At 36.5% G+C, this 66,104-nt stretch overlaps 1 long non-coding RNA gene across 1 annotated transcript; it reads left to right on the top strand.

Annotated features, from left to right (window-relative positions):
- Nucleotides 1-5,854: 5,854 nt before the first annotated feature.
- LOC140693060 (uncharacterized) lies at nucleotides 5,855-10,897 on the top strand. Its single transcript, XR_012068715.1, has 3 exons — nucleotides 5,855-6,101; nucleotides 9,306-9,378; nucleotides 10,750-10,897. It is a non-coding gene; the product is annotated as an uncharacterized lncRNA (long non-coding RNA).
- The last annotated feature ends 55,207 nt before the right edge of the window (nucleotides 10,898-66,104 follow it).

Genomic DNA, 66,104 nt, shown 5'->3' with positions numbered 1-66,104 from the left:
GGCAAGTGCTTGCTAGCTAGGCCCAAACCTGGGAAAAGGCTTACCTGGGCTTGGTGAATTCTGGTCTGAATGGCTTGGGAAGGCCCCTTGGGAAGTGTGGATTCCCATGACCTCTTCCAAGAACAGGAGCGTTTTGATCATCTCTGCCATCTCTTCTCTTGCAGACGTCAGGGACCTTGGACCCATTTTTGGAGAAGAGAATTGAGGAACTTCCTCAAGTCCACGTTGGCACTCCGTATGTTTCTGCCAGTATCAGCGAGGTTCCATATGTCTCATGAATGTCTTTGGAGCCTGGTATCCTCTACAGCTGTCTCCACGCCAGTATTCTCCATTGTAGCAGAACATCTCTCATCCATGTGTTCGCATCTCTCCTCAATCCGTTCAGCCAGCTTTTCGGCCAGCTTCTCTTCGTGTCTCCCCTAAAGTTGACTTCACCAGGACTGGGCAAGTCTGAAAGTACCTCGGAGCCTCACCAGTAAGCTGATGACAGGCAGATCTTCCACTGTCTGCCCTTTCAGGTTCTGGAAACTGACCTGTGACCTCAGGTCTTTGGGCAGCAGCAGTATCTCGAACTTACACAGCTTCCCGGACCAAACACCTAAGCCAAGCTCCACAGAGGGCGGCAGCCCCTCCATCACACTGATCCACCCACAGAACTCTGCCCGGTTACCTAGGATCCAACAGCCACAACAAGCCTCGCGGTACACACCAACATTCCACCTGGAATCCAACCGCTAACTGCCATCCCCAATGGCTGCTGCATCTTGTCAGTGTTGGGGGAGGGGCTGCATCCGACGAGAAGTTCCTAAGGTAAATGTGATTCTACCCACTAGCGTCCCATGGGCCTTTCTTCTTCCCTCTTTCCTTTTGTTCAGATCTCTATGCACAGTACCAATGGAGGGAATGTGTCCCTTTTCAGTTGATGGTTTCACACGTCTTTAAACTTTCTAACAGTTCACAGTACACAGAGACCCACTAAAGGAGACTTATGTTCCTATAATATCCGTACACCCGGAATACATATGCGTCGCCTGATTTCTGCTGAAACACCCGCACTCTCAGGACATGGATCCATTGGTTTCATGGGGGCTGAAATTCCAAGAAATGAAACCAACCCCAATGTGCACTTTGCTGTCAGTCTCTTTTGCTCTTAGTACACTTTGGCAGAGCTACTTGCCTTTGTTATAGGCTTCTTACAATTCTTCTCTACGTAGCCTAGAATATGGCATTCCATCATCCTGTTGGAAGACATACAAGTCTACATCACGGACTAGGAATCCATTTGATTCCAAATCGGCATTAGGGTTAGGTCACGATATGTTCTTATGAATCAAAATTTACGAATATGAATGCACGCCTCCGAATACAAGTGTGCTGAGTACATGCAAGCCGCGATAATGGGTCGATGCATGCTGAATGATCCTTGACATCACCTTAAGTATTTTCTTTTGAATAATCATGGTTCCCTTGGTAAATATCAGCCAACCGTACCATTTTGGTGTTTGTTTGTTGGTTTGATTCTTTGTTGGTCTGCTTCTCGCTTGTATTGCAAACACGACAGGCCATGCATCTCTCCTTAAGCTTGAAACAGAGAGTCAAATAAGCTGATTCACTTAAGAGAGTGCTTCCAATCACCTATGATTTCCTGCTTCCCTCTCCCATCTTTAGGGTTTTGATGTCCTCCTTGCCTTCTTCTTGTTTCTTCTTTGCCACTCATGCTCTTCTTGCATTTCCAATAATGGTTTCTTCTTTCCATTTCATCTTGCTGCTTTTCTATTCAGGGTAGATTTCTCAACCATTCTTGTAGGATAAGTTTTGAACTGCTGAAATCTTTTAAGATTTGCCGGTTTGTGGAATTTTCTAGCTCTGCCGTTATTAGGACTGGCGGTCATGTGGCATAGGCTCCCCTAGGTGGCAGCATTTGGCCATTCAGGATATGGTCTGTGTCCTGGCACTCCTCCCTCTCCTGCAATATTGCTGCCGAGATATCAGCTGAATCCCCTCTTGAGGTTCCCTTGTGACTATGTTGTTTCCTCCAGGTGCATTGTAAATCACTGTGATATTCGTGAGCTTTGTTGATTTGAATCATACAGCTGCTGGTAGGTCTATTGGGATTCCACCTCCTTTGGATGCTGTGTAATTCCTGAATTCGCATACATGATTCTTTCTTGGCTTTCAGGAAGTTTCAGTCTGATTTTTCTACAGATAAATTTTCAGACATTTTTTGTTTCCTTATCTCTTGCTTTTCCATCTGGGACCCTTATGAATTCTAGTCTTTCATGCCCTGTCTTAACCCAGGGTTCAACAGCAATGTTTACATTGCTTTGCACTTGCTTTCCTATGTCTGCTTCTGACCGAGGTTTTTCTGATCCCATGTCTTCACAGTCATTCACGCGTCCCTCTGCATTATCTAGTCTGCTTACGACTAAATTTTAGCCCTGATATTATCACATCCATTGAGTTTCCTGATATTTTTTGGCTCGTCTTTAGACTTTCTCTTCCCCTTTTCCGGTATTCTGCCTTATGTGATTCTGAGACACTGTTGTTTTTCAGTGATTTCCTGACCTCCATTTTCAACACATGGTCTGGATAGCGTTTTGCAGTCTAGTTGTTTGAAAGCTTATCTTTTGGGCCTTCAATATCTTTGGAACTGAAAATGGTACTTCCTGTTTCTTTTACTGTACTTCTTCACCTCTACTGCTCAGGTAATATCAGGTATGTAATGTGGACTTCTAGGGCTTTGTTAAGTGAAAATTTTAGACTTTTGGCTCTACGCAATTCCATGGGATTTCTGTGCGGACAATTTCTCCTAGACATTGATGCCATATCGTGTTCCTGTGTGTGTTGTCTGGTATATCTCCAATTGCTGTTGTTGCATTAGTTTTGATGAAAAACCAATACTATTTCGATTTGCATAACTTCATTTTGATAATGCTTATCTCACAATTCTGAAAGTGCGCAGGACACTTCCTCTTGTGGAAATGAAGCTTTTAAAGGTTCTCAGCTCTGCATTCTGCTCTATGTCATTTTGGAGTGTTTCCAAAACAGCAAACTGAGAGTGCGCTTGTGCTTTGTAGTTCCACGGGAATATCCCAATGAAAGCAGTTCTTCTCAGAGCTTCTCTGTCTACAGAAACACCAGTGGAAGCATATCTATGGATGTCACATATCAGGGCCTGCTGGAATGATCCCGCAGACCTACCTTGGTGTCCTCGGTGCCGTACCGTGCTGGTGCCATCCAAAATGTAGCATCCGCTTTAGGGAGATAATGCTGTAGGTAATGCTTCCTCTTCTAACGCTGTGGACTTGGACCACTCTTCCTTGTCCTCTCATCCTTGTGGCACGGGTGCACGAAGGCAACCACACAGCTGTTGCGCATCCTGTGCCTCAAACCAAACCATAATCCCAGCCCAGGTTATGAATGTAGCAGATCCTAAGTCTTTTCATTCTGATTTCAAAACCAAGGCCCCCTGGATCCCTCAGACCAGATGAACGATATCTCTGATTCAGCCCCACACGTGCTCTATTGGCAAAATGCCCAATTGGTCCCTGGTCCTGCAGATGCACTGGGTGTGGCCATGGGACATATTGGTAATCTCAACCACGTGACCAGTTTTGATGCTTTATCATTGGTACACATTTTGGTTTGCTCTCTTGATTCGACCCACCACATCCCACAATGCACTCCAGATCCCTGAGACTCAGCGTGTGCCATCATTCGTAGCCCTATCCCTCACAGAACGTTGCCTCTGCTACCTCAAATGTGGCAGCTGGGATCTTGGACTCCGAATCAACTGTGGGGATATTTTGCGCTGGTTTCTTTGAGTTCTGTCAGCCAAGCATCTGCTGTGCACTCTTGTAAATCTCAGCACATCACCTTCTATCCCATGTCTCCTGTCCGCTTGAGAGTGTGCGTCCAAGTTAAACAGAGGTTCACCCTTGTTGCTCCATCACCAGGGGTCAGACCCTCACTGGATTCCATTTCCTGCTTTGCCTTCTCCTGCTTCCAGGTGTCCTGAGGCCTCATCCTGTCTTTGGAAGTAACAGACCTCTCTTCGGCAAGTGTCCTGTGCCAAGGGCTGGGTGAGTGGATGTTTCCATTGCTCTGTTCATGGGAGCGAGTGAGTGCAGGTTGCACTTCTTCTCTGCCAACTGGGCATCGATGAATCAACACTATCCAGATACATTTCACAGAAATGTGATATTTGCTTAGCTCTTTGTTTCTATACAGCCGTGGTGGGAGGGATGGTCCGAATACACCTGTTTTGACATTGTGTTGATATCTCATTTGCAGTCTTTAAGAAGTTTAAAAGAATTCATTTACATGTTTTGGGAGTTATACGAAAATGAAGTTATTTTTTGAAACACACTCAATCGACCTAGAAGCCAGACTTGTCAATTTTGGTAACATTTTGTCAGCTCGACGGAAAACCTAGACAGATAGAATGCAAATTGGCAGTCCAAACTGTTAAAGGGTTCATGTCGGCTCTTTACGGTTGAAGCCTCCGAAACCAACAGGAACTATGAAATAACTATTGGAAACTTGAAATAACCCCCAAACTTGGATACACTTGTGCATTGGTGCCCTTTACTCCCAATGACACCTACTGGCCAATATTGGCATTTCAAGGGGTAACATTCCTCTCTAGGAAAATACAAGAGGAAAGAAACCAAATATATACATTTAGGTTTGAATCCAAAAGCACCTAGAGGCATTCTAGCTAGGGGAACCCTGCTGCAATTATGCTAGTCTATGGAGAACCAGGTGTTCTTCTATCAGTGATGAGAACGCTTAATCATCCGATCATGTTGGGTAAAGCCATTTAACGCAACCAAGTCTGCACCCGCATGATATAGTGCCCACGGGGGCTTGACTCAAGTGAAAGACGATCCACATAAGCTGTGTCTTTTATATCATTGGCGACTTTTACAGTACAGTTCTCTTTCTGACTTGTACTCTTTACCTATACTGTCTTGAAAAATTGAGGCCTAATACAGATTCAAGTTCAGTCAGATTCCCCTCTCTTACCACACTCCCTTCACCCCAGGGAAGACATAAACACAACATTTGCTGAATCTAGCGGAAGGCCATCGTTTCTAGGTGTGAGCTAAGTATTCAATTCCTATCTATTTCAGCCAAGTTTATTGGACCTTTAAGGAGTTCACTGTTGTTCACAGAGTGTGAAGCTGGAGGAACTCTGATTCTAGGAGGGGCTTGTTTTACTCGTAATGGCTTCATTGCAGCTCAGCTACTGATCCTTCAAAATGGATGCCTGTGTGGAGGGGAGGGAAGGCTAGTGCTTGCTAGCTAGGCCCAAACCTGGGAAAAGGCTTACCTGGGCTTGGTGAATTCTGGTCTGAATGGCTTGGGAAGGCCCCTTGGGAAGTGTGGACTCCCATGGCCTCTTCCAAGAACAGGAGCGTTTTGATCATCTCTGCCATCTCTTCTCTTGCAGACGTCAGGGACCTTGGACCCGTTCTTGGAGAAGAGAATTGAGGAACTTCCTCAAGTCCACGTTGGCACTCCGTATGTTTCTGCCAGTATCAGCGAGGTTCAATATGTCTCATGAATGTCTTTTGAGCCTGGTATCCTCTACAGCTGTCTCCACGCCAGTATTCTCCATTGTAGCAGAACATCTCTCATCCATGTGTTCGCATCTCTCCTCAATCCGTTCAGCCAGCTTTTCGGCCAGCTTCTCTTCGTGTCTCCCCTAAAGTTGACTTCACCAGGACTGGGCAAGTCTGAAAGTACCTCGGAGCCTCACCAGTAAGCTGATGACAGGCAGATCTTCCACTGTCTGCCCTTTCAGGTTCTGGAAACTGACCTGTGACCTCAGGTCTTTGGGCAGCAGCAGTATCTCGAACTTACACAGCTTCCCGGACCAAACACCTAAGCCAAGCTCCACAGAGGGCGGCAGCCCCTCCATCACACTGATCCACCCACAGAACTCTGCCCGGTTACCTAGGATCCAACAGCCACAACAAGCCTCGCGGTACACACCAACATTCCACCTGGAATCCAACCGCTAACTGCCATCCCCAATGGCTGCTGCATCTTGTCAGTGTTGGGGGAGGGGCTGCATCCGACGAGAAGTTCCTAAGGTAAATGTGATTCTACCCACTAGCGTCCCATGGGCCTTTCTTCTTCCCTCTTTCCTTTTGTTCAGATCTCTATGCACAGTACCAATGGAGGGAAGTGTGTCCCTTTTCAGTTGATGGTTTCACACGTCTTTAAACTTTCTAACAGTTCACAGTACACAGAGACCCACTAAAGGAGACTTATGTTCCTATAATATCCGTAAACCCGGAATACATATGTGTCGCCTGATTTCTGCTGAAACACCCGCACTCTCAGGACATGGATCCATTGGTTTCCTGGGGGCTGAAATTCCAAGAAATGAAACCAACCCCAATGTGCACTTTACTGTCGGTCTCTTTTGCTCTTAGTACACGTTGGCAGAGCTACTTGCCTTTGTTATAGACTTCTTACAATTCTTCTCTACGTAGCGTAGAATATGGCATTCCTTCATCCTGTTGGAAGACATACAAGTCTACATCACGGATTACGAATCCATTTGATTCCAAATCGGCATTAGGGTTAGGTCACGATATGCTCTTATGAATCAAAATTTACGAATATGAATGCACGCCTCTGATTTCCGAATACAATTGTGCTGAGTACATGCAAGCCCGATACTGGGTCGATGCATGCTGAATGATCCTTGACATCACCTTAAGAATTTTCTTTTGAATAGTCATGTTTCCCGTGGTAAATGTCAGCCAACCGTACCATTTTGGTGCTTGTTTTTAGGTTTGATTCTTTGTTGGTCGGCTTCTAGCTTTTTTCGCAAACAACTCAGGCCATGCATCTCCCCTTTCTCTTCAAACAGAGAGTCAAATAAGCTGATTCACTTAAGAGAGTGCTTCCAATCACCTATGATTTCCTGCTTACCTCTCCCATATTTAGGGTTTTGATGTCCTACTTGCATTCTTCTTATTGCTTCTTTGCCACTCATGCTCTTCTTGCATTTCCAATAATGGTTTCTTCTTTCCATTTCATCTAGCTGCATTTCTATTCAGGGTTTATTTCTCAACCATTCTTTTAGGATAAATTTTAAACTGCTGAATTCTTTTAAGAATTGCCAGTCTGTGAAATTCACTAGATCTGCAGTTATTATAAATGGCGGTCATGTGGCATAGGCTACCCTACGTCGCAGCATTTGGCCATTCAGGTTATGGTCTTTGTCCTGACACTCCTCCCTGTCCTGCAATATTGCTGCCGAGATATCAGCTGAAACCTCTCTGGAGGTTCCCTTGTGACTATGTTGTATCCTCCAGGTGCAATTTAAATCACTGGGATATTCCTGAGCTTTGTTGATTTCAATCATACAGCTGCTGGTATGTCTATTGGGATTCCACCTCCTTTGGATGCTGTGAAATTCCTGAATTCGCATAGATGATACTTTCTTGGCTTTCAGCAAGTACCAGTCTGATTTTTCTACAGATAAATTTTCAGACACTTTTTGTTTCTTTATCTCTTGCTTTTCCATCTGGGACTCTTATGAATTCTAGTCTTTCATGCCCTGTCTTAACCCATGGTTCTACAGCAATGTTTACATTGGTTTGCACTTGCTTTCCTATGTCTGCTTCTGACCGAAGTTTTTCTGTTCCCCTGTCTTCACAGTCATTCACGCGTCCCTCTGCATTATCTAGTCTGATTTCGACTAAATTTTAGCCCTGATATTATCACATCCATTGAGTTTCCTGATATTTTTTGGCTCGTCTTTAGAGTTTCTCTTCCCCTTTTCCGGTATTCTGCCTTATGTGATTTTGAGACACTGTTGTTTTTCAGTGTTTCCCTGACCTCCAATTTCAACACCTGGCCTGGATAGCGTTTTGCAGTCTAGTTGTTTAAAATCTTATCTTTTGGGCCTTCAATATCTTTGGAACAGAAAATGGTACTTCCTGTTTCTTTTACTGTTCTTCTTCATCTCTACAGGTCAGGTAATATCAAGTATCTAATGTAGACTTCTAGGGCTTGGTTAAGTGAAAATTTTAGACTCTTGGCTCTATGCAATTCCATGGGATTTCTGTGAGGACAATTTCTCCTAGACATTGATGCCATATCGTGTTCCTGTGTGTGTTGTCTGGTATATCTCCAATTGCTGGTGTTGCATTAGTTTTGATGAACATCCCATCCTATTTCGATTAGCATAACTTCATTTTGATTATGTTTTTCTCACAATTCTGAAAGTGCACAGGGCACTTCCTCTTGTGGAAATGAAGCTTCTAAAGTTTCTCAGCTCTGCATTCTGCTCTATGTCATTTTGGAGTGTTTCCAAAACAGCAAACTGAGAGTGTGCTTGTGATTTGTAGTGCCTCGGGAATGTCATAATGAAAGCAGTTCTTCTCAGAGCTTCTCTGTCTACAGAAACACCAGTGGAAGCATATCTATGGATGTCACATATCAGGGCCTGCTGGAATGATCCCGCAGACCTACCTTGGTGTCCTCGGTGCCGTACCGTGCCGGTGCCATCCAAAATGTAGCATCTGTTTTTGGGAGGTAGTGCTGAAGGTAATGCTTCCTCTTCTCATGCTGTGGTCTTGGACCACTCTTCCTTGTCCTCTCATCATTGTGGCACGGGTTCACGAAAGCAATCACAGAGGTGTTGCGCATCCTGTGCCTCAAACCAAACCATAATCCCAGCCCAGGTTATGAATGTAGCAGATCCTAAGGCTTTTCATTCTGATTTCAAAACCAAGGCCCCCTGGACCACTCAGAGCAGATGCACGATAACTCTGATTCAGCCCCACACGTTCTCTATTGGCAAAATGCCCAATTGGTCCCTGGTCCTGCAAATGTACTGTGTGTGGCCATGGGCCATATCAGTAATCTCAACCGCGCGACCAGTGTGGTTGCTTTATCATTTGTACACATTTCGGTTTGCTCTCTTGATTCGACCCACCACATCCCACAATGCACTCCAGATCCCTGAGACTCAGCGTGTGCCATCATCCGTAGCCCTATCCCTCACTGACCGTTGCCTCTGCTACCTCAAATTTGGCAGCTGGGATCTTGGTCTCAGAATCAACTGTGGGGATATTTTGCGCTGGTTTTGGAGTCCTGTCAGCCAAGCATCGGCTGTGCACTCTTGTAAATCTCAGCACATCACCTTCAATCCCATGTCTCCTGTCCGCTTGAGAGTGTGCGTCCAAATTAAACACAGTTCACCCTTGCTGCTCCATCACCAGGGGTCAGACCCTGCACTGGTTTCCATTCCCTGCTTTGCCTTCTCCTGCTTCCAGGTGTCCTGAGGCCTCATCCTGTCTTTGGAAATAACAGACCTCTCTTCGGCCAGTATCCTGTGCCAAATGCTGGGTGAGTTGGTGTTTCCATTCCTCTGTACATGGGAGCGAGTGAGTGCAGGTTGCACTTCTTCTCTGCCACCTGGGCATCGATGAATCAACACTATCCAGATACATTTCACAGAAATGTGATATTTGCTTAGCTCTTTGTTTCTATACAGCCGTGGTGGGAGGGATTGTCCGAAGACACCTTTTTTGACATTGTGTTCATATCTCATTTGCAGTCTTTAAGAAGTTTAACAGAATTCATTTACATGTTTTAGGAGTTATACGAAAATGAATTTACTTTTTGAAACACACTCAATCGACCTAGAAGCCAGACTTGTCAATTTTCTAACATTTTGTCAGCTCTACGGAAAACCTAGACAGATAGAATGCAAACTAGCAGTCCAAACTGTTAAAGGGGTCATGTCAGCTCTTTACGGTTGAAGCCTCTGAACCCAACAGGAACCATGAAATAACTATTGGAAATATGAAATAACCCCATCCTTGGATATACTTGTACATGTGGTGCACTTTACACCCAATGACACCTACTGGCCAATGTTGGCATTTCTAGGGGTAACATCCCTCTCTAGGAAAATACAAGGGAAAACAAACCAAATAAATACATTTAGGTTTGAATCCAAAAGCACCTAGAGGCATTGTAGCTCAGGGAACCCTGCTGCAGCTATGCCAGGCTATTGAGAACCAGGTGTTCTCCTATCAGTGATGAGATATTTTAATCATCCGATCATGTTGGGTAAAGCAATTGAACGCAACCAAATCTGCACCACATGATATAGTGCCCCCGGGGGCTTGACTCAAGTGAAAGAATGTCCACATAGCTGTGTCTTTAATGTCATTGGCGACTTTTACAGTTCAGTTCACTATCTGATTCTAATATTTACCCAGACTGTCTTGAAAAACTGAGGCCTAATACATATTCAAGTTCAGTCAAAGTTTCCCCTCACTTACCACACTCCCTTCACCCCAGGGAAGACATAAACCCAGCAATTGCGGAATCTAGTGGAAGGCCATCGTTTCTTTGTGGGAGGTAAGTATTCAATCCCTATATATTTCAGTCGAGAGTATTTGACTTTTAAGGAGATCACTGTTGTTCACAGAGTGTTAAGCTAGAGGAACTCTGGTTCTAGGAGGGGCTTGCCATTCTCGTACTGGCTTCATTGCAGCTCAGGTCCTGATCCTTCAGATGGATGCCTGAGTAGAGGGGAGGGAAGGGCAAGTGCTTGATAGCTAGGCCCCAACCTGGGAAAAGGCTTACCGGGGCTTGGTGCATTTTGGTCTCTAGGGCTTGGAAATGACCCTTGGGACGTGTGGATTCTCACGACCTCTTCCAAGAACATGAGCATTTTGATCATCTCTGCCATCCCTTCTTTTGCAGACGTCAGGGATCTTGGACCCGTTCTTGGAGCAGAGAATCGAGGAACTTCCTCAAGTCCACGTTGGCACTCCGTAGGTTTCTGCCAGGATCAGCGAGGTTCAATATGTCTCATGAATGGCTTTGGAGCCTGGTATCCTCTACAGCTGTCTCCACGCCAGTATTCTCCATTGTAGCAGAACATCTCTCATCCATGTGTTCGCATCTCTCCTCAATCCGTTCAGCCAGCTTTTCGGCCAGCTTCTCTTCGTGTCTCCCCTAAAGTCGACTTCAACAGGACTGGGCAATTCTGACAGTACCTCGGAGCCTCACCAGTAAGCTGATGACAGGCAGATCTTCCACTGTCTGCCCTTTCAGGTTCTGGAAACTAACCCGTGAACTCAGGTCTTTGGGCAGCAGCAATATCTTGAACTGACACAGCTTCCCGGACCAAAGACCTAAGCCAAGCTCCACAGAGGGCGGCAGCCCCTCCATCACACTGATCCACCCACAGAACTCTGCCCGGTTACCTAGGATCCACCAGCCACAACAAGCCTCGCGGTACACACCAACATTACACCTGGAATCCAACCGCTAACTGCCATCCCCAATGGCTGCTGCATCTTGTCAGTGTTGGGGAAGGGGCTGCACCCGACGAGAGGTTCCTAAGGTAAATGTGATTCTACCCACTAGCGTCCCATGGGCCTTTGTTCTTCCCTCTTCTCTTTTGTTAAGATCTCTATGCACATTACCAACGGAGGGAAGTGTGTCAATTTTCAGTTGATGTTTTCACACGTCTTTAAACTGTCTAACAGTTCACAGTACACAGAGACCCACTACAGGAAACTATTTTTTCTGTAATATCCGGACACCCGGAATACATATCCGTCGGTTGATTTCTGCTGAAACCCCCGCATTCTCAGGACATGGATCCATTGGTTTCATGGGGGCTGAATTTCCTAGAAATGAAACCAACCCCAATGTGCACTTTACTGTCTGTCTCTTTTGCTCTTAGTACACTTTTGCAGAGCTACTTTTCTTTGTGATAGGCTTATGCCATTTCTTCTCGACGTAGGGTAGAATATGGCGTTCATTCGTACTGTTGGAAGACTTGCAAGTCTATATCACGGACTAGGAATCCATTTGACTCCAAATTGGCATTTGAGTAGGTCACTATATGCTCTTTTGAATCAATATTTACGAATATGAATGCACGCCTCTGATTTCCGAATACAAGTGTGCTGAGTACATTCAAGCCGCGATACTGGGTCGATGCGGGCTGAATGATCCTTGACATCACCTTGAGTATTTTCTTTTGAATAATCATGGTTCCCTTGGTATCTGTCAGCCAACCGTACCCTTTGGGTGCTTGTTTGTTGGTTTTATTCTTTGTTGGTCTGCTTCTCGTTTGTTTTGCAATCACGTCAGGCCATGCATCTCTCCGTTCGCTTCCAACAGAGAGTCATATAAGCTGATTCACTTAAGACAGTGCTTCCAATCACCTAGGATTTCCTGCTTCCCTCTCCCGTCTTTAGGGTTTTGATATCCTCCTTGCCTTCTTCTTGTTTCTTTTTGCCACTCATGCTCTTCTTGCATTTCCAGTAATGGTTTTCTTCTTTCCATTTCATCTTGCTGCTTTTCTATTCAGGGGAGAATTCTCAACCTTTCTTTTAGGATAAGGTTCGAACTGCTGAATTCTTTTAAGATTGGCCGGTCTGTGGATTTCTCTAGCTCTGCCGTTATTAGAAATGGCGGTCATGTGGCCTAGGCTACCCTAGATGTCAGCATTTGGCCATTCAGGATATGGTCTGTGTCCTGGCACTCCTCCCTGTCCTGCAATATTTCTTCCGAGATATCAGCTGAAACCCCTCTGGAGGTTCTCTTGTGACTATGTTGTTTTCCTCCAGGCGCATTTTAAATCACTGGGATGCTCATGAACTTTGTTAATTTGACTCCTACAGCTGCTTGTAGGTCTATTGGGATTCCACCTCCTTTGAACGCTGTGTACTTCCTGAAATCGCATAAATGATTCTCTCTTGGCTTTCAACAAGTTTCAGTCTGATTATTCTACAGATCACTTTTCAGACATTTTGTGTTTCTTTCTCTCTTGCTTTTCCATCTGAGACTCTGACGAATTCTAGTCTTTCATGCCTTATCTTACCCCAGGATTCAACAGCATTGTGTTCATTGGTTTGCACTTGCTTTCCTATGTGTGCTTGTGAACGAGAGATTTCTGTTACCCTGTCTTCACAGTCATTCACGCGTCCCTCTGCATTATCTATTGTGCTTAGGACTGAATTTTACCCCTGATATTATCTCATCCATTGAGTTTGCTGATATTATTTGGCTCGTCTTTTGACTTTCTCTCCCCTTTTCTGGTATTCTGCCTTTTGTGATTCTGAGACACTGTTGTTCTTCAGGGTTTCCCTCACCTCCCTTTTCAATAATTGCTCTGAATTGCATTTTGCAGTCTAGTTGTTTGAAATTTTATCTTTTTGGCCTTCAATCTCTGTGGAACTGAAAATGGTACTTCCTTCTTCTTTTACTGTACTTCTTCGTCTCTACTGCTCTGGTAATATCAGGTATCTAATGTAGACTTCTATGGCTTTGTTATGGGAAAACTTTAGACTCTTGCCTCTATGCAATTCCATGGGATTCCTGTGAGGACTATTTCTCCTAGACATTGATGCCATGTCCTGTTCCTGTGTGTGTTGTCTGGTACACCTCCAATTGCTGATGTTTCCTTTGTTGTGATGAACACCCCATACTGTTTCGATTAGCATACCCTCATTTTGTTTATGCTTATCTTAAATTTCTGAAAGTGCACAGGACACTTCCTCTTGTGGAAATGAAACTTCTAAAGGTTCTCAGCTCTGCATTCTGTTCTGTGTCATTTTGGAGTGTTTCCAAAACAGCCAACTGAGAGTGCGTTTGTGCTTTGTAGTGCCACGGGAATGTCCCAATTAAACCAGTTCTTCCCACAGATTCTCTGTTTACAGAAACACCATTGGAAGCAGATCTATGGATGTCAAACATCAGGGCCTGCTGGAATGATCCCGCAGACTTACCTTGGTGTCCTCGGTGCCGTACCGTTCCGGGGCCATCGAAAATGTAGAATCGGCTTTTGGGAGATAATGATGAAGGAAATGTTTCCTCTTCTCACGCTGTGCACTTGGACCACTCTTCTTTGTTCTCTCATCCTTGTGGCACCTGTGCACGAAGGAATACACAGAGCTGTTGCAAACCCTGTGCCTCAAACCAAACCATAATCCCAGCCCAGGTTATGAATGTAGCAGATCCTAAGGCTTTTTATTCTGATTTCAAACCCAAGGCCCCCTGGATCCCTCAGACCAGATGCACGATAGCTCTGATTCAGCCCCACACGTGCTCTATTGGCAAAATGCCCAATTGGTCCCTGGTCCTGCAGATGCACTGGGTGTGGCCATGGGACATATCGGTAATCTCAACCGCGCGGCCAGTGTGGTTGTTTTATCATTGGTACACAGTTTGGTTTGCTCTCTTGTTTCGACCCACCACATCCCACAACGCACTCCAGATCCCTGAGATTCAGCGTGTGCCGTCATCTGTAGCCCTATCCCTCACTGACCATTTCCTCTGCTACCTCAAATTTGGCAGCTCGGATCTTGGTCTCAGATTCAAATGTGGGTATATTTTGCACTGGTTTCTTTGAATTCTGTCATCCAAGCATCTGCTCTGCACTCTTCTAACACTCAGCACATCACATTCAATCCCAAGTCTCCTGTCCGCTTGAATTTGTGGGTCCAAGATAAACAGAGTTTCACCTTTGCTGCTCCATCACCAGGGATCAGACCCTGCACTTGCTTCCATTCCCTGCTTTGCCTTCTACAACTTCCAGGTGTTCTGTGGTCTCATCCTGTCTTTGGAACTAACAGACCTCTCTTCTGCAAGTGTCCTGTGCCAAGGGCTGTGTGAGTGGATGTTTCCATTTCTGTGTACATGGGAACGAGTGAGCGCAGGTTGAACAGCTTCTCTGCCAACTGGGCATCGATGAATCGACACTTTCCAGATACAGTTCACAGAAATGTGTTTTGTTTTGTTCTTTGTTTCCATATAGCCGTGTTGGGAGGGATTGTCCAAAGACTCCAGTTTTGACATTGTGTTGTTATCTCATTTGCAGGCTTTAAAAATCTTAATAGAATTGATTTACATGTTTTGGAAGTTATACGGAAATGAAGTTAGTTTTTGAAACTTTCTAAATTGACCTAGAAGTGAGACTTGTCATTTTTGGTAACATTTTGTCAGCTCCAAGGAAAACATAGACAGATAGAATCTAAACTAGCAGTCCAAACTGTTGAAGCAGTCATGTCAACTCTTTCCTGTTGAAGCCACTGAAACCAACAGGAAACATGAAATACCTATTGGAAAATAGCAATAACCCCCAACATTGGATTCACTTGTGCATGTTGTGCCCTTTACTCCCAATGACTCCTACTGGCCAGTGTTGGCATTTCTCGGTGTAACATCCCACTCTAGGAAAATACAAAAGAAATCAACCCAAATATATACATTTAGGTTTGAATCCAAAACCACCTAGAAGCATTATAGTTTTGAGAACCCTGTTGCAGCTATGTTAGGCTATTGAGAACCAGGTGTTTTTCTATCCGTGATGAGAACGCTTAATCTTCCGATCATGTTGGTTAAAGTCATTTAACGCAACCAAGTCTGCTCCTCCATGATATAGTGCCCCGGGGGCTTGAATCAAGTGAAGGACGGTCCACATAAGCTGAATCTTTAATGTCTTTGGCGAATTTTACATTTCCGCTCACTATCAGACTTATAATATTTACCTATACTGTCTTGAAAATATGAGGCCTAATACATATTCAAGTTCAATCAAAGATTCCCCTCACTTACCACATTCCCTTCACCCCAGAGTAGACATAAACCCAGCATTTGCTGAATCTAGAGGAAGGACATCGTTTCTTTGTGTGAGCGAAGTATTCAATTCCTATCTATTTCAGTCGAGACTATTTGACCTTTAAGGAGTTCACTGTTGTTCACAGAGTGTGAAGCAGGAGGAACTCTGATTCTAGGAGGGGCTTGCATTTCTCTTACTGGCTCATTGCAGGTCAGGTACTGATCCTTCAAAATGGATGCCTGAGTGGAGGGGAGGGAAGAGAAAGTGCTTGCTAGCTAGGCCCAAACCTGGAATAAGGCTTACCTGGGCTTGGTTCATTTTGGTCTGAATGGCTTGGAAATGCCCCTTGGGAAGTGTGGATTCTCACGACCTCTTCCAAGAACATGAGCGTTTTGATCATCTCTGCCATCTCTTCTCTTTTAGACGTCAGGCATCTTGGACCCGTTCTTGGAGCAGAGAATTGATGAACTTCCTCAAGTCCACGTTGGCACTCTGTATGTTTCTGCCAGTATCAGCAAGGTTCAATATGTCTCATTAATGTCTTTCGATCCTGGTATTGTCTACAGCTGTCTCCAGGCCAGTATTCTCCATTGTAGCAGAATATTTCTAATCAGTGTGTTCGCATCTCTCCTCAGTCCGTGCAGCCAGCTTTTTGGCCAGCTTCTCTTCGTTTCTCCCATAAAGTCAACTTCAACATGACTGGGCAAGTCTGAAAGTACTTTGGAGCCTTACCAGTAAGCTGATGATAGGCTGATCTTCCACTGTCTGCCTTTCAGGTTCTGGAAACTTACCCGTGAACTCAGGTCTTAGGGGAAGAGCAGCAGAATCTCGAACTTACACAGCTTCCCAGACGAAAGAACTAAGCCATGCTGCACAGAGGGCGGCAGCCCCTCCATCACACTGATCCACCCACAGAACTCTGCCCGGTTACCTAGGATCCACCAGCCACAACAAGCGTCGCGGTACACACCAACATTCCACCTGGAATCCAACCGCTAACTGCCACCCCCAAAGCCTGCTGCCTCTTGTCAGTGTTAGGGGAGTGGCTGCATCCGATGAGAGGTTCCTAAGGCAAATGTGATTCTACCCACTAGCGTCCCATGGGCCTTTGTTCTCCCCTGTATCCTTTTGTTCTGATTTGTGTGCACAGTACCAAAGGAGGGAAGTGTGTCCATTTTCAGTTGATGGTTCCACACGTCTTTTAACTTTCTTACACTTCACAGTACACAGAGACCCAATAAAGAATCTTATGTTCCTGTAATACCCGTACATCTGGGATACATATACGTTGGTTGATTTCTGCTGAAACCCCCACAATCTCAGGACATGGATCCATTGGTTTCATTGGGGCTGAAACTCCAAGAGATGAAACCAACAACAATGTGCACTTTAATGTCTATCCCTTTTGCTCTTGGTACACTTTTGCAGAGCTACTTGTCTTTGTTATAGGCTTATGCCATTTCTTCTCTATATAGGGTATAATATGGCATTCATTCATCCTGTTGGAAGACTTGCAAGTATATATCACTGACTAGGAATCCATCTGATACCAAATCGGCATTTGGTTTAGGTCACAATATGCTCTTATGAATCAATATTTATGAATAGAAATGCATGCCTTCGATTTACAAAAACAAGTGTGTTGAATATATGCAAGCCGCGATACTAGGTCGATGCGTGCTAAATGATCCTTCACATCACCTTGAGTATTTTCTTTTGAATAATCATGGTTCCCTTGGTATATGTCAGTCAACCGTACCCTTTTGTTACTTGTTTGTCTCTTTGATTCTTTGTTGGCCTGCTTCTCGTTTGTTTAGCAAAATGTCATGCCATTCATCTCTCCGTTCGCTTCAAAGAGAGAGTCATATAAGCTGATTCACTTAAGAAAGTGCTTCCAATCACCTAGGATTTCCTGCTTCCCTCTCCCATCATTAGGGTTTTGATGTCCTCCTTGCCTTATTGTTTCTTCTTTGCCACTCAAGCTCTTCTTGCATTTCCAATAATGGTTTGCTTCTTTTCCATTTCATCTTGCTGCTTTTCTATTCAGGGGAATATTCTCAACCTTTCTTTTAGGAAAAGTTTTGAACTGCTGAATTCTTTTAAGATTTGCCGGTCTGTGGAATTCTCTATCTCTGCCATTATTAGAAATGGGGGTCATGTGTCATAGGCTACCAGAGATGGCAGCATTTTGCCATTCAGGATATGGTCTATGTCCTGGCACTCCTCCATGTCCTACAATATTGCTGCCAATATATCAGCTGAAACCCCTCTGGATGTACTCTGGTGACTATGTTGTTTTCCTCCAGGTGCAATTTTAATCACTGGGGTGCTCGTGAACTCTGTTGATTTGAATCATACTGCTGCTGGTAGTTCTATTGGGATTCCACCTCCTTTGGACACTGTGTACTTCCTGAATCTGAATAGATGATTCTTTCTTGGCTTTAAGCAAGTTTCAGTCAAATTTTTTTTTCAGATATCTTTTCAGATATTTTTTTCTCTTTATCTCTTGCTTTTCCATCTGGGACTCTTATGACTCCTTGTCTTTCATGCCTTTTCTTACCCAGGATTCGACAGCAATGTGTTCATTGGTTTGCACTTGCTTTTCTATGTGTGCTTGTGACCGAGGGATTTCTGTTCCCCTGTCTTCACAGACATTCACGCATCCCTTTGCATTATCTAGTCTGCTTAGGACTGAATTTTAGCCCTGATATTATCTCATCCACTGAGTTTTCTGATAGTTTTTGGCTCATCTTGAGACTTTCTCTTCCCCTTTTCTGGTATTCTGCCTTTTGTGATTCTGAGACCCTGTTGTTCTTCAGTGTTTCCCTCACCTCTGTTTTCAATACTTGCTCTGGTAGCGTTTTGCAGTCTAGTTGTTTGAAAGCTTATCTTTTGTGCCTTCATTCTCTTTGGAACTGAAAATGGTACTTCCTGTTTCTTTTACTGTACTTCTTCATCTCTACTGGTCAGGTAATATCAGGTATCTAATGCAGAATTCTATGTTTTGTTAAGTGAAAATTTTAGACTCTTGGCACTACGCAATTCCATGGGATTTCTGTGAGGACAATTTCTCCTAGACATTGATGCCATGTCCTGTTCCTGTGTGTGTTGTCTGGCATATTTCCAATTGCTGTTGTTTCCTTTGTTTGTGATTAACACCCCATACTATTTCGATTAGCATAACCACACATTTATTATGCTGATCTCTCAATTCTGAAAGTGCACAGGACACTTCCTCTTGTGGAATTAAAGCTTCTAAAGCTTCTCAGCTCTGCATTCGGCTCTATTTCATTTTGGAGTGTTACCAAAACAGCAAACTGAGAGTGTGCTTTTGCTCTCTAGTTCCATGGGAATGTCCCAATGAAACTAGTTCTTCCCAGAGCTTGTCTGTCTACAGAAACACCAGTGGAAACATACCTATGGATGTCATATATCAGTTCCTGCTGGAATGATCCCGCAGACCGACCTTGGTGTCCTTTGTGCCGTACCATTTCTGTGCCATCCAAAATGTAGCATCTGCTTTTGGGATATAATGCTGAGAGGAATGTTTCATCTTCTCATGCTGTGGACTTTGACCACTCTTCCTTGTCCTCTCATCCTTGTGGCCCGGATGCATGAAGACAACCACAGAGCTGTTGTGCATCCTGTGCCTCAAACCAAACCATCCCAACCCAGGTTATGAATGTAGAAGTACTACTTCCCAAAACAGTATATACATTCTTTTCCAGTGCAGATGGTACATTTTCTAGGATTGACTCAGGCAAAGAAAAAGCGTCAACAAATTTAAGAAGATAAAAATTATTTTAGGCAACTTTTCTGAGTATAATACCATGAAACTAGAATTCTATCACTGAAAAATTGTGAGAAAATATGAAAACATGTACATTAAAAAATGAGATTCTATTCCAAGGCTGGGAGGTGATGAAGGAAAAGAAGTAATTAAAAAATATCTTGACAATTATGACAAAACACTACACAAAGTCTATGGAAAACAGTTAAAGCTGGCTTAAGAGGGAAGTTGAAAATGACACGGCCCTCTTCAATGTAGAACAGCAATTACAAATAAATAATCTTACGTTCTATGTAAACTAATCATGAAAAGAAGATTAAAAAAAGCCAAAGGTCAGCACAAAGTGGGAAATAAGAAAGATCAAGGAAGAAAAATTGAATTACAGATTAGAAAATAGAAAAAATCAATCAAACTATTTTTTGAAATAGCAAACAAAATTGACAAAACTCTGGACAGACCCACCAACAAAAAAAGAGAGAGAACACAATTAACATAATAAATGAAAATGGAGAAACTAAAACGTGTACAACAAATTTGCATAATATCATAAGTGAATACCATGAGCAAATGTATGGAAACAAACTGGATAACCAGGAAATAATGGAGAAGTTTTTGGAAATATTCAGCCCACCTATATTGCATCAAGAAGAAATTAACCATTTGAACAGTCCGATCACCAGAAATCGAAAAAAATTATCAATAAAATAAAAAATCTCTGCAAACAAATTCAGACCCAAATAGCTTCACTTCGGAATTGGAACAAACATACAAAAAATAATACATATCAGCCCTCCTCAAACTCTTCCAAAAGATTGATATAGAGAGAGTATTCCCAAACTCACACTGTAAGGCCAACTTCAATCTGATACCAAAACCAGACAAAGACACTGCCCCAAGAGAAATCTATAGGCAAATATCATTGATAAACATAAATGTAAATGTCCTTAAGAAATTATTACATACTGAATCCAACAGCATGTAAAAAAAGATTATACACCGTAGTCAACTTAGGTTCATCCCAGGAAAAAAATGATGGTTTATCATACGTAAATCAATCAATCAATTGTGATACACCATATCAACAACAGAGAGGACAAAAAACCACATGAGCATCTCAGTAGATGCAGAGAAAGCATTTGATAAAATTTAACATCTATTTGCAATAAAAGTTCTTATCACAGTGGGAATAGAGGGACCATATCTCAACATAATAAAAGCTAATTATGACAAATATATAGCCAGCAAAATACTCAATTGTGAAAAACTGAAACCTTCCCACAAAATCCTGAGATAAGACAAAGTTTCCCATTCTCACAATTTCAATTCAATATAGTCTTGGAATTCCTAGCCACAACGATCAGGCAAGAAAAAGAAATTAAATGTTCAGACTGGAAAAGAAGAGGTAAATTTTCACAATATGCACACATGACACTATATATAGAAAAATATAAAAGCTTCACAAAAATTTACTAAGGCTAAAAAAGGAACAGGGCAATGTACCCAGAGTAAGGTCAAATACCAATTTGATTTCTTTACACTACCATTGAATCAACAGGAAAACAAAGTGTAGAAACAACCGCTTTAATAACTGCACTGAAAATAATAAAATGCTTAAGAATAAATATGACCAGAGAGGTGAATGAATTATACATGGAGAACTAGAAAAGATTGATTGAAGAAATCAAAAAACATTTGAAGTATTGAAAAGATACCCAATGGTCTTGTAATGGAATAAATATTATGGTTAAAATGGTCACAATGCCCAAGGCAGTCCACAGACTTAATGTGATTTCCTATCAAATTATGCAAAACATTTCTTTTAAGGACTGAAACAAATGATGCTAAGATTTACATAGAGTCATAAAAGATCCATAATTTCCAAAGCAATATTAAAGAAAAAGAAAGAGGCTGGAAGAATTAACCACCAGGTCTCCATAGAGTATTGCAGAGTTATAATAATCAAAATGACATGACATTGATATAGAAATAGGCATATGGACCAATGGAACAGAATAGAGGGCCTAGGAAGAAATCTACAGGCCTATGTTCAATTAATCTTTGACAGAGTAGAAAGGAAAATGACAAAGAATGATGATCCCTTCACCAACTGGCATTGGGAAAACTGGATAGCAGCATGCAGAGCAATGGAGTTAGAACACTCCACCACTCCATACACAAGAATAAACTCAAAATGGCTTGAAGACTTAAATGAAAGGCAAGACACAGTTAAACTCCTAGAAGAAAACATAGGCAATACACTCTGAGATAAATCTCAGCAATGATCTCCTAGAAGAACCTACCTATGTAATTGATGTAAGAGCAAAATTAATAAATGGGACCTAATTAAACTTATAAGCTTTTGCACAGCAAAGGGAACCATAAAAAATGCAAAATGACAAACAACAGGATTAAAGAAAATATTTAGAAGTGATGCAACTGACAAAGTCTTAATTTCTAAAATATAAAGACTTCATACATCCTAATAGTAATAAAAAAATAAAAACAAGAAACCCAATCTGAAAATGGGCAGAAGCCCTAAACAAGCCATTCTCCAATAGAGACACACAAATGCCACATACAAATATGAAAAAGAAAATTGCTCACTATCATAATCAGAGAAGGGTTATTCAAAACTATAATGAAGTATCACCTCACAATAGTCACAATGGCCATCATTCAAAAGTCCACAAACTTTAAATGCTGGGGAAGCTGTGGAGAAAGTGAACCCTCCTACACTTTTGGAAGGAATGTAGTTTGGTGCAGTCATTGTGGAAACCAGGATGGGGATTCCTCAAAAGACTGAAAATAGACTTAAGATACGATCCAGCAATTCCACTTCTGGGTATATATCAAAGGGAACCCTAATTCAAAAAGATACCTGTGCCGCAATGTTCTTCACAGTGCTATAAACAACAGCCACGACATGGAAGCAACATAATTCCCAAAAACAGATGACAGTATTCAGAAATTATGTCATATTTATACAATGGAATAATATTCTGCAATGAAAAATGATAAAACAATGACTTTTCCAGCAAAATGGATGTTCCCAAAAAGTGTCATCCTAATTGAAGTTAGACAGAAAGAGAAAGAAAAATAATACAAGACATGACATATGTGGAACCTTAGAAAATATTTGGGTGAGAACACTATGATTTCATCTACAAAACTGAAACACACTTGCAGATCTACTAAACAATTTTATGATTACTGTGAAAAGGGGCTGTGAGAGGATATATTTGGGAGCTGTAGATTTAAAAATGTTATCCACTATATATAAAAATAGATTTTTTTCAAAATTTCTCCTGTAAGACACAGGGCAATAATTTAAATATCGTGAGGTAATGTTTAATAGGCACTCAATTATATGCATGTACGGGACACTGTGTTATACACCACAGATTGACACATTGTAAATGGCAGTAATTCAATGATAAATAAATGAAAAAATATGTAAATAAATAAATAAATAAATAATAAATAAATAAAAATATATAATAATAAATGATATACAAAGATACACAATACTTAACTTTACATCTCAAGAATCTAGGAAACAACAGAAAGAATAAAGAAGAAAATTGAATGAATGGGAGTAAGACAAATAACAACAGAAACAATTGAAAAGATAAAAAAGAAAATACCTAAGTCTGTTTCTTTTCAACATAAACTGGACAAATTTTAGGTTGGCTAAGAAAATAAAGACTCAAATAAAATTAGAAATTAAAGAGAAGATATTACCACTGATGTTGTAGAGATGCAAAGCATCAAAAGAAATTACCACTAGTCAACGATTTGAATGACTTAGAACAAAAGACAAATTCCCAGAAACATGTCTTCCAATCCTGAATCAAGAAGAAATTAGAAAGTAAAATAGAGCAAAAGAGTGTTTGAGTAAATCAATAATCCCAACTTCCCAAACCAGAAAAAATTTACAAGACTAATTTACTGGTGAATTCTGTCATATATTTGAAATCAAATATCACCAATTCTTCCCCAAATCATCCCAGAATTTGAAGGGTGTGAAAGATTCCAAACATGTTTTATAATGTGAGCTTTATTTGCACTAAAATGCTAGAAAGGACATTAGATGTAATATATACAATATTATCCCTGATGAACATATGTGCCAAAATTCTCAACAAAAAACAAGCAAAATGAATTCAACAACACATTTAATGTATCATACACATACATAAGTAAAGGGAATTATCCCTTGGTTTAACAATACTTCAAAATATTCAAATCAATAAAGGTGACATGCCACACTAATAGAATGAGAAATAAAACTCACAATCGTCTCAAAAGGTGCAGAAAGTGTATTGTATACAATGCAACATCCTTTTATGATACTCCCAACAAATTAAATTAATCCTGTCACTGGCACGATATCATTTACACACAAACACTGTGTGGAGAGAAGCGAAGCAGTTCTCTGTTTATTGATTCTTAGAAGAAGGGTTTATATAGGACTTGCACAATGACTCACATATCATCTAAGTTATAACAATGATAATAATCTTAAGCTATTTATGTCCCCATGCTCCTGCAGTAAGTGCAGGATGTTAAATGATCAAGGATTGTTTTAAAGTTCATCATGGAACTTCATTAAGTAGGCCACCTCTTATCCAGCCGGCTTTGCCTGACTTAGGTTGTCCTCCTCTGAGGATCTTACCCAGCATTGGCTATCCAGTCATCCATACTGGATACATTGAGTAGGCCACTTCTCATCCAGCCTGGATATGTGAATTCCTCACAGCTTATTTATCAGTTCAGCCCATGGGCTTATTCCCTAGAGCATTCAGACAGGGGCCTACAAACTCGACATCCCTTGACAGAAAAATGGATGATGAAAATTTGATGTATATATGCAATGGAATCAATATTTTGCATTCCTATCAACAGTGTGCACGGTGTTCCTTTTTCTCCACAATCTCACCAACATATATATATTTTCTTTTTGTTGAGAGCTTTCTGACAATTGTGAGGTCTTGTCTCATTTTTGGTTTATGACTTTCCTAATAATTTATAACTCTGAACATATTTTCATGTGTCATTTAGCCAACTGTATGTTTTCTACAGATAATTGATTCAGATCTATCTATTCAGTTCCTTATGGACATTTTCTTTTATTTGGATTCTTTGGTCTGTTCGTTTTTGTTTGGGGTAAGAGTTTGCCATATATTTTGGATATTAACACTTGATTGGAAAATATCACTTGAAAATATATTCTCCCATTGTGTTGGTTGACTTTTCATTTCATTGATCATTTCTTCTTCAGTGTAAATCTGTTTAGAGTGATCTAATCATATTTTGTTAGTTTTGCTTCTGCTTCCCTTGCCAGAGGAGACATATAAAGAATCAAATTAAGTCAAGTGTACTTCTTATGTTTTACCCTAGGATTCTTTGTTTTCAGGTTTATATTTTATATGTCCAGGAGTGGGATTGCTGGGTCATAGGATAGGTCTATTTTTATTATTTAAAGGAACTTCCATACTGTTTCCAAAGTGGTTGCACAAATTTTCATTCCCACCAGCAGCATTGGAGAGTCCCTTTTCTCCACAACCTCCCCAGTCTTTATTATTTGTAGATATTTGAATGACAGCCCTTCTCACTAGAGTGAGGTATAACATTATTTTATTTTTGTCTTGCCTTTGTATAATGATTAGCAATGTGTGCACATTTTTATGTTCCTGTTTGTCATCTGTGTGTCTTTTTTAGGGAATTGTCTTCTGCTCATTTTCTGGCTGAGATGTTTGTAGATTTTTGAAATGGAGTTGAATGAACGATTTGAGTATTTTAGAAATTAGCCAATTTTTGATTGCATTCTTTCATAATGTTTTCTGCCATTTGGAACTTCAACTTTCATTCTATTTATTTTGCTGTGTAGAAGCTTTTAAGTTTAATTAGGACCTATTTGTTTAGTTTGCCTTTATTGTTTTCAGCTTGGGATTGTGACATGAGAAAATTTTGCTACGATTTTTGTCTTGTTTTGCCTATGTTAGTTTCCAGGAGTTTTATTCTGTTATGTATTAGATTCATATATTTAAAACATTTTGAGTTTATCTTTATACAGTGTGATGGAGTGTTCTTATTTCTTTGATTTACATGTAGCTGTCTAGCTTTCTCTACATCACTTGCTGAAGACTGTCTTTAAGGCATTGTTTATTTTTGTTTCCTTTCTCATAGTTTAGTTGACCATAGGTGTGATGTTATATTTCTGCCTCTGTGTTCTGTTTCATTGATATAGATGTTTGTTTGTTATCCAGTATTGTGCTGTTTTGATTACTGTATTTTTGTAATATAGTCTGAGATCTGGGAGGGTTATGGGTTATGCCTCCAAATTTGTTCTTTTTCCTCATTCTTTCCTTGGCAGTTCTGTTTCTTTTGCAGTTCCATACAAATCATAGGACTGTTTTTACTTCTGTGGAAAATATCATGTAGTTCGATCTGAACCACATTATATCGGTAGACATACTGTTGTGTGTATATGTTAACATTATTAATTCCTCTAATCTAAGACTTTGAGATTTCTTTCCATTTCTTTGCATCATCTTCAAATTTTTTATCAGTGCCCTATAGATTTTATTATCTTGGATTTTCCATAGAGTTTTCATTTTATGATCTGATTTCATATGGATTTTTTAAAATTGGAATATTTCATTGTTAGTGTAAAAAATGTGACAGTTTTTGTATATTAATCATGAATCATGCAACTTTGCTAAATCTCTTTATTAGATTTAGTTGTTTTGGTTTGGAGAATCTTTAGGGATCTCTATATATATTATCATGTCATCTAAAATAATAACAGTTTTACTTCATTCATTCCAACTTGAATAAATTTTTTTCTTGTCCGACTGCTGTTGCTAGGACTTCCCATACTGTGTTTAATAGAATTGGTGAGATTGGGCAACCTTGTCTTATTCCTCAATTTGGCTTTCAGTTTTTCATTCTGGCATATTATGTTGTCTGTGGGATTGTAATTAATGACTTTAGTTATGTTGAGATATATTTCCTGAATTCTACTCATGTAAGAGGTTTCTGTTGTTGCTGTTTTTGTTGTTGTTGCTGTTATTACTGTTTTAATGAACAAATGTTGAATTTTGTGAAATACTTTTTATGGATTTATTGGGATGACCACGTCATTTTCTCTTTTCCTTTTGTTAATGTGATGTATCAAACAGATTGATTTGTGTATTTGAAAATCTCTTGTGACCCTTCAATGAATCCAAGTTGACCATGGTGTATGATTCATTTTAGGTATTGCTGAATATAGTTTGCTAATAATATTTTGTAGAATTTTTGCTTCTAAATCTATCAAATTTACTGGCTTGAAGTTCCCTTTGCCTCTACTTTGTTTGCTGACTTTGCTATCAGGGTGATGAAAGTTACATAGAATTTTGTAGTTTCCCACATCTTCAGTATTTTTTAATAGTTTGAAGAGTATAAGTTCTGCTTTGTATTTTTGTACAGTTCTCCATGGGAGTTTCTTAAATCTGCACTTCTATTTAACGATTTTTTAAAATGCAGATTCTATCTTTCTTCTAGTAAACAGTTTGTTCAAATTACTTGTTTCTCCTTATCTCTGTCTCTTTCTAGACACTTGTCTATTTCTTCTAAGTTGTCCAGTTTATTGGCATGTAAGTGTTGACAAATTATCCCTTTTTTGTATACCTGTGGGAATAGTTGTTATTTCTTTTCTTTTATTTATTCCTTTATTTCTTTGGAGCATCTCTCTTTTCTTCATGATGCACCTGGCTAGAGGTTTTTTGATTTTGCTTATCTTAAAAAAAATAAAAAATCTTTGATTTTACTGCTCTTTTGCATAGTTTTATTTTTCTCTCTATTTTATATTTACACCTGTAATATTTAGGATCATGTTTTTTTCTGTTTCTAAGTTTTTTTATTGATTTACAGTCATTTTACAAAGTTGTCTCCAATTCCAGCGTACAGCACAATTTTCCAGTTGCAATGAACATATATAAATTTATTGTCCCATTTTTTTCCTCTGTGGGTGGCCGTAAGATCTTTTATATATTTCCCTGTGCTATATAATTCAATCCTGTTTATCTATTCTACAACATAGAACTCCCAGTCTATCTATTCCCACCCCCCGCCACCTTGGCCACCAAAACTTTTTATTATATGTCTGTGTGTCTATTTCTGTTTTGTATTTGAGTTTTCTTGTTTTGTTTTGTTTTGTTTTGGATTCAATATATGAGCAATCTCATATGGTATTTTTCTTTCTCTTTCTGGCTTACTTCACTTAGACTGATTTTCTCCAGGAGCATCCATGTTGCTGAAAATGGCATTATGTTGTTGGTTTATATGGCTGACCAGTACTCCATTGTAAAAATATATGAACTCTTCTTTATCCAGTTAACTTTCGATGGCCATTTAGGCTGTTTCCATGTCTTGGCTATTGTAAATAGTGCTGGCTATGAAAATTGGGGTGCAGGTGTCATCCTAAAGTAGGGTTCCTTCATGATTTATGGTCAGGAGCGGGATTCCTCGGTCATATGGTACGTCTATTCCAAGACTTTTGAGGAATCTCCATCCTGTTTTCCACAGTGGCTGCACCAAACTGCATTGCCCCCAGCAGTGAAGGACGGTTCCCTTTTCTCCACAGCCTCTCCAGCATTTGTCATTTGTGGATTTTTGGATGATGGCCTTTCTGTCTGGTGTGAGTTGATACCTCATTGCAGTTTTGATTTGCATTTCTCTGATAATCAGTGATATTGAGTACTTTCTGATGTGCCTTTTGATCATTTGTATGTCTTCCTTGGAGAATTGCTTGTTTAGGTCTTCTGCCCATTTTTGCATTGTGTAGCTTATTTTTTCTTATTCAGTTGGATGAGCTGCTTATATACTCTGGAGATCAAGCCTTCGTCGGTTTGATATTCAAATTTTTTCCCATTCCGTAGGTTGTCTTTTTGTTTTAGTTCTGGTTTCTTTACTGTGCAGAAGCTTTAAGTTTCATTAGGTCTCATTTGTTTATTCTTGCTTTTATTTTTTCTATGAGAAAATTTACGAGACATATGTCAGATATTGTTTTGCCTATGTTTTCCTCTAGGAGGTTTATTGTATCTTCTCTTATGTGTAAGTCTTTGATCCATTCTGAGTTTATTTTTGTGTATGGTGTTCTAGCTTCATTGGGAGTGCTCTAGCTTCTTTGATTTACATGATGCTGTCCAGTTTTCCCAACACCAGATCCTGAAGGGCCTGTCTCTATTCCATTGTATTTCCTTGCCTCCTTTGTTGAAGATTAATTGACCAAAAGTTTGTGGGTTCATTTCTGGGCTCTCTAATCTGTTCCATTGGAATATATGTATCTTTTCCTACCAATACAGTGCTGTCATGTTGACTTAAGCTCTATAGTATTATCTGAATCTTTAGTGTAAAAAATGCCACTGATTTTTGAACCTTAATCTTGTAACCAGCTGCATTGATGAATTCTTTGATCAGCTGTGGGAGTGTTTGGATCTTGTAGGGTTTTCTATATATAGTAACATTATCTGCATATCATGAGATTTTTACCTCTTCCTTTCCAATTTGCATTCCTTTTACTTCTTTCTCTTGTTTGATTGCTGTGGCTAGGACTTCCAAGTCTATGTTGAGTAGGAGTGGTGATAGTGTGCACCCTTGTCTTGTCCCAGATTTTATTGGGAAGATTTTAACTTTCTCACCATTGAGTACTATGCTGGCTGTAGGTTTGTAATCTATAGCATTCATGATGCTGAGATATGTTGCCTCTATTCCCACTTTGGTGAGACTATCTATTGTAAGTGTGTGTTGAATTTTATCAAATGCTTTTCCTGCATCTTTTGAGATGATCATGGGGTTTTGTTCCTTTCTCTTGTTGATGTGCTGCATTACATTGATTGATTTGCATATGTTGAACTACCCCTTTGTCCCTGGCATGATCCCCACTTGGTCATGATGTATAATCTTTTTTCTGTGTTGTTGGATTATATTTGCTAATATTTAGGTGAGAATTTTGGCATCTGTGTTCATCAGTGATATTGGCTTCTAATTCTCTTATTTGGTAGTGTCTTTTCCTGGTTGTGGTATCAGGGTGATTGTGGATCCAAAGAATGACTTTGGGAGTATTCCTCCCTTTTCAATCTTCTGGAAGAGTTTGAGAAGGACTGGTATGAGTTCTTCTCTGCATGTTTGGTAGAAATCCACAGTGAAGCCGTCCGGTCCTAGACTGTTATTTGTAGGGAGGTTTTATATTGCTATTTTGATTTCATTTCTCATGCTCTGTTTGTTCAAGGGGTCAGTTTCTTCTTAATTCAGTCTTGGTGGACAGTATGTTTCCAGAAACTTGTCCATCTACTCTAGGTTATCCAGTTTGTTTCCACATAAATTTCATAAAATTCTCATATGATATTCTGTATTTCTATTTTATTAGTTGTAATTTCTCAATTCTCCTACGTTATTTTGCTAATTTGTGCTGTCTCTGTATTCTTCTTTTTGAGTTTGGCCAAAGGTTTGTCGATTTTACTTGCTTTTTTGAAAAACCAGCCTTTGGATTGGTTGAATTTTTCCTATGGTCTTTTTAAACTCTATTTTACCCATTTCCTCCCCAATATTTATGATTTCCTTCCTTCTGACGCCTTTTGGGGTTTTTTGTCCTTCTTTTTCTAGTTCATTCTCCTGATGGGTTAAATTGTTTATTTGTGATTTTTCTTCTTATTTAAGGAAGGCCTGTATCACTATTAACTCCCTTCTCAATACTGCTTTTGCTGTGTCCCATAAGGTTAGTGTGGTTTTTCTTTAATATTCTTTTGTCTCAAAGTACTTTTTCATTTCAGGTTTGATTTCTTCTTTGACCCATTTGTTTTTTTATAACATTTTGTTTAATCTCCATGTTTTCCTTTTGTTCTCCTTTGTTTCTCTGTTGTTGATTTCTAGCTTCATGGCATTGTGGTCAGTAAATATGCTTGAGGTAATTTCTGTCTTCTTAAAATTGCTGAGGTTTCTTTTGTACCAAGTATATCATGAATCCTGGAAAATGTCCCATGTGCACTTGAAAGGAATATATATACTATTTTGTGGGGGGTGCAATGCTGTGAATATATCCACCAAGTGTAATATTTCTATTGTATTATTTAAATTCTCTATTGCCTAATTTATTTTCTGTATCGATGATAAGTCCAGTGATTTAAATGCAGTGTTGAAATCTCCAACAATTATTAGTTCCCCATCACTATCCCCCTTATATCTGTTAGTAATTATTTTATGTACTTTGGTAGTCCTCTATTTGGTGCATATGTATTAATGAGTGTGCTATCCTCATTTTGTATCACTCCTTCAATCATTATAAAATGTCCTTCTTTATCATTCTTTATGGCCTTTGCTTTAAAGACTGTTTTCTCTGAAGTCAGTACTGCAACACCTGCTTTTCTGGCTTTTCCATTTGTATGGAATAACCATTTCCATCCTGTCACTCTCAATCTATGTGTTTCCTTCTCTCTGAAGTGGGTCTCTTGTATTCAGCATATTGAAGATTCTTGTTTTATTATCCAGCCTATCACTCAATGATTTGACAGGAGCATTTAGTCCATTAACTTTTAAAATAATTGATGATATGTTTGTGTTTATTGCCATTTTGACCTTATCTTTGCTGCTGATTTTGTATTTCCACTTTGTTCGTTTCATCTTCCTATTTTGGTTTGGTCATTTTCCTTTTTATTATCATGAAATTTATTTAGTTTCAGTGACTCCAGGAATAAATTTTTGCCTTGTTTTTACCCTTTTATATAAGTCTATTAGACCATTACTATAACTGATTTTATTAAACTGATAATAATATGATCTCAATACCATCCTACTGAGAACAAAATATTTTAAAAGGAAAGACCAAAAAATTTTTTCTCTATTTTCCTGCCTACCTTTCTCACTCTCAATGATTTGTATGTGTTGTTTAAAATTTTGTGTTTATTTTAATTGTAGTTCATGAGTTTTCACCTTTCCAGCTATGAATTTCACATATTTGTAGCATCCTGCTGCTTTACTTTTTAGAGTAGATCTTTCAATATTACTTTTAGCATGGGTCTAGTGTTGCTAGACTCTTGTAGATTTTTTTGTCTGTGAAATTCTTTATGTACCCTTCTACCATACAGGATAGCCTAGCTGGTTAAAGTATCCTAGTTTATATCATTTTTTCATTCAGGACTTTGAATATATCTTTCCACTCCCTTCTGGCCTTTAGTATTTGTGTTGTGAAATCAGCTGTGAGCCTATTGTAATTCCCTTGTAACTCACTCTTTGCTAATCTCTTGCTGCCTTTAGGATCATTTCTTTATCCTTGACTCTGGTCGTCTTAATTATGTCTAGGTGTGGGTTTATTTGGATTCTTCCTGTTTGGGACACTCTGAGCTTCCTGTACTTGGATATCTGATTCCTTCTTTAAGTTTGGGAAGTTCTCAGTCATGATTTCTACAAAAACCTTTGCAATCGCCTTTGATCATTCCTCCCCTTCTGGGAATTCTATCCTGCAAAATTTGGAATGCTTTCTGTTATCTCATATGTCTCTTATGCTTTTTTCTTTTGTCTCTCATTGTTTCTCTTGTAACTCTTCTGATTGGGTGCTTTCTATTGTCCTGTCTTCTAGGTCACTAATTCATTCCTCTGCGTTACGTAGCCAGGTTTGTGACACCTTTAGATCATTTCTCATCTCATTCAACGGTTTTACCTATTCTACTCGGATCTTCTTTATAGCTTCCATTTCATTTTTATCACATTTTATATCTCTAAACACTATCTTTTATTTCCTTCAGTAATTTGATCAATCCTCTTTTGAAATCTTGATCTAGATGGCTATCAATATCTATTTTTCTGATCGTTCTTTCAGGGGATTTCTCCTGTTCTTTTTATTGGGAATGGTTTCTCTGCTTTTTCATCTTGTTCCTACCTCTCTGGGACTGTGATTTATGGAGTATCAGTTACCTACTGTGGTACTAAATGAGTTTCTCTACCTAATGCCTAATTATTAATACAACTAAAAAAGAGAAAAAAGAGTGAGGGAGACAAAGAATTTTAAAGAAGGGGAAATAAATGTTTGAAGACATTCTATAATACATAATAGAAGAGCAAGTTGAAGCAGAATTTAGAAAAATAATAATAATAAAAATATTTTTAAAAATTGAAATGGGATTTAAATGGGGGTATAAATATTTGCTTAAGAAGTAAAAATTAAGAGAGTAATAGAAAATGGAAAAGGAAAAATCAGATTAAACCTAGGGGGTGGTCAGTGTCCTCCTGGAGACTGTGTAATTTTAAAGTGAAGTCTTTCTGAATTCATCCTGTTTTGGAAGCTCAGCTTGCTTTTTCCAGAGGCCCTCCATTGGAGCCCTTATCTGTGCTGCTCCCAGGGCCTGTCGGCAAGCAGATCACTCCTTCTCCCAACACTTGTTCCAGTGAAGCTCTCTTTATTAAGTACTGGCTTGTCACTGACCTGACTAATGCCTCAGTCAGATGTTTCAGAATGACAAGGCAGGATTGGGCATCACACCATCTCCCAGCCACATGGTCAGGGGCTGCGTTCCATCCCAAAAGGTGGGGGGCCAATAGCACCCTGAGGGTGCTGGTCTCTATACTGCACTATGCCCTGTCACTGATCTGGGCCAAAACCCATCTCCTTGTTTGTCCTGGTGGAGCAAGTTCTCTGAGGAAATAGGACGGAATGATCTTATCTGCCTCAGGCTGTAGACAAGTACCCATCTGGCACTTGAGTCTAAGTCCTTAGGAGTGAATGCAGGTTTTGCTCTCACTGCTGCCTGGGTACAAAACACCAGAGAGCATGGTGGCTGTGTCTGAGCCCAAGCTCTCTTGTCCTAGAAACTTTTATGGATTTTCAGAGATGGGGAATGTACCCTTCCCCTCCCAGGGAACGTCAGCCCTGTTGCTAAATGGAGGGCCCAAGATGTCCTGCCCTGTGCACCCACAGGAATGGCACACAGTCCCGTCCATTCACCCAGGGTGCCCCAGAACAGCCATCCCCATTTTCCACCCAGCTTGGGCAGCATGGCCCTGCCACCAGCTGCCTAGATTCATATTGGGGTGGGTGTCACAAGGATTCTCTGTGCCTGTTTAACTTAGTACTGTCAGTCAACTTATAGTCTGTAGAGGTCTAATCCTTGGAGGCTCCCCCTCCATCATACCGACCTATCAGTTGGAGAGGGGAGACCCAGTGAATGAGCACCAGTCCTTCTTTGCTGCTCCCTCACTGTGGGACTTGTCCCAATCTGTTTTGCCTTTTCTTCTTTCTTTCTTCATTTTCTCCTACCATATTTTTTGCATCTTTATCTTTTGAAGAGGACAATGCTGTATCAGAGTCTTGCAGGTTCTCTGGTTAGCGGAGTGGGTCTCTGGATGAGTCTTGGTGCATTTGTGGGAAAGGGTTAGCTATGAGGATCCTTTGGCTCCACCATCTTGCATTCCCCCACAAAAAGTCTCACTTTATGGTGGAAAATAAAAGCAACCAGTAAAAAGATGGAAAAGATATTCCATGGAAATGACAAGAAAGTGCAGATTGCAATGCTCAACTCATAGAAAATACATTTTAAAATAAGGGCCACAATGAAATATAAATATGAGATTATATACAGAAGAAGAGATCAATATAAAAATAGAGTTTTACACTCATTGAATTATATATGAACCCAACAATGTAGATCCTAAGTATAAAAAGATATATTAGTAGACATGAAGGAATTAATTCATTATAAAATAATAATAGTAGATGAGTTTAACACCTCACTATTCTGATAGACATATCATCCAGAAAGAGTATCTGTATGGAAACAGAGGTCTTATTGGCAAATTATATCATTTGAACCTGAGATATTGTACACTGCATCAGAAAAGGGGAACACATAATTTCTCAAGTGTGCACAGGATGTTATCTTAGGAATTAACCACATATTATGTCATGAAATGAGCCTTAGGAATTTTAAGCAAATATATATTACAGCATGTATTTTTCAATACACAATATTATGAAACTATGCATCAACTGTAGAAAGAAGAACAGGAAAAGCACAAACATGAGATTAAACCACATCCTTTAAAATATAACATAAAATAAGGTCAATGATTAAATCAAAGAAGTAATAAAATCATACCTGGAGACAAATTACAATGAAAACACAGCTTCAAAAAATGTATGGGATGCAGCAAATGCAAATCTAAGAGGGAAGTTTAGAACAATTCTGGCTTTCTACTAGGAAAAAGGAAACCCTCACACAAAGGACAAACATGCCACCAAAAATAACTAGACATATGAACAAACAAAACCCAAAGTGAGTAGAATGAGAAATCCTTAATGATTAATTTGAGAATAAATAAAATAAAAATTAACATATAAATTAAAATTCATAAAATCAACAGCTTTCGTTTCTTAAAAATATTAACAAATTGATAATCATTTAGCCAGGCTTATCAAGAAATACAGAGTGGAACCATGCAAAATAAGAAATGAAACAGAAGAAATAATATCTGATAGCACAGAAATGCAAACAAAGATTTTGAAAGCACTTTGAGCAGTTATGTGACAAAAACTGGACGACCTTAAATAAATGGGCAAATTTCTTGAAATGTACAGCCTGTCAACACTGAATAAAGAGCAAACTGAAAACTTGAAAAGAGCAATCAGTATAAGTTAAATATAATCTATAATGTTAAAAACACCACTTGAACAAAATGCCTGGATGTCTTCACTAAAAACTCTTTCCTCTCATCTATTTCAAAAAATGTAGGAAGAAGGAACATTCCCAAAGTTATTCTATGAGGCCACCAATACCATGATAACATAACCTGTCAAAGACACTACCAAAAAAAACAAAAGAAAATGTAAAACCAATATCCTTGACGAATATACATTAAAAATCCAAAATACATCAACAAATTAATCCAGCAATTCATAGAAAGGATTATACACAATGATCAATTTGATTCCTTCCAGAGTCACAGGGATGGCTCAACATACACAAGTCAATCAGCAAGACACATTTTTAATAATGGAAGGACTAAATTAACAGGACCATATCAATACACACAGAAAAAGCATTACACAAAATTCAACATACATTAATGATCAGAACTCTCATGAAAGAGAATACAATGGGAACATCTCTCAACATACTAAAGGACATTTATAAAAATTTATAATACTTTGGGGAAAAGCAGAAAGACTTCTGGGTAAATTTGGGAACATGACAAGGATTCCTACTCTCAGAACTTCTGTTCCATAGTAAAAGAAGAAAGGAAAAGGAAAGAAAAAGAAGTAAAAGAAATGCAAAATGGAGAGAAAAAGGCAAAATTGTCACCAGTACTGATGACATAACAATCTACATAGAGTCCTAAGGGCTCCACACAGATTAATATGAACAATAAATAATTTCAACAAGGGAGCAGGGTGCAAGATTAATGTAAAGTAGTCTCTTGCATTTCTACACATTAATCATGAGATACCCTAAAATGGACGTTGAAAACAATATTATTTAAAATCCCTTCCCCCAAATACCTTGGAATAAATGTAACCATATATATGAAAGATCTACACACTGAAAATTAAAAAACATTGACAAAGAAATTAAAAATGATTCAAAAAATTAGAAAGATGTCTTGTGCTCTTGGATTGAAGGTGTTAACATTGTTAACATGGCCGTACTACACATAGAAAACTACATATTTAGTGAAATTCCTGTTACAAAGATGTAGTATTTCCCACAGTACCAGAAAATAAATAACTCTAAGTTTTACATGAAACCATTAAAAATTCTCCAAATGATCTTGAGAATAAACAACAAATCTGGAGGTATAAAATTCCCAGATTCCTTACTATACAACAAAGCTACAGTGATAAATACAGCATGGCATTTGCACAGAGATATAATCAATAAAATCAGATAGACAGCCTAGAAATAATTCCACACACCTATGAGCAATGAATCAATGATAAAAAAGGCAAGAGTACACAATGGAGAAAAGACAGTCTCGTCAATGGATGTTGTTGAGAAAGCTGGATATCTACATGTAAAACAGTGAAATGAGAGCATTCCCTGACATCATATACAAAAATAAACTCCAAGTGTATTAAGGACCTAAATATAAGACCTGATACTATAACACTGCTAGAAAGGGATATAGTGATACCCTATTGGATATATATCATAGGAATATTTTATTATATCAGTCTCCTAAGGTAAAAGAAATAAAAGCAAAAATAAGCAAGTGGGACCTAAATAAACTTGAAAACTTCTGCACAGCTAACGACACTTTGAATGAAATGAAAACACTGCCTGTGTAATTGAAAAACATATTTGCAAACAATGCAAGTGACCAGGGGTTAATAGATGTAGGTTAATAGATGTAACATGGATTTAGGTTACACAACTCAACATGAAAAACAAAAACCCAATCAAAAAATGAGCAGAGTATCTGAGTTAATATTTTTCCAATGGAAATATGCAGATGAGTAACATGCAAGTGATAAAAATGATCATTACTAATTTTTAGTTAATTTCAGTTCAAAACCACAATGAGGTATCACTTCACACTGGCCACATGGCTATTATCAAAAGTTCTACAAATAGAAATTATTGGAGATGATGTTGAGGAAACAAATCTCTTGTATACTCTTGGTAGGAATGTAAATTGGTACAACTTCTATGGAAAAGAGTATTCAGATTTGTTCAAATCCTAAAACAGAATTACCAAATGAAGCAGTAATAACTCTCCTAGGAAAAATCTGGGGAAAAAACCCTAAATTGAGAAGAACCAATGTTCACAACAGCACTGTTTATAATATGCAAGACAGGGAAGCATTCCAAGAGTCCACAGTAGACTATGGACTTACGAAGATATGATGTTTCTATAAATATGCAATGGAATATTTCTCAGCCATGAAAAAGTATAACACATTGCTATTTCAGCATCATGAATGGACCTAGTAAATATTGTTCTTAGTGAAGTAACTTAGACAAATACAAAAATATATAATATAATCTATAAGTGGAATCTAAAGAATAACAAATATCTGTGTACATCTATCTATAGCTATCTATTGATAGATGAGTGATAAATAGATACATAGAAGGAAAGATACATAGATACATGATAGATAGATAGGTAGACAGACAGACAAATAGATAGATGATAGATAGATAAATAGATAGATAGATTGATTGATAGATAGATTGATTGATTGATAGAGACATGGTAGAGAGATATAGAGTTTAGATAGGCAAGACTGAAGCAGACTGAAAAATACGGGAAAACATTTGTGTTTACCAAAGTGGAAGGGATAGACAATTAAATGGTAGGACACTGACAGACAAAAATTAGTATACGTAAAGGAGATAAGCAACAAAGATGATCTGTATAGATCAGGGAATTACACACAATAACTTATAATCATTGTATGTTACAATTATTGTAATAAATTATAATGAAATACAATCAACAAAGTGGTTGGAATCACTATTTTGTACATCTGAATCTACATATTATAGTTCATCAAATCTACTTTAATTAAAAATAAAACATCGCTTGTATAATTTAGACCTTTCTCTGCTGATAGCAACTTCCTTTAATTTTGTTTTTTTTTTTACTCTTTTCCTTTTATTATTACTGACTCAAATTATTTCTGTTTCTTTTGTGAACATGTTACCAGATAGATGTATCTATATATATTGCAACTGATTTCCTATATTTCTCTCTTTAATTCATATAGAAGAGTAGCATTTAAAAACATACCCAAATAAACAGTTTCAAATTCCTGGTGGTCTCTGCTTAGTATTTTGCTCAATGTTTTGCGTATATTTGCCATTTTATTTTTCTTAGAATACCTCTTTTCTGCACCTCTTTTAAGGTGCCTCGGTTTTGTTTTTTACATCTCACTCAGGTTAGTTTTTCTGGTAAAGTCTTTATTTTCACTTTATATCTAAGTGATAACTGTGTAAAGTAGAGTATTCTTGGGTGAGATATTTCTTATTTCAGTAGTTTGAAAATGTCATTTTAATTACCCTTGGCATCTGTTTTCTTCTCAGCAATATGCTGATAGCCTAATGGGGGCTTCTTTGTAGATTATCATAACTTTCTTTGGCTGCGTTTTAAATTTTACTCTGTCATTGACTTGCCAATTGTCATATGACGTATCTTGAAGGAGGTGTCTTTGTCTTAAAGTTGTTGGTGTTTTGTTGGCTCACGGACTTGTATATCAGTTCCTTACCCAGGTTCGGGAAGTAATCAACTATTACTTCTTTAAATAAACCATCAGCTGCCTTCTAACTTTCTTCTCCCTCCAGAATTTCACTCTAATGTGCACTTCCTGAAGAAGTCTGATGGCTATTGTAGAATTTCCTCACTTTTTATTATCTTGTATCTTTGCCCTCTCCTATCATTCCTGGTATTGTATTGGTGAGTTTGCTAATCTCTCTTCCACAAAGACAGTCTTCTTACAGTGCTTTCTGTTGCATTGTTCATCTCATTTATTAAGTTCATCTGGTCTTCCAATAATGTTTATTTGTTTTATAGATTCAGTCTCTTAGGTAATGTATACCTTATCAAGATTTATTTTATTCCTGATCTCACTAAACTGCTTTCTGAGTTTTGTTTTTTATATTGAGTTTCTTTATGACAGCTCTTTGGATTCTGTATTAGTTATATGTCAATATTCCATGACTTTAAGTTTGTTCCCTGCAGGGTTGACATTCGGTGTGTGCGTGAGCGTGTGTGTGTGTATGTGCCTGTGCGAGTGTGTCTGTGTCTGTGTCGGTGTCTGTGTGTTTGTATCTGTGTGTGTGCATGCCCTATAATGTTACTGTGATTGGTCATGATCCTGGTGAATTATTGCTCTGCTGACAGCAAAATCAGATTGGAATTTGGAGTCCTTGCTTTTGTTTTTGGTAGTTTGTAATATTACACAATTTTTGGTTTTACTTACCTGAGCTACCTCTGATAATATTTCAAAATGGCACATTCAAGTCGCAATTGTCTGGATAAAAGATTGCTTACATTATCACTTCTTAGAAAACTCTGGTAGTTAATGCCACTGTTGTCACTGGGCCTGTGAACCCTTCCTTTTATCTTATATCCCTTAAGATTCAGTGCACACATTGAGGAATGGTGTAAAACAGGTGGGTAGTTGGAATCAGGCAATTGCCTTTGCCATGTCCAATGTTGCAAGGTACATTGTCTCTACCACTGTGAATGGGGATTAAGGAGAGTATCATGAATGTCTGAGTGTCTAAAGGATGGAAATTCTGTCTGCATTGCAGCTCCCTCCAAGTTAATTTTGACCATGAATACTGGTGCAGTTGGAGGCTGAATCTGTGTGAACCACTGAGACCCTGTTTCTACATGTTACTCTGAAACTGTGGGCTCAGATACCATAGTAAGTGGACCTTGGTGGCAGTCACCAACTCTGCTCTTCCCTCATTTCAGCCTAATTTATGTGTTTTAGCCCACCAAACTTCAGATGTACATATATGTTCTGGAGTATTGTTTTGTGTTGTAGTAATTTTTGTTGAGATGTGATCATTTCACTGACTGTAGATTTAAAGAGAGAGACAAATAGTTTAAACTTATGTCACTTTATTCAGTCTGTAATTTTTCATTTAAAAGCTTAAATTCTAATAAGGACATTATAAAACAGTAAAGAAAGTGAATAAATCACTTCCCTTTATATCAGAGTACTACAAAATATTTTGTTTTTCCTGGGTTCTTTTCTTCAATGTTTTTCCCACATGCATGCACATTTTAGTATAATATATGCCTATAGTCTCTTTAAAATCTTTTAAATTATTAAAATATTTCTCTGTGCGGTAAATATAGCCCTGTTGCTTCACTAATATATAACTAGTAGCTTGCATATTTCTGTCTTCCTGATCCTTCTTCCCTGTCCCCAATGGAAACCACTAATTGGTACACTACACATATATATGTGATTCTGTTTCTGGTTTTTTTATGATTATTTCTCTTATATCTTTAGTTTCCTCATGTAAGTGGTAATGTAGATAGTTTTTCTCTGTATGACTTATTTTCCTATGTGCAACACATTCTGGGTCCAGTCACATTGTTTCAAATAGCAGAATTTTATTTTTTGATATGACAATTGCTAAGTATTTATTATGTTATCTATATCTCACATCTACTTCAGCCAATCATCTGTTGATGGGCAGTTGAGTTGTGCTTCTCTCCTTGGCTATTATAAATGATAATGTTAAGAACATTTGGGGTAATATATCCTTTAATGTTTATGTTTTCATTTTATTCGGAATTATATCAAAAAATGGAATTGCTGTAAAATATAATGCTTCTATTTCTAGTTTTCTTCACACAGTCCACTCTTTTATAATAGTGGATGCATCAATTTATATTTCCACCAACAGTGTACCTGAGTTCCCTTTTATCAACATTCTTATTAATGTTTGTCATTTGAAGACTTTTTTTAATAGCAATTTTGGTTGCTGTGAGATTATATTTCATTCTGGTTTTTATTTATGTTTTCCTAATGAATAGCAACGTTATGTTTCTTTTTATGTGCATGAAAATCATACACATGTCTGTTTTTGAAAAGTTTCCATGAAGATCCTTCAACTGTTTTTAAGTGGGGTCTTTGTTTTTAAATATTTACTCTAATGTGCTATATATACAAGATGGATATTAACACCTTGTTGTTTTCATTGTCTGAAATTCTTCCTTCAATTCTGTGTATTGTCATAAGTCTTGCTGAATGTTTCCTTTGCTCTGCAAAAGATTTTGCACTTCACACTTATACAAGAAGTGGAATCCCTGTATCACATAATACACCTATTATTTCCTCAGTAAAATTAAAAACTGTTATGGTTAGTTTTCCTCTTTTTTTTTTACTTAGGAAATAGATCAAAAATAAATATTGCTATGATTTATCTCAAAGGCAGTTCTGCTCCTGTTCTTGGTCAGAAATTTTAAACTTTCAGGTTTTACCTTTAGGAAATTAATCAATTTCTCTCTTATTTTGTATACTATGGAAGAAAGTGCTCTTACATCTTCATTTTACATGTACTGTCCATTTTTCCCAGAACTAATTGTTGAAGAGACTGCCTTTTTCCATTGTATACTCTTGCATGCTTCATTGTAGACTAATTGACCATATGTGTTTGGGTTTATTTTAGGACTATTTATTTTGTTCCATTGATCTATGTGACTCTTTAGTGATATATTTTGATGTTTTGATTACTGTAGCTTTGTAGTAAGTTCTAAAGTCAGGGAGGATAATACACACAGTTTTGTTCATTTTTCAAAGATAACTAGAAAATTTTGGTCATTCAGAATTTTGTATAAATTTTATTATTTTTCTCCTTGCTTTGTGAAGAAACATACGGCTTCTATGAGAACTGAAGTTTACTAAAAGGAAAAACCTGAGAAAAATTGTAAAATGTGGAGGATAAATCATACAATATAAAACAACAAATGGATTGCTGCATAAATCAAAGATAAAATACATAAAGAAATATGACAACAAAAACAAAGTCCATGGAGTATAGCAAAAGCAGTATTAATAGGGATGCTTATAGCAAAATAATCCCACTTATACAAATAAGAAACATCTCTCTCTTATAACATAATCTTACAAACAAGGATGTAGCAAAATAATAAATGAACTTGTTAGTAGAAGGAAAGACAGCAGAAAGGTAGAAACATAAATAAATAAAATAAAGGTTAAAAATAGAAACATCTAAACAAACTACATAATGGCTTTTGAAAGATAAATATAACTGATAAAATTTAACAAGACTCATGAGCAAAAAAGAGAGTACAGATAAAAAAGATCCAAAATAAATGAGAAGTTACAGCTTATATCAAAGTAACACAAAGCATCATAAGATGATACAACAAATTATATGACATAAAATTGGAATCCCTTGAAGAAATGGACAATATATTAGAAAGACCAAAATTCCAGGATGGAATGAGAAATAGAAAATATTAACAGATTTTCACTAATGAAATTGAATAAGTAATTATACAGAATCTCCAAAGAAACAAAATTCCAAGACTAGACAGCTTCTCAGGTGACTTCTTCCAAACATTTAGAGAAGAGCTATCACCTATGCTTCTCAGAGAATTCCAAAAATTTGCAGAGGAAGGAAGGCTTCCTACCCCAAATTACTGTATCACACTACTACTAAAACTGGAACAAATACCTAATAAAAGTACAGGTTAGATACTACTGATAAGCATAGATGCAAAAATCATCACTAAAATGTTAGCAAAGCAAACAATAGATTAAGAGGATTATAGAGTATGTTTAAGTCTCTTTTATTCCAGGGATGCAAAAGTGATACATTACCCACAAATTAATCAATATGATACACCCAACTAACAAATTGAAAAATAAATACTGTATGGTCACCTCAAAAGAGTCATAAAATATATTGACAAATTCAGCATCTATTTATGCTTATATTTCTCCTCAAAGTGGGCATGAGGAAACATACCTCAACACAGTCAAGGTCATACATGACAAGAACTCAGTTAATATGACACTCACTGATTAAAAACTGAAAGCATCTCCAATAAAAGCAGGAAGAAGACAAGAATGCTCACTCTTACCACTGTTATTCAGTATAGTATTGGAAATTCTACACATAGCTTTCCAAAATAAAAGTAAATACAATATAGCTATTTCAGAAAAGCAGTAAAAGAATCTGTTTGTAGATGAAATACTTTAAACAGAAATCCTAAAGAAGACACCACAAAACTACTGGGGTTTATCAATGCATTTGGTAAAATTTCAGAATGTAAAATTAACATACAGAAATCTTGCATTTCTACACACTAACAAGAAGCTAAAAGATAGAGAAATTGGGGGAACTGTCTAATTTACAGTTGCATTACAAAAAAAATCAAGAAATGTATCCAACCAAGGAGGTAAAATACCTGTACTCAGGAAACTATAATGTATTTACAAAAGAAATTGAAGATAATGCAAACACATGAAAGGATATACTGTGTTCATAGATTAGGAAAAAATATTGTTTAAATGACAGAACAAGCCAAGAAAATACATCAATTAAAATCAGTGCCTATCAAACTAGCAAGGGCATTTTCAGACACTTACAAAAAATAATTCTAAGATTTACATGTAAACACAAAAGAGTTGAAATCACTAAAAAAATAAGAAAGAAAGGAAAACAAACTAAAAACACTAACAACTTTGAAAAAGAACGAAGAGGATGTATCACTGTCCCTGATTTTAAACTATAATACAAGAAACAGTAATGAAAAGAATATGGTAGTGGCACAGAACAAACAGAATAATGAAAAACAAAGAAAGCCTGAAAATGAAATCAGACAGTTATGGTCACTTAGCCCATTACAAAACATGAATTTACAGTGGGGTAAATGTAACCAACAAGCATATGAACCCCATCAACATCACTAAACATCAGAAAAATGCAAGTCCATAACACAGTGAGATTTTATGTCACTCCTGTCAGAACGACTATTATCAAAAAGAAAACAAACTTAACTATTGGTGAGGATGTAAGAAAAACGACCCTGATGCACTGCTGGAGTGAATGTATATATGTGCTGCCACTGTGGAAGACAACATGGAGCTTTATCTAAAAATTAAAAATGAAATATTATCCAACATTTCCATAACTGGATACTTATTCCAAGAAAATAAAAACACTAATTAGAAAAGATATATTCAACCATATATTCATTGCAGCATTATTCACAATAGACAGGGTATAGAAGCAAATTAATTGCACATCAATAGATGATGAATAAAGAAGATGTGTGTTTATACTATATATATCTACACAGCTTAATTACAGATTTATCTATATTTATGTATATATATACACACACTATATATAGGCATTTTATAAATATATATATATGCACACACACACATAAAATACAATGGGTTATTACTCAGCTCTAAAAAGAATAAGTTCTTGTCATTTGCAGCAAATGGGTAGACCAAGAAGGTAATAGGCTAAGTGAAATATCTCAGAAATTGAATGACAATTCTTGAATGATTTTACTTATAATTAGAATTTAAAACAAATGGACATAACAACACTGAGAAGCAAATATAGATATAGAAAGAAACAGGTTTTTCACAAGAAAGAGGGAAATGGGGTGAGGAAAAGAAAAAGTTGAGGATAATGAAGAGAGAAAAATTTCCAGTTGCAAATAAAATGAGTCAGGGACAAGAAATTTACTGTATGGGGAGTAGTCAATAAGAATGAAATATCTTTAAATAGCAACATATCCATACTAGATATATTCTGGTGATCAGTTGGAAATGTAATAATAATAGCAAACAGTATGTTGTGTAAGAGAAACTAAGACAGTGTTATAGATTAAAGTACACTTCAAAAACAAAGAAACATACTTATAGAAAAAATAGATTTGTAGTTAACAGAGGCAGGGGTTGGTAAATGAGAATTTGATTAATACACTTGAAAGCTGCAAATCTCCAGCCGTAAAATAAACGTGTTCTAGGGATGCCCCATAGTAACATGAAAATTATAATTAATACTGCTTTATGTTCTATATGAATGTTGATAAGAGTGCAGACCATAAGTTTTCACATCGCAACAAAAAGACAAATTGTATTTCTTTAAAATTGTATCTAAAAGAAATAATGAATTCTCCCTAAAGTTGCCATGATAGTTATTTCATGATACGTGTAAATCAAATCACTATCCTGTGCACCAAAACTTACACAATGTTTTATGCCAATTAAACATCAATAAATGCAAAAGGAAAAATGAAAATTCAATGGTCATTTTTTCCCATGTCATTTCTCATGATTGTTTTTGTAGCAAGTAAACTTGAGTCATGGTATACTTATCCTAGGTAAAGATACTAATAAATAAGTGATTCTAATAAATTATACATAAAGATAAAAATAAAATTAGTGTTTTACCATGCCTTAAACTTTCTTCATGTAAACAGCCCACTGCTTCTATAGGCATCAAAATTTCCCTGTGTGTATTCATCTGAGATTAGGGAATGGATACAAATTTAAAACTGGCTGCTCTTGCTGTGAGTGATAAAGTTCACTGTCTCTGAACCGTGGTCTCATCTCCCCGACAGCATCTGTAGGAAATGAACATGCTAGGTTGCTAAAAATCTCAGCATGGTAAAATCTCAGAACTCCTACAATTGTTAACTGTTTTGCAATGGGAATGCAATACTGACAAAAGCTTGATTTTGGATAAAGATGTGAAGTTTTCTCATGTTTGCATTAGGGGATGTGAGGATAATCCCTGAGATAAACAACAAACATTCTTGCTCAAGTCCTGGGCAAAGAAGTGTAAAGGTTCTGCATTATTAGGACTGAGGACTGCTTTCAAAATGATGACTATGCTCACTCTATTACAGGTAGTCCAAGGAAAGGAAGGTTATTGCAATTTCTAGATGAACGGGAATAAGTCAGAGTTTCAGTCTCTATAAATTAGTCAACGGGTGTTCAAAGCCAAAATAAGTTGTGCCAACAATCAGAATTTAAAGCAAAAATACTTAGACATAAGCTTAAATTAAAAAGGTGACACAGTCCTGCACTGGGCTCTGGGGAATGGGGAATGTATATGCCTCAGTCCAATTCCAGGGTTCAGTGGCTTGTCCCTAGCATCAGCTTGAGATTCAATGTAAAGTTAACAATTAGTATTGTGGGAGAAATATAATCTACCTCTCCCTGATCTGAAGAAAATCTGGTGGCTCAATAAATCTCTTAATTCACAGAGAATCTGCCAGATGCAGGGGAATAATTCACTGATGATTCAAATAAGACAAACTTAGTTACTGCCTAACAATCCATCTTCACACAAACACACAGTGGTAGACAGATTTGTAGTATTTAGTGGGAAGAATTCAGTGGGCAGAGCTCAGAGAATAGTTTTCAATGCAACAGCCAACTTTTGTACTTTAGTCAATAGTCTAGCCTCTCCCAGGTAGAAAACTACAAATGGACAAACAAACAATATTCTCCTTTAGGATTTTTAATTTTGAAAGTAAACTGTAGCTTGTGACTTATCAGTATAGAACCTTGTTAAGATGTTCACGGTAAGACCCATTCTCTGATAAGAGAGCTGGAAACTTGCTGCTGAACCAGCCCATCTGAACCCCAGACTGCTAATGTAAGCAACAACATAGCCACCATCAGAGATGAGCTGACAAACTTAAAATCTTGACGTTTCTGTTGTAGGAACAACCACTGCTCTCCAGAAAGAGTTCTCCTGCTGCAAGTGGGCTCATTTCTTCTCTTGGTAAAGGTCATATTGGTGGGATGTTGCTAGAGTTTACCCTGGCCAATTTGCCCATTCTCCAGATTATAAAAGGCTTTCTTCACAATTGGTGACACATATTAAGGACTCATATTTGCCATTCCAGTCTTATCAGATGACACTGGCTGCAAGATTGTGAGCAGAAGTCTTAGGTTCCCTGACATTGACTACAAATTTTCCAGCATTTCAGAGCATTTCACACTCTGAAAATGCTATACCTATTATTTTAGATTAATGGGAAATTGTCAAAGCCTTCCATGAATATTTTATATTTCATAATATCTGCAGAAATTTGGTATTCTTGCATTCGGACATATTTTTTATTCTACGACCCACACCTCCTTCTAGTCCACACATTATAGATTGCAATTTGGTTACTGGATACCACCACCATAACCAAGGGGCTAGTACCACTTAGATACTTCCATTGTGAAGGTTAGAAGGGGCACAAATTATGTGGTGTGTATAAACCTATATTAAATGTTTGCAATGACAATTTCTCTTCTGGAGAAAGCTCTAATTCTAAGAAGTAAATTAATTAAAGGCAGTATAGTTATTGGTATGGGGAAGAGAATCAGCTATTTTGGGGTGGGTGGGTGATGAAGAGAAAGGAAAAAATCCAGCAAATGAGAATGGAATGCTTTAGGCCTCTGGAGGCATGAATTAAGGAGAAAATAATACCTGTATCTTGTACCTACCTCCACTTACTGTCTTGAGTGACTAGTCCTTGGTCTATGAAAAGAGCTAGTTTGTGGTGAAGAATAAAGACCGTAATGAAATAGTTTGAAAACCATGAAAGTTTTGTTGTTTCTGGAAAGTAGATTTTGCTTAAAGTCAACATGTATTTCTCATTGACTAAATATTAAAATGCATCCTGTGGCATGTGCTGTGCTTACTGTGCTGGTATCCAAGTTAGACAAGGAAAGGGGGATAGACAGGAAACATCTGGAAGAGGTGGTTTCTGTGCTGAGACTCAGAAAGTCTAAGTAGGTAAAAGGAGGACACCCAAAGTCCAAGGATGAGCTGGAGCAAAAGTGGTGAGTTTGCAGCTGAAATAGTTGACAATCATTTGCCTGGATATATCTCCAGATACAGTGAAACTTAAAGATATGCCAAGGTAATCAGATGCCAGATTTATAAAGAAATGACTAAACTAATTTGAGCTTGTGTGCTTAGATTTAGAAAGATATTAAATGCCACCCTGAAGACTTAAGCTTTTCTTTCGCTGGAAGATAAATGCAACATAAACTATTGACTAGAAAATATAGTGTAGACTCTTGAGGGCAGGAAATGAAAGCACCAATTATAATGCTTTGATAACAGCACAAAGAAGACCATAGATAAAATTACTTCTTAAATTGTACCACATGCTGAATGTGCCATCTGAGACTACATCATGTGACCTTTATGACTCCAGGGATGACATAATAGAGAAATGATCCCTGGGCTGGTTCCTGCATTAATCTCCTGTTGCAACCTATCTTAACTTAACTCTTTTAATACTTTCCACGATGAACTAGAAACCATTTAGTACTTTCCCTCTCTCCATATTTTAGTGTTTTTCCAAATTCTTCCATTTTCTCTTCTTTCTTACAAGAAAGCACTAAAATTTACTCCCATTATTTTCCATCAAATGATCATATCAATCAAATATCTTTTTTTAAATGGTATCTTTGTCTCCCGTTTAACTCTTAACTCTATTTAAAAAGAAAATAAATAAAATGAAGGTACACAACTATGTTAATTTTTCAAATAACAAAATTGCAGATATTTGTCGACATTTGCCAACATCAATTTTAATCTTTTTTATTCTACATAATATGGTAGTCCTCTGGCAGATAAGTTGTAATTAGAATGACGTTTATAAACTGAAGATGGCTGATGAGTTGGCCTTGAAAGAGAGGTGGCTGATGTATCAGCTCTCACTGGCATGGGAAACCGTGCGTTGCTCCCTAGTTGAAGTTTAGAAGAACGACCTTCATTGGCAGATATGTTGTGATATCTATTTGGAAAGTTACAAGGTTCCACCATCAGTCCAAAATAATTGCTCTGTATGGGAGACAAGATGCTGTCCTGGAAATAGAAGTTGTAGTTGTAATGAAGTTCACAACACGACCATTTGCTTCAGTGTAGCTGCTTTGAGAGTGCCCGTGGACAGTGGTCAACCAATTTAAAAGAGCACTTTGATACACTGCAATTTGTTCTGGTGGTCTAAATGACATTGATGATGGAGGAGAAATATCACCTCTGATCAGGGTAGTGGTATCTCCAATTATGTGGCTAGTTGAGGGCTTTCTTATTAGAGGCATGTTTAAATTTGCAGAATGTAAAAATGCACTTTCACCACTAGTGTCAGCCACAAAAACAGAATTATAATTATCCACATTACCCCCTCCTTTAAAGTGATTCTTTTTGAAATCTTCAACCAATGAAGATACCAGAGAGGCATTTGTAATCGCAACCCTTCTTTTTATTCTCACAAAAATTGGGAGAAAGCCTCATTTAAAATTTGGATTTTGATAGAACTGCAGCTAAAACCAAAGGAGAAATATTTTAGTAATATTTTAAACCAAAATACAATAAGTGTAATGTATAAAACCTCTTATTTCATGTTTACTATGCACAGCTGACGATATTTTGATATTCCTTATTTGGAAAATACACACTTTAAAAGTATAGACATCAAATTTAAGAAGTTAGCATTTGCAGTAATGGTGAATGCCAATTTTCAAAAGCAGCTTTAATACATTTATTTAGATTTCTGTTAAGATTCGTAGTTCCAAGCAAAGTTTCTTATAATCTTGAATACTTATGGCACTGTCCTCTTTTTTTAGAAAAAATAAAGGATTTAACTTTGGAGTTTTATACAATTTTCAAAATCTAGCTTTACATTTATATTACCATAGATTGATATATAAAATAAAATTTTATATATAAGTTAACACGTGGTAACTAAAATTACTGAATATGTTGCTTAAAACAGAGACATCTTTTCTTTTGCCAGAAAGTCAGCTAGACAGGCAGATCTTTGAAAATTCTGCTGCACTTTACTAAACCCATAAAGGTTAAGCAGTCTAAGTAAACTTTTCATACTTCCAGTTTCAAATATTATAAAAAGGGTATTTTTTTCCAAAACTTCCTTCTTAAAGACATCTTCATCAATCACTATGGAAGTTCCATTATCATCCCACCAGATGGATTTAAATTGGTCACTCCCAGCCATTTTCGAGTGTTTTATTAGAAATGTCAGAGAACAAAAATCATTATCTTCATCTGGTTCAGAGGCACAAAGTGTGTAACATGGTCTTTTTATCAAGGATTCTTCAGACAAAGTCTGAAAAGCAATTTCTTCAATCATAGACCTCAAATCCAAGTCCCCAGAGAATGTTTGATCACACAATAGAGATCTACCGGAGTTTCCTGAACCAGTTGGTCCATCTTTACGAGACACATCTTGAATTTCTGAAGAAATATGTGCCATTTCAAATAACTTTTTCTACAGCCACTTTTCTAATCTGCATAATTTTGAGCACTGCAGCTTCAAATGCTGCTTTGGCAGGCCTGCACAGATAAACTGCTAGGCCGTCACAATGTTTCTCACCCTGAGAAGCTGTGACATCACAAAATGCCTGGTCTCCTAGAAACTCAAGTGTAACATTCAGCCAGTGTTTACTTCTCATTCATCCAGTTAAATTGAAATATATAGGATGCTTATTTTTATAGTGTTATCTGCAAATATTATCCCCACAAAATCTTTTTAAATAATTTAATTTTAGTGTCTGTGAAATAAAACAAATCTCCATTCTTTTATACAGAAATTTATACCTGATTTGTGAACAGAGTATAAATAATGCCAAAAATATATAAAATAAATTTTAAGTTTTGGAATTTAAAGTGAAATTTGTGTAAAACCTGTTCAGAGAATGTATAACTATTTTATTATAATTTGTAATTAAAGTGAAACATAATTTGATTTGGAAATGGAAGTAGTTATTTATCTGTGTACTTTACAATAAGTAGCTCTATATTCAAAACATGGGCAGAATAAATATCAGTTTATCTGGTATGTTTATAAATAAATGGTAAATATTTCTGAAATAAAATGAGATTAATATAATCAATCAAATTTAAGAAATCCCAAAGGGGGGAATTTTTGTTTTAAATTCTAATTCAGTGCTATATTTAAAACAATTGTAATTTAATATTCTACTTTAAAATTACAAAAGAGCCAACCTTATTGTATATTTACAAATGTTTATTTTTGCCATTCTTTCACTCAGAGGTTTTAAGTCCTTAGAAGAATAAATTTTCTTGTCATCTTTATAATCCATACTCTTGTGGCTTCTGTTATGTTTTCCAAAATGATGTTGATAAATACACTTATGCACAAGATCCTGGGTTCTATAAGCATTGATGCCATTAAGGGGCAAACAAACAATCAAAAAACAGAGAAATAACAGTATATGTAGGTTGGGGTGGAAAAGACCACGTTATGCATTCTAGGAAGCATTATGTTTCTCAGACCTGAAACAGTTGGCATTGTTAGCAAAATATGACATTTTGAGGCAAGTGATTTGTTCACTTATTTTAAACAATAGCTATATTTTGTATCAGTTAACTGTAGTAAATCAAGTTCTACCAAAAGTTATATTCTGTATTTATAAATAAATTCCATTAAGGATAAGCCAAATTCAAAATGAGAGATAAAATTTTAAATAAATAAATATAAACTCAAGCCACAATGTAAATTTTTCCTTCAGTATGTGTATATTCCATTCTAAATCAGCATTAGCAACATGAAATCATGCATAATATAAGTATTAGAAACTATAGTTAAGTTGCATTTAGTCCTGATTCATAAATATTATTTAATGTATGCAAATCAATATATGTCATACCATCCCTTAAAACACAGAGAATTCAAAAATAAAAATCTCAAAATATGTAGGAAAATTATTGACAGATCTGATCTTAATTTTTTATAAAAGTATTCTTAACAAATTCACTTTAGACAGAATGTAAGTAAACATAATAAAAACAATTTATGAAAAACCCATGTCTATCATTAAGTTCAATGTAAACATTCAGGTAGGTTTTCCTCTGGTCCAGGAATAAGAAAAAGTAGCTCATTCTCACTTGTCCTAAATTACACTACAAGAAGTCCTAGCCAGAACAACTAGTCAATACAAAATATAAAAGGTATCCAACTTGCAAAAAAGCAGTAAAATTTTTACAGTTGACATAATTATACATAGATGGAAAAGTCCATATACTCCTCCAGTGACTGTTAGAAATAATGAACAAACTTAGTAAACTTGCAGAATACAAAATCAATATACAAATATCCGTTACATTTTTATATAGTAACAACATATTGTCAGAAAGGGAAATTAGGAAAACAATTGTGTATATATTTATACAAAAAAGAATAAAATAGGAATACATTTGATAATTGATATAAAATAAATAAACATAGATCAATAAATTGCAGGGGCAAGAAATATAAGTAAACAAAATAATTAGAAAGATATTCTGTGCTTATGGATTGTATACAATTTGTGGAGCTATTCTAATCTATCTTTTACATGTTCAATCACCCCAGCACTACTTATTGAGGAGAATGTCTTTTCTTTTATACACTTTCTTTATACACTTGCTTCATTTTTCATGGGTTAATTGATCAGACGTATGAGGGATTATATCTGGTTGCTCTACTCTCTTCTATTGATTGGCGTCTGTTTTTGAGCCAGTATCATGTTGTTTAAATTACTAAAGTTTGTAGGGCTGTTTGACATCATAGAAATTTACACCATTAGATTTAATACACTATTTTCAAGATTATTTTCGCAACACATGGTCTTTGTGAATACATATAAATTTTGAAATTATCTGTTCTATTAAATGGAAAATCTCATGGGTGTTTTGACATGAATCACACAAAATGTAGATTGCTTTGTGTAGTATGGTTGTTTCAACCACATTGTTTCACATCATTAACATAAGAGATCTTTTCATTTCTTTGGATCAATTTTAATTTCCTTCATAGATGTTTTTTATTTTTTAATGTAAAAGTTTTCTCCTTATTTGTTAACTTCATTTCTAGGTATTCTTTACATATAAATATAATTATATATATTTATTTGTAAACACGTTTCCTACGCAAATACAAGTGGCAGAAGGCAGTGACAAGACATATTCAAAGTCCTGAATGAAAGAAAGCTGTAATCTAAGATAATTTATCTAGCAAGGCTATCCTTTAGAATAGAAGGAGAGATAAATAACTTCCACAAAAGCAAATACTAAAAGAATTTTGCAACAGAAAAAGAAATAATGAAAGGTTTACCCTAAAAAAAAAAAAAGAATCAGGATACTACAGAAGGGAGAAAGGCATAATTAGAAAGGCAATAGCTGCAATGATTTACAACAGATTAAACATGATGTTGTAAAACAGGACATGAAAATGTTTAAGGGTCAGAAAGTGAAACAAGACAATACAGAGTATTTTCTTCTTGTTTCTGTTCTCTGTAGAATGGGATAGAGTTTGTATTCCTATCAGTTAAAATAAACAAATGTAGTAACAGGTCAATATACATGCAAAACATGGTAACCATAAGTCAACAGCTTAAAATGAAGTCACAAAGCCAAAAAGAAACCAAGATAATTAAAGAAAACTTATAAAGCCACAAAAAGAAAAAGAAATGAAAAAAAGGAAATACCAAGTCAACTGGAAAAAGAAGTTCAAAATGGAAATAAACACCAGTCTCCGAATAATTGTTGCAAAAGTTAATACACTAAGTGGTTCAATCAAAAGATATATATTGTCATGTGGGATAATATAACAAGACCCTACATTATGAAGCATTCTAGAGACCCACTTTAGAAAGAGGAACACACATCAATTGAAATTCAGAAGATGGAAAAATATATTCCATGCAAATGGACATGACAAGAAAGCAGGACTAGCAGTACTGACTTCACACAAAATAGACTTTACACCAAAGACCATAGAGAAAGATAAACAGGGACATGATATAATGATTAAAGAAGCAATACAAAATGAAGGTATTATACTCATTAAGATATATGCACTCAATATAGGAGCACCTTAATACATAAAGCAAATACTAATAGATAAAAATGGAGAAATCGATGGGAACACACTCACAGAAGTAGACTATGACTCCCCATTACCATTACTAGACTGGGCTTACAGAAAGAAAGTTAACAAGGGAACAAAGATACTAAATGTTACAAAAAAAAATTGATGATGGTTGATATTTTCAAAACAGTACTTCTTCCCAAAACAGAATATACTTTCTTTTCCAGTGCACATGGAACATTTCCTAGGATAGTTTATGTACTCAGGCACAGAAGAAGCCTCAACAATATTAAGAAGATAAAAATAATTTCAAGCATCTTTTCTGAGTATAATACCATGAACCTAGAAATCAATCACAGAAAAACAGGGAGAAAAATGACAGTGTGTAGATTAAACAACATGGTACTAAAATAAGGGGGGAGGTGAAGAAGTAAAAGAAGAAATGAAAAAAAAATCTCGAGAAATATGACAAAACACTAATCAAAGTCTATGGAATACAGTTAAAGCAGGCTTAAGAGGGAAGTTCAGAGTGACAAGTTCCTCCTCAAAGTAGAAGAGCAATTTCAAATAAATAATCTAACATTCTATGTAAACTAATCATGAAAAGAAGAGCAAACAAAACCAAAAGTCAGCAGAAAGAGGGAAATGAGAAAGATCAAGGAAGAATTGAAATGCAAATTAAAAAATAGAAAAAATCATTAAAACTCTTTTTTGAAATAGTAAACAAAATTGACAAAACTCTGGACAGGCTCACCAATAAGAAAAGAGAAAGAACACAAATAACATAAGAAATGAAAATGGAGAAACTACAAAGAGTACAATAAATTTGCATAATATCATAAGGGAATACCATGAAAAACTGCATGGAAACAAACTGAATATCCAAGGAGACATGGAGAAGTTTCTGGGAACATTAGCCAACCATTATTGCATCGAGAAGAAATTGACCATTTGAACAGACAGATCACCAGAAATGGAATGGCATTATAAATAAAAAAAAAAATCTCTGAAAACAAAATTCAGACCCAAGTAACTTCACTGTGGAATTTGACCAAACATACAGCGAAAAATCCATACCAGTCTTCCTCAATCTCTCCCAAAAGATTGATACGGAGAGTACTCCCAAACTCACACCATAAGGCCATCAACATGGTATCAAAACCAGACAAAGACACTTCCCCAAGAGAAAATTTTAGGCCAATATCATTGATAAACCTAGATGTAAATGTCCTTAAGAAACTATTAACAAACAGAATCCAACAGCATGTAAAAAAAGATCATGCACCATGGTCAAGTTACGTTCACCGCAGGAATACAAGGATGGTTTAACATATACAAATCAATCAATCAACTGTTATACACCATATCAACAACAGAGAGGACAAAAAACTACATGATCATCTCAGTAGATGCAGAGAAAGTATTTGATAAAATTTAACCCCTTTTTGCAATAAAAGTTCTTATCACAGTGGGAATAGAGGGACCATATCTCAACATTATGAAAGCTATTAATGACAAACATATAGCCAGCAAAATACTCAGTGGTGAAAAACTGAAACCCTTCCCACAAAAACCTGAGACAAGTCAAGGTTGCCCATTCTCACAATTTCAATTCAATATAGTCTTGGAAGTCCTAGCCACAATGATCAGGCAAGAAAAAGAAGTAAAATTTCAGACTGTAAAAGAAGAGGTAAAATTGTCACGATATGCAGACATGACACTATATATAGAAAAGTGTAAAATCTTCACAAAAATTTGCTTAGGCTGAAAAGGGAACTGGGCAAGGTACCCATAGTAATGTACATAAACCAATTGCATTTCTTTACACTAACATTGAATCAACAGGAAAACAAAGTATAGAAGCAACCGCTTCTATAACTGCACCCAAAACTATAAAATGCTTAAGAATAAATCTGATCAAAGAGGTGAATGGCTTATACATGGAGAACAAGAAAACATTGAGGAAATCAAAAAAGATTTGAAGAATTGGAAAGATATCCAATGATCTTGTAATGGAAGAAACAATATTGATAAAATGGCCATACTGCCCAAGGCAATCCACAGACTAAATGTGATTTCCTATCAAATTATGCAAAATATTTCTTTTTAGGACTGAAACAAATGATCCTAAGATATACATAGATTCATAAAAGATACATAATTCCCAAAGCAATATTAAAGAAAAAGAAAGAGTCTGGAGGAATAAACCACCATGACTCCATAAACTATTGCATGGTTAGAATAATCAAAATGACATGATATTGGTACAGATACAGGCATGTTGACCAATGGAACAGAATAGAGGGCCTAGGAATAAATCTACAGGCCTATGTTCTATTAATCTTTGACAGAGTAGCCAGGAATATGACAGAGAAAAGAGGATCTCTTCACCAACTGGTGTTGGGAAAACTGGATAGCAGCATGCAGAGCAATGGAGTAGAACTCTCCTTCACTCCATACACAAGAATAAACTGAAAATGGCTTGAAGATTTAAATGTAAGGCAAGACAAAATAAATCTCCTAGAAGAAAACATACACAAAACTCTTTGAGGTAAATCTCATCAATGATCCCCTAGAACTGACTACCCAGGTAATGGATGTAAGAGCAAAATTAATAAATGGGACCTAATTAAACTTAAAAGCTTTTGCAGAGAAAGGGAACCATAAACAAAGCAAAATGACAAACTACATGATTAAAGAAAATATTTAGAAGTGATGCAACTAACAAAGTCTTAATTTCTAAAATATAAATACTTCATAAAACCTAAAAAAAAAGAAACCCAATCTGAAAATGGGCAGAAGCCCTAAACAAGCAATTCTCAAATAGAGACATAGAAATGCCACATAGCAATATGAAAAAAATAATTTCTCACTATCATTATCAGAGAAGGGCAATTCAAAATTATAATGAAGTATCACCTCACAATAGTCTCAATGGCCATCATTCAAAGTCTACAGACAATAAATGCTGGGGAAGCTGTGGAGAAAGGGAACCCTCCTACACTGTGGGAAGGAATGTAGTTTGGTGCAGTCATTGTGGAATACAGGATGGGTATTCCTCAAAAGAATAAAAATTGACAATATACATTCCAGCAATCCCACTTCTGGGTATATATCAAAGGGAACAGTAATTCAAAAAGACACCTGCACCCTGATGTTCTTAGCACTGCTGTATACAACAGCCATGACATGGAAGCAAGGTCATTTTCCAAAAACAGATGAGAGTATTCAGAAGTTATGTCGTATTTACACAGTGGAATAATATTTTGCAATAAAAAATGATAAAACAATGACATTTGCAGCAAATTGATGTCCCCATAAAGTGTCATTCTAATTGAAGTTAGCCAGAAAGAGAAAGAAAAATAATACATGACAAGACATATGTGGAGCCTTAAAAAAAATTTGGATGATTTCATCTTCAAAACTGAAACACACTCGCAGATAAGCTAAACAATTTTATGATTACTGCGGAAAGGGGCTGTGAGAGGATATATTTGGGAGCTGTAGATTTATAAATGTTATCCATTATATATAAAAATAGATTTTTTCAAAATTTCTCTTCTATGACACAGGGCAGTAAGTTAAGTATCGTGAAGTAATCTTTAATAGGCACAAAAATATATGCGTTTACGGGGACACTGTGCTCTACACTACAGATTGACACATTGTAAATGGCAGTCCTTCAAAGATAAATAAATTATTATGTAAACAAATAAATAAACAAATAAATAAATTAATACTAAATGAATAAATAAAATTTAATAATAAAAGAAATAAAAAGATTCACACTACTTAACTTTACACATGAAGAATTTAGGATAAAACAGAAAGAATAAACAAGAAAACTGAATGAATGATATTAAGGCAAATAATAAGAGAAACAATTGAAAAGATGAAAATTTTATACCTAAGTCTGTTTCTTTTTAACAAAAAGTGGACAAAGGTTTAGGTTTGCTAAGAAAATTAAGACTCAAATAAAATTAGAAATAAAAGAGAAAATATTACCACTGATGTTGTAGAGATGCATAGCATCATAAGAAATTACCACTAGCCAATGATTTTAATGACCAAGAACTAATGACAAGTTCCCAGAAACATGTGTCTTCCAATACAGAATGAAGAAGAAATTATAAAGTGAAATAGAACAAAAGTGTGTATGAGTAAATCAGTAATCCAAACATCCCAAATCAGAAAAAATTTACAAGATGACTTTACTGGTGAATTCTGTCATATATTTGTAGACAATTTTTCACCAATTCTTCCCCAAATCTTCCAAGAACTTGAAGGGGGTGAAAGACTCCAAACTTGTTTTATGATGCCAGCATTATTTGCATAACAATGCTAGAAAAGACATTATATACAAAATATAGCATATTATCCCTGATGAATATATGTGCCAAAATACTCAACAAAACACAAGCAAAATGAATTAAAAAACACATTTGATGTATCATACACTTACATGAGTAAAGGGATTTATCCCTGGGTTTAAGGATACTTCAAAATATTCAAATCAATAAAGGTGACATGCCACACTAATAGAATGAGAAATAAAACTCACATAATCATCTCAATAGGTGCAGAAAGGACATTGTATATAATGCAACATCCTTTTAAGATACTCCCAACAAATTAAATTAACCCTGTCAGTGGCACGATATCATATACACACAAACACTGTGTGGAGAGAAGCGAAGTAGTTATCTGTCTATTGATTCATAGAAAAAGGGTTTATATAGGACATGCACAATGCCTCACATATCATCTAAGTTATAACAATGTTAATAATCTTAAGCTCTTTACGTCCCCATGCTTCTGCAGTAAGCACAGGATGTTAAATGATAAAGGAAGGCTTTAAAGATCATCACGGAACTTCATTAAGTAGGCCATCTCTTCTCCAGCCGGCTGTGCCTGTCTTATGTTGTCCTCCTCTAAGGATCTTACCGAGAATAGGCTATCCATCCATCCATAGTGGAAACATTGAGTAGGCCATTTCTTCTCCAGCCTGGATATGTGACATTCCTCACAGCTTGTTTATCAGTTCAGCCCATGGGCTTATACTCTAGAGCCTTTAGACAGGGGCCTGCAAACCTAACATCCCTTGACAGACAAATGGATGAAGAAAATTTGATGTATATATGCAATGGAATCAATACTTTGCATTCCTATCAGCAGTGTCCACGGTGTTCCTTTTTCTCCACAATCTCACCAACATATATTTCTTTTCTTTTTAATGAGAGCCTTCTGACAAATGTGAGGTTTTGCCTCATTTTTGGGTTATGACTTTCTTAATAATTTATAACTCTGAATATATTTTCATGTGTCATTAAGCCAACTGCATGTATTCCACAGAAAATTGATTCAGATCTATCTATTCAGTTCCTATGGACAATTTTTTCAATTGGATTGCTTGGGGATTTTTATTGTTGTGGCGTATGAGTTTACCATATATATTGGATATTAACACTTGATTGGAAAATATCACTTGCAAATATATTCTCCCATTGTGTTGGCTGACTTTTCATTTTATTGATCATTTCTTCTGCAGTGTAAATCTGTTTAAACTGATGTAATCATCTTTTGTTAATTTCTTCTGCTTCCCTTGACAGATGAGAGATATGAAAAATCAAATTAAGTCAAGTGTACTTCTTATGTTTTACCCTTGGATTCTTTGTTTTCAGGTTTTATGTTTTATATGCCCAGGAGTGGGATTGCCGGGTGATATGATAGGTCTATTTTTATTATTTAAAGAACTTCCGTACTGTTTCCAAAGTGTTTGCACAAATTTTCATTCCCACCAACAGCGTTGGAGAGTCCCTTTTTCTATGCAACCTCGACAGTCTTTATTATTTGTAGACATTTGGGTGACAGCCCTTCTCACTAGTGTGAAGAAAAACATTATTTAATTTTTGTCTAGTCTTTGTATAATGATTAGCAATGTGTGCATGTTTTTATATTCCTGTTTGTCATCGGTGTGTCTTCTTTTGGGAATTGTTTTCTGCTCGTTTTCTGGCTGAGTTGTTTGTAGATTTTTGAAATGGAGTTGAATGAATGATATGTGTATTTTAGAAATTAGCCTCTTATTGATTGAATTGTTTCCTAATGTTTTCTCCCATTTGGAAGTTCATCTTTTCATTCAGTATATTTTGCTGTGTACAAGCTTTTAAATTTAATTAGGACCTATTTGATTATTTTGCTTTTACTGTTTTCAGCTTTGGAGAGTGACATAAGAAACTTTCATGATATTTTATCTCTTTTTTTGCCTATGTTAATTTCCAGGAGTTTCATTGTCTCATGTATTAGATTCAGATATTTAAAATATTTTGATTTTATTTTTGTACAGTGTGAGGGAGTGTTCTAATTCCATTGATTTACATGTAGCTGTCTAGTTTTCTCAACATAACTTGCTGAAGACTGTGTTTTAGGCATTGTATGTTTTTGTTTCCTTTGTCATAGTTTAGTTGACCATAGGTGTGATGTTTTATTTCTGCATCTGTGTTATATTCCAGTGATATACATTGTTTTTATTTTCCAGTATTGTGCTGTTTTAATTACTGTATTTTTGTAATAAAATCTGGGATCTGGGAGGGGTGTGGGTTATGCATCCATCTTTGATCTTTTTCCTCATTGTTCCTTTTGCAGTTCTGGTTCTTTTGCAGTTCATTATAAATCTTTGGACTTTTTTTGTTTCTGTGGAAAATATCATGTATTTTGATATGAATCACTTTATATTTGTAGACATCTTTTGTAGTATATATATTTTAACAATATAATTCCTCTAAACTAAGACCTTGAGATTTCTTTCCATTTCTTCGCATCATCTTCAAATTTGTTTTTCAGTTTCCTATTGAATTTATTATCTTGGTTTTTCCATATGTTTTTCATTTTTTGATTTGATTTCATATGGATTTTTTAAAATTATGAAATATTTCATTTTTAGTTTAAAGAAATGTGATAGTTTTTGTATATTAATCATGAATCATGGAAGTTTGCTAAATGTCTTTATAGTTTTAGTTGTTCTGGTGTGGAGAATTTTTAGCGTTCTCTATATAGACTATTGTGTCATCTAAAATAATAACAGTTTTACTTCATTCAATCCAACTTGAATAAATTTTCTTCTACTACGATTGCTGTTTCTCGGACATCCCATACTGTGTTTAATAGAAATGGTGAGAATGGGCATCCTTGTTTTATTCCTTAATTTGGCTTTCAGTTTTTCACTTTTGCATATTATGTTGTCTGTGGGTCTGCAATTAATGACTTCAGTTATGTTGAGAGTTATTTCCTGTATACTACTTTGGTAAGAGGTTTCTGTTGTTGTTGTTGTTGTTGTTGCTATTGTGCTGTATTAATTAATAAATATTGAATTTTGTGAAATAATTTTTATGGATTTATTGGGATGATCAAGTCATTTTCTTTTTCTTCTCTTAATATGGTGTATCAAACTGATTGATTTGTGTATGTTGAACCTCTCTTTTGATTCTGCAATGAATCCAAGTTGATCATGGTGTATGATTCATTTTATGTATTGCTGGATTTAGTTTGCTAATAATATTTTGTAGAATTTTTGCATCTAAATCAATCAAATATATTAGCTTGAAGTTCTCTTTGCATGTACTTTGTTGGCTTTTCTATCAGGATGATGAAATCTTCATAAAATTAATTTGGGAGTTTCCCACATCTTTAATATTTTTCAATACTTTGAAGAGTATAAGTTCTGCTTTGTATTTTTGAACAGTTCTCCACGGGAGCTGTTTAAATCTGCACTAGTGTTTAACGATTTTTTTTAATTGCAGATTCTATCTTTCATCTAGTAATCAGTTTGTTCAAATTGTTTGTTTCTCCTTATCTCTGTCTCTTTCTAGACATTTGTCTATTTCTTCTAAGTTGTCCAGTTTTTCGGCTTGTAATTGTTGACAAAATGTTCCCTTTTTTGTATATCTGAGGTAACAATTGTTATTTCTCTTCTTTTATTTCTTACTTTATTTCTTTGGAGCATCTCTCTTTTCTTCATGATGCACATGGCTAGAGGTTTTTTGATTTTGTTTATTTTAAAAAGAAATCTTAAAACAAAATCTTTGGTTTTATTACTCTTTTGTATTTTTTTTCTCTCTAATTTATATTTACACCTGTAATATTTAAGATTATGTTTTTTAACTTTTTTATTGATTTAGAGTCATTTTACAAAGTTGTCTCAAATTCCAGCGTTGAGCACAATTTTGCAGTTACAATGAACATATATACACTTGTAGTCCCATTTTTCCTCTGTGGGCTGCCGTAAGATCTTTTATATATTTCCCTGTGCTATAAAGTACAATCCTGTTAACTATTCTACAATTTTGACCTCCCAGTCTATCTCTTTCCACCCCCAGCCCCATGGCAACCAAACTTTGTATTCTATGTCTGCGAGTTTATTTAGTTTTGTATTTCTGTTTTGTTTTGTTTTGTTTTGTTTTGTTTTTAGATTCCACTGAAGAGCCATCTCATATGGTATTTTTCTTTCTCTATCTGGCTTACTTCACTTAGACTGATTTTCTCCAGGAGCATCCAGGTTGCTGAAAATGGCATTATGTAATAGGTTTATATGGTTATCTAGTGTTCCATTGTATAAATATACCGCCTCTTCTTTATCCAGTCAACAGTCGATGGACATTTAGGTTTTTTCCATGTCCTGGCTATTGTAAATAGTGATGGCTATGAACATTGGGGTGCAGGTGTCATCCTGAATTAGGGTTCCTTCTGTATTTATGCCCTGGGGCGGGATTCCTGAGTCATACGGTCAGTATATTCCTAGGCTTTTGAGGAATCTCCATCCTGTTTTCCACAGTGGCTACACCAAACTGCATTGCCACCAGCAGTGAAGGACTGTACCCTTTTCTCCAAAGACTTTCCAGAATTTGTCATTTGTGTATTTTTGAATGATGACCATTCTGACTGTTATGAGGTGATACCCACTGTAGTTTTGATTTGCATTTCTCTGAAAATCAGTGATATTGAGCATTTTCTGATGTGCCTTTTGATCATTTTTATGTCTTCCTTGGAGAATTGCTTATTTAGGTCTCCTGCCCATTTTTCCATTGGGTGGTTTATTTTTTCTTGTTCAGTTGGATGAGCTGCTTATATACTCTGGAGATCAAGCATTTTTTGGTTTCATATTCAAATTTTTTCCCATTCCGTAGGTTGTTTTTTTGTTTCACTTCTGGTTTCTTTACTGTACAGAAGCTTGTAAGTTTCATTAGGTCTCATTTGTTTTTTCTTGATTTTATTTCTTCTATGAGAAAATTTTTGAGACTTATGTCAGATAATATTTTGCCTATATTTTCCTGTTGGAGGTTTATTTTATCTTGACTTATGGTTAAGCCTTTGTACCATTCTGAGTTTATTTTTGGGTATGGTGTTCTAGCTTCATTGGGATTGTTCTAGTTTCATTGATTTTCATGCTGCTCTCCAGTTTTCCCAACACCAGTTGCTGAAGGGACTGTCTCTATTCCATTGTATTTTCTTGCCTCTTTGTTCGAAGATTAATTTACCAAAAGTTTGTGGGTTATTTTCTGGGTTCTCTATTCTGTTCCATTGGCCTATATGTCTGTTTTCCTTCCAATACATTGCTGTCATTTTGACTGTAGCTCTTTAGTATTATCTGAATCATTAGCATAAATAATGCCACTGATTTTTGAACCTTAGTCTTGTAACCTGCTACCTTGCTGAATTCTTCTATCAGCTGTAGAAGTTTTTGTCTGGATCTCGCAGGGTTTCCTATATATAGTGACATACTATCTGCATATAGTGAGACTTTTTCCTCTTCCTTTCCAATTTTCATCCCTTTTATTTCTCTCTCTTGTTTGGTTGCTGTGGCTAGGACTTCCAAGTTTATATAGAGTTGGAATGGTGATAGTGTGCATCCTTGTCTTGTCCCAGATTTTAGTGGGAAGATTTTAACTTTCTCACCATTGAGTACTATGCTAGCTGTAGGTTTGTTATCTATAGCTTTCATGATGCTGAGATATGTTCCCTCTATGCCCACTTTGGTGAGTTTTTATCATACGTTGGTGTTGAATATTATAAAATGCTTTTCCTGAGAAGATTATGTGGTTTTGGTCCTTCCTCTTGTTGATGTGCTGTATTACATGGATTGAATTGCATATGTTGAACCATCCCTGTGTCCCTGTCATAATCCCCACTTGGTCATGATGCATAATCTTTTTTCTGTGTTGTTGGATTCTCTTTGCTACTGTTTTGATGAGGATTTTGGCGTCTGTGTTCATCAGTGATATTGGCCTATAATCCTCTTTTTTAGTAGTGCCTTCTGATTGTGGTCTCAGGGTGATTTTGACTTCATAGAATGGCTTTGGGAGTATTCCTTCCTTTTCAATCTTCTGGAGGAGTTTGAAAAGGAATGGTATGAGCTCTTCTTTGTATGTTTGGTAGAATTTCACAATGAAGCCGTCCGGTCCTCGACTATTATTTGTAGGGAGGTTTTATATTGCTATTTTGATTTCATTTCTAGTGCTCTGCTTGTTCAAGGGGTCAGTTTCTTCTTCATTCATTCTTGGTGGACAGTATTTTTCCAGAAACTTGCTCATCTCCTGTAGGTTATCCAGTTTGTTTCCACATACTTTTCATAATATTTTCGTATGATATTCTGTGTTTCTTCTTTATTTGTTGTAATTTCTCCATTCTCCTTTTTATTTTGCTAATTTGTGCTCTCTCTCTTTTCTTCTTTTTGAGTTTTGCCAGAGGTTTGTCGATTTTACTTACTTTTTCAGAAAACCAGCTTTTGGATTGGTTGAATTTTTTCCTATAGTCTTTTAAATCTCTATTTTATTTATTTCCTCACCAATATTTGTGATTTCCTTCCTTCTGCTGCCCTTCAGGTTTTTTTTTTCCTTCTTTTTCTAGTTCATTCTGCTGGTGGGTTAAATTGTTTATTTGTGATTCTTCTTCTTTTTTGAATAAGGCCTATATCACTCTAAACACCCATCTCAGCACTGCTTTTGCTCTGTCCCATAAATTTTCTGTGGTTTTGCTTTCATTTTCTTTTGTCTCAAGGTACTTTTTCATTGCAGCTTTGATTTCTTCATTGACCCATTTGTTTTTTAATAACATATTGTTTAATCTCCATGTCTTCCTTTGTTCTCCTTTGTTTCTCTGTTGTTGATTTCTAGCTTCATGTCATTGTGGTCAGTAAAGATGCTTGAGGTAGTTTCTATATTCTTAAAATTGCTGAGGTTTCCTTTGTGCCCAACTATATCATGAATCCTGGAAAATATCCCATGTGCACTTGAGAAGAATGTATGTACTATTTTGTGGGGGCTGCAATGCTCTGAAAATATCCACCAAGTTTAATATTTCTATTGTATTATTTCAGTTCTCTTTTGCCTAATATATTTTCTGTTTCGGTGATCTGTACAGTGATGTTAATGCAGTGTTGAAATCTCCAGCTGTGATTAGAATCCCATTGCTATCCCCCTTTATATCTGTTAGTAATTATTTTATGTGCTTAGGTGCTCATCTATTTGGTGCATATGTATTAATGAGTGTGCTATCCTCATCTTGTATCACTCTTTCAATCATTACAAAATGTCCTTCTTTATATTTCTTTATGGTATTTGTTTTAAAGAATATTTTCTCTGAAATCAGTACTGCAACCCCTGCTTTTTTGGCTTTTCCATTTGAATGGAATACACTTTTCCATCCTTTCACTCTCAATTTATATGTGTCCTTATCTCTGAAGTGGGTCTCTTGTATGCAGCATATTTAAGGTTCTTGCTTTATTATCCAACCTGCCACTCTATGACTTTGACTGGAGCATTTAGCCCTCTAACATTTAAAATAATTGATGATATGCTTGTGTTTATTGCCAATTTGACCTTATTTTTGCAGTTGATTTGGTATTTCCTCTTTGTTCCTTTCATCTTCCTTTTATGGTTTGGTCATTTTCCTCTGTATTATCATGAATTTTATTTAGTTTTAGTGACACCCTGATAAGTTTTTTTCTTCTTGTTACCCTTTTTATAAGTCTTTTAGAGAACTACTATAACTGCTTTATTAAACTGATAGTAACATGGTCTCAAACCCATCCTGCCGAGAACAAAAAATTTTAAAACGAAAGACCAAAAAAAAATTCTCCCTTTTCCTGCCTCCCCCTAACATTCTCAATGATTTGGATGTCTTATTTTAAAATTTTGTGTGTGTTTTATTTGTAATTCATGAGTTATCACGTTTCCAGCTATGAGTTTCACATTTCTGAAGCATTCTGCTGCTTTTTTATTTAGAGTAGACCTTTCA

Source organism: Vicugna pacos, unplaced genomic scaffold, assembly GCF_048564905.1.
Source record: "Vicugna pacos unplaced genomic scaffold, VicPac4 scaffold_19, whole genome shotgun sequence".
Classification (NCBI taxonomy): Eukaryota; Metazoa; Chordata; class Mammalia; order Artiodactyla; family Camelidae; genus Vicugna; species Vicugna pacos.
The sequence above is the reverse complement of the archived record's forward strand: the minus strand, read 5'-3'. Positions and strand labels throughout refer to the sequence as shown.